The sequence below is a fragment of the Setaria italica genome, chromosome IV, assembly GCF_000263155.2.
Source record: "Setaria italica strain Yugu1 chromosome IV, Setaria_italica_v2.0, whole genome shotgun sequence".
Lineage (NCBI taxonomy): Eukaryota > Viridiplantae > Streptophyta > Magnoliopsida > Poales > Poaceae > Setaria > Setaria italica.
The window spans coordinates 32,020,009-32,087,866 of NC_028453.1; the positions used below are offsets into that span (position 1 = coordinate 32,020,009).

At 45.2% G+C, this 67,858-nt stretch overlaps 10 protein-coding genes, 2 long non-coding RNA genes and 1 pseudogene across 15 annotated transcripts in view; 8 read left to right on the plus strand and 5 right to left on the minus strand.

The window, feature by feature from the left end:
- Window positions 1–1,002: 1,002 nt before the first annotated feature.
- LOC101760292 (heptahelical transmembrane protein ADIPOR1) lies at window positions 1,003–4,433 on the plus strand. Its single transcript, XM_004965702.4, has 4 exons — window positions 1,003–1,652; window positions 1,741–1,836; window positions 2,214–2,268; window positions 3,549–4,433. Exons 1-4 carry the CDS (start codon window positions 1,360–1,362, stop codon window positions 4,221–4,223), a joined length of 1,119 nt encoding a protein of 372 aa, XP_004965759.1. The 5' UTR covers window positions 1,003–1,359; the 3' UTR covers window positions 4,224–4,433.
- A 1,218-nt stretch (window positions 4,434–5,651) lies between these two features.
- LOC101760696 (formamidopyrimidine-DNA glycosylase) lies at window positions 5,652–9,142 on the plus strand. The gene is made up of 10 exons (XM_004965703.3): window positions 5,652–5,972; window positions 6,634–6,685; window positions 6,772–6,829; window positions 7,456–7,524; window positions 7,601–7,726; window positions 7,824–7,874; window positions 7,953–8,030; window positions 8,123–8,222; window positions 8,400–8,434; window positions 8,510–9,142. Exons 1-10 carry the CDS (start codon window positions 5,741–5,743, stop codon window positions 8,906–8,908), a joined length of 1,200 nt encoding a protein of 399 aa, XP_004965760.1. The 5' UTR covers window positions 5,652–5,740; the 3' UTR covers window positions 8,909–9,142.
- A 1,438-nt stretch (window positions 9,143–10,580) lies between these two features.
- LOC101761098 (36.4 kDa proline-rich protein-like) lies at window positions 10,581–11,923 on the minus strand. The gene has a single exon (XM_004965704.4). The coding sequence runs from the start codon at window positions 11,857–11,859 to the stop codon at window positions 10,963–10,965; it is 897 nt and encodes a 298-aa protein (XP_004965761.1). The 5' UTR covers window positions 11,860–11,923; the 3' UTR covers window positions 10,581–10,962.
- A 6,457-nt stretch (window positions 11,924–18,380) lies between these two features.
- On the minus strand, window positions 18,381–21,454 carry LOC101761480 (ESCRT-related protein CHMP1). Its single transcript, XM_004965705.3, has 2 exons — window positions 20,611–21,454; window positions 18,381–18,652 (listed from the first exon to the last, which is right to left on the minus strand). The coding sequence occupies exon 1, from the start codon at window positions 21,243–21,245 to the stop codon at window positions 20,631–20,633; it is 615 nt and encodes a 204-aa protein (XP_004965762.1). The 5' UTR covers window positions 21,246–21,454; the 3' UTR covers window positions 18,381–18,652; window positions 20,611–20,630.
- A 2,529-nt stretch (window positions 21,455–23,983) lies between these two features.
- On the plus strand, window positions 23,984–27,834 carry LOC101761880 (proteasome subunit beta type-3). The gene is made up of 7 exons (XM_004965706.4): window positions 23,984–24,196; window positions 24,289–24,470; window positions 24,559–24,666; window positions 25,823–25,912; window positions 26,929–27,013; window positions 27,213–27,307; window positions 27,521–27,834. The coding sequence occupies exons 1-7, from the start codon at window positions 24,191–24,193 to the stop codon at window positions 27,567–27,569; spliced, it is 615 nt and encodes a 204-aa protein (XP_004965763.1). The 5' UTR covers window positions 23,984–24,190; the 3' UTR covers window positions 27,570–27,834.
- A 1,543-nt stretch (window positions 27,835–29,377) lies between these two features.
- LOC101762302 (PX domain-containing protein EREL1) lies at window positions 29,378–36,691 on the plus strand. 2 transcript variants are annotated; one of them, XM_004965707.3, is made up of 10 exons: window positions 29,378–29,721; window positions 30,753–30,881; window positions 31,368–31,466; window positions 32,216–32,308; window positions 32,430–32,538; window positions 32,648–33,324; window positions 33,553–33,717; window positions 33,801–34,043; window positions 34,993–35,211; window positions 36,081–36,691. In XM_004965707.3, the coding sequence occupies exons 1-10, from the start codon at window positions 29,596–29,598 to the stop codon at window positions 36,357–36,359; spliced, it is 2,139 nt and encodes a 712-aa protein (XP_004965764.1). In that variant the 5' UTR covers window positions 29,378–29,595; the 3' UTR covers window positions 36,360–36,691. The 2 variants fall into 2 exon arrangements, with proteins under 2 accessions (XP_004965764.1, XP_004965765.1); XM_004965708.3 differs by having other exon boundaries at window positions 33,553–33,708.
- A 1,995-nt stretch (window positions 36,692–38,686) lies between these two features.
- LOC101762975 lies at window positions 38,687–41,549 on the plus strand. The gene is made up of 4 exons (XR_215081.3): window positions 38,687–38,888; window positions 39,824–39,942; window positions 40,589–40,699; window positions 41,045–41,549. It is a non-coding gene; the product is annotated as an uncharacterized LOC101762975 (long non-coding RNA).
- Window positions 41,550–42,449: 900 nt separating this feature from the next.
- Window positions 42,450–45,410, plus strand: LOC101763255. Its single transcript, XM_004965709.3, has 5 exons — window positions 42,450–42,914; window positions 43,736–43,871; window positions 44,406–44,629; window positions 44,742–44,915; window positions 45,004–45,410. Exons 1-5 carry the CDS (start codon window positions 42,711–42,713, stop codon window positions 45,088–45,090), a joined length of 825 nt encoding a protein of 274 aa, XP_004965766.1. The 5' UTR covers window positions 42,450–42,710; the 3' UTR covers window positions 45,091–45,410.
- A 1,645-nt stretch (window positions 45,411–47,055) lies between these two features.
- Window positions 47,056–48,618, plus strand: LOC106804282 (annotated as a pseudogene).
- LOC101763661 (cytochrome P450 71D7) lies at window positions 48,569–51,500 on the minus strand. The gene is made up of 2 exons (XM_012845531.3): window positions 50,407–51,500; window positions 48,569–49,395 (listed from the first exon to the last, which is right to left on the minus strand). The coding sequence occupies exons 1-2, from the start codon at window positions 51,319–51,321 to the stop codon at window positions 48,781–48,783; spliced, it is 1,530 nt and encodes a 509-aa protein (XP_012700985.1). The 5' UTR covers window positions 51,322–51,500; the 3' UTR covers window positions 48,569–48,780.
- Window positions 51,501–56,938: 5,438 nt separating this feature from the next.
- LOC101766377 (receptor-like kinase TMK3) lies at window positions 56,939–58,160 on the plus strand. The gene is made up of 2 exons (XM_012845294.1): window positions 56,939–57,552; window positions 57,623–58,160. Exons 1-2 carry the CDS (start codon window positions 56,939–56,941, stop codon window positions 58,158–58,160), a joined length of 1,152 nt encoding a protein of 383 aa, XP_012700748.1.
- Window positions 58,161–60,339: 2,179 nt separating this feature from the next.
- LOC101764061 lies at window positions 60,340–62,050 on the minus strand. 3 transcript variants are annotated; one of them, XR_001163894.2, is made up of 3 exons: window positions 61,648–62,050; window positions 61,008–61,207; window positions 60,340–60,757 (listed from the first exon to the last, which is right to left on the minus strand). It is a non-coding gene; the product is annotated as an uncharacterized LOC101764061 (long non-coding RNA). The 3 variants fall into 3 exon arrangements; XR_001163893.2 differs by having other exon boundaries at window positions 61,008–61,190; window positions 61,634–62,050; XR_001163892.2 differs by having other exon boundaries at window positions 61,008–61,190; window positions 61,648–62,049.
- A 5,682-nt stretch (window positions 62,051–67,732) lies between these two features.
- The window catches only part of LOC101766790 (5-epiaristolochene 1,3-dihydroxylase), a 1,574-nt gene continuing 1,448 nt past the window's right edge, over window positions 67,733–67,858 (minus strand). Inside the window, exon 2 of the mRNA XM_022826127.1 lies at window positions 67,733–67,858. This exon is cut by the window's right edge and continues 510 nt beyond it. Coding sequence (XP_022681862.1) covers window positions 67,733–67,858 — 126 coding nt within the window.

Sequence of the window (67,858 nt, forward strand, 5' to 3'; positions counted from 1 at the left end):
TGAAGAGCTCAGTCTCCAGGTCCGATCCCAGTCGGAACGCGGCCTATCCTATCATCCCTTGCCGGGTCGATGGATGGAGGCGGTTGGTTGCGAGCTCCCAACCAACCAGGAGGGTCGGCCGCCGCGCTGTTTCTCGGCGTTCCAACGGGGTTGCCCGCACGCCACAGCGGGAAGAAGAGGAGAAGGGGCGGGCGCCTCAAGGTTCCTGGCAGCGGGGGCGCGCGTTGGCTGGAGAATTCATTGCGGCGGTTGGGGAGGACGGATGGATGGGTGGCCAGCAAACACCAACGAGCTCCAACGAACGGGTCAACTCGGAGGTTTCAACTTTCAAGTGGCCCAGGGCGAGCAAAAACCACCAAACTGTACGTGCAAGGCCACCGTGATGGATTTGCAAGCATTTCTTTTTCTTTTTTGACTGCTGGGACATGGAACTATTTGTTTGAAAGTAAAAGGTTACTAAGATTGGCAAAGATGCATGCGATTAGCTGGACAACGCAGCAAAATTCTTCAGCTCTCTGAATTTGGGTTTGGGTGCAAGGATCTGTGCATTCACAAACACAAAAGTACGCGCATCTTGTGATGAGTCTACATTAGAAACAGTGAAATTTGGGGGAAATGTAGCAAGAGAGATGCAGTTTCTTGCTACCATATTGATGCTGCTCTGAGATTACAAATGGTCCGCCCTTCGGAATTGAATCGGTCGGGGGCCACATGCCAGTGAAAACTGTTCTGCTGGTACTGTTTGATTATTACCGTTCCCCTGCCTTTTTGTCCTTTTAATAAAATGAAAAAAGATGACTAATGTGGGGGTTCTTGCCATTCACCTTCCCAACAGTGTTGATGTGGTTGTCCTCCTGCCCTACCTGTACTACCTGTATCTGTATTGTCCATGTCGCCTTCAAAGCAATCAAGCCCCTCCCCCCTCGTGTGTACGCACGTTACCACAGCCAAAAAAAAAACAAGGCATTGTCATCTACAATAACTTCAGTTTGTGCGTGGCCGGCGACATGTGAGGTGAGCCCTGGAGCAACACAGCGCTGGACGCTTCCGCTTCAGCTGCGGACCATGGGAGAGGAAACGAGAGCGGCTTAAATAGCACTTCACCCCCTGAACCCCTTGCGTGTGCCTTGTTTGCAACAGCTTCTTGCAGGCTTTGGCTTGGCTTGCAGCTTCCTTTTCAATCCGTGTGTAAGCTCACAGCCTCACACCATATCACTGTGCTGTTGTCTGTGCTGCAGCGCAGTGTGCGCCCATCTCCAGCTCCAGGCCTTTATAGCCTAGCCTTTTCTGGCCCCGTGATAATTCCAGAGAGAGAAAGGAGGACAGAGGGGTGAGAGAGGGAGAGAGAGCTGAGAAGGCATGGCCATGGAGAGTAGTGAGGAGGGAGCCACACTTTGTGGCCACCAAGAAGCGGCGGCGGCGGCGGCGGCCGTGAAGGGAGGAGGAGGGGGCAAGAGGAGGAAGAAGGGGCAGAGGAGAGGGGGAGAAGCAGGCGGGGAGAGGAAGAAGTACAAGCTCGTGAGCTACCACGAGCTGCCGGACTACATGAAGGAGAACGAGTTCATCCTCAACTACTACCGCTCCGAGTGGCCCATCCTCAATGCCGTCCTCAGCCTCTTCTCCTGGCACAACGAGACCATCAACATCTGGACGTGAGTATGCGGTGGATTGGATTCAGTCGCATCGCCGTCTCTTCTCCTCTGAATCTTGTTGCTGGTGTTTCTTGTGGGTTCAATTCAGGCATCTCCTTGGCTTCATGCTGTTCTTCGGCCTCACCCTGGTGCATCTTGGCCAGTACTTCCCCCAGGTTGCTGATCTGATTGGGCACCTTTCCTGGTGAGCTTCTCTTCAGATTCTGCTACTTTGTTTCAGTGCAAATTGGTTAATCTTGTTGAATGCATGGTCGGAATTAGAAGTGCAATATGATGCTACAGTGACACTAAGGAAGCACCATAAATTATCCAGTAGGATTTTACATCATGCCTAGCTTCTGGTTCAAGGGCCAATGATTGTTGAGTTCGTACTGAAACTTTTGTGCAAGTAAATCTAGCTGTATTCGCAGGTCTCACCAACTGAATTTAATTCTGATACTCAACCTCGACAGCGATAGTACATATGTTTGCTTCAGCTATGATGAGGTCGTTGATTAAAGAAAGTAGTTCTACAATTGAGAAGTTACTTATACAAATTCTCTCTCTTTGTTTTTACTGCAGGCCAATCTCAAAGGTTGCTGAAAATGTCTCCAGCAATATCGGGGATGTCTTATCGGTGAGTAACTTCCATTTCATGAAACATTTCATCCATATGGTAATTCTAGGAGAATATACTGGATTGCAGTAAAATTGCCATGGTTAGAATTCTTTTTGCTACTTTGAATGCATCAACCTTTCTGTACTGGTCTGTTGCCTTTTGTTTGTTCTGATGTGCATGATATGGAAGGCAAGGGTGGGTGAGCTTCTGATTGCTTGGCTTGATGGGTAGATTTAACTTTTTTTATGGCGCCTTTTTTCTGGTCCCCATGATAAAAAGGCACAAATGTGTTGTTGCTTCACTTCATCACAACAAGTTTCCGTGATGTGTTCAGAGGATTGCGATCTAGTGATGTGCTCATGTTCATCCAAGTAACATGACCACCACGACACGGCTCTTGTGTTGCCGCGGCTTTCTTTCCGGGCCAAATCCTCGTGCTTGTCTACCTATAGAGTAGCAAGACACTGTTCGAAACAATATATCATCATGAATATTGTTTGGAGGTTAGGTGCGAAAAGGTCACGTATTGTAGCACTCTGGGCTCGATTTGTGTGATCTTGGAGGCTATGCCATGTGTGTACTGATCTTTCTTATGAACCCTTGTTTCCTAAAGGATTTCATATCAACCTTCCATTTTCACTTGATTTTTTTTACTGTTGATCCGGGATTGCAACATACTGATGCTTAACTGACCATGTATAGCAAGTCTTCATCTGAATTATCACTTGCTTGTCATGGCTTCCCAAATGTCCAAATAGAATATGGTATTATGGTTGGATGTAGTATTCACACTGTACTGTCACTTCGCAGACAATTACTACTATTTGGAGCACATCGTTTTCAGATGTTTAATGGCAGTATGTTAGAATTTACTTGTTAGTTTTCGGTAACTGTCATGCCAATGGTTAACTTGGTATTGTAGCACTCGGTTCAATTCGCATGATCTTGGAGGCTATGCCATATTTCCATGTGAATATTAATTTTTTCTTATCAAGCTATGTGGAATAAAATATTTCATATAGCCTTCCATTTTCACATTCCTAAATTGCGACATGTATAGCAAACCTTTCATGGCTTCCCAACTGTTCAAAGGGCAGTAACCTGATTAGCCAGAATATGGTTGGGTACTTGGGTGCAGTATGTACTGTTAATTCCCTGTCAATCATTCGGAGAACATTGCTTTCAGATGTTTAATTCGATGCTAATTTACTTGTTTGTTCCGGCAATAAGTGACATGGCACAGTGATTAACTTGGTACATACACATATATAAGTATATTTGATTGATGCATGTGTCAGGGTGCGGCGATGTTCATCCAGACGAACCCGACGCTGGCGTCGTACGGCACGGCGGTGGCGTCGCAGACGACGCGGTGGCCCTTCTTCGTGTTCCTTGCCGGCGCCATGTTCTGCCTGCTGAGCAGCAGCGCGTGCCACCTGCTGTCGTGCCACTCCCACCGGCTGAACCTGTTCCTGATCCGGCTCGACTACACGGGCATCGCCGTCATGATCGTGGTCTCCTTCTTCCCGCCCATCTACTACATCTTCCAGTGCGAGCCGCGGTGGCAGGCGGTGTACCTGTCGGCGATCACGGCGGCGGGCGTTGGCACGGTGTACGCGCTCATGTCCCCGCGGCTGAGCGCCGCCCGGTACCGCGCCCACCGCGCGCTGCTGTTCGTCGGGATGGGCCTGTCGGGCGTGGTGCCGGCGGCGCACGCGGCCGCCGTGAACTGGCACGAGCCTGCCCGGAACGTGACGCTGGCGTACGAGGGTGCCATGGCGGCGTCGTACCTGGTCGGCACGGCGTTCTACCTGAGCCGGGTGCCCGAGCGGTGGAGGCCCGGGGCGTTCGACCTCGCCGGCCACAGCCACCAGATCTTCCACGCGCTCGTCATCGCCGGCGCCCTCGCACACTACGGCGCCGCCATCGTGTTCCTCAAGGCCCGCGACGAGATGGGATGCCCGGCAAAGTGACCGGGAGCTAGCGCATGGAGTGGAAAAGGATTCGTTTTGTTTACAGCGGCTTTACTTACAGTTACAGCAGCAAGTGTGCAATATTAGTCTTGTTACCGTCCGATGAATGACAGTTGATTGGAATTTTTACAGATTCGTTCTCAATTTGTACATAGAAGAAGCTTATGATTGAGCTAATAGATTCTTTGTCGGCTTGAAGATCCTGCAAAATTGCAAATCCAAATGTTTTTCATCAAGAGGTGATGCAGGTAGAGATACTACTGTTGCTTGCCATTTGCCAATGCCAAGCTTCTCGATCGTTGCGTCACACGTCTCGCGTATAGTGACGACGCGAGCAAGCTACTCTTCTCTTCGAGTACACAGTTGCTTTCAGGGCAGGCGGAGTGGCCTAGACGACGAGGCCCTGTACTGTACAGACGGAGAAGTCAGCCGTAGTCTAGAGATGGCGCTCAGCCGCTCACCGGCCGGCTGGCTGGCCGGACTCATAAATGGCGCGGCGGACGACCCGCCCAACAACCGAATGGACCTCCCGTTGCGTGCAGGCCGCGGCTGTCGTGCCTGGCTGGCTGTCGGTCCAGTAGACCGGCCGGCCGTCCATTCGTGCCATTTATTCGCCTCGTTCGGCCACCGGCGGGGGAGCTTTTCGCCGTCGGCATCATTTCGATCGTCAGCCGGGCCGGCGCGCCCAAGTGCCCGCCGCGCCAACCCAATCATGGCGCGACCGCGAGGCATTCCTGCCACGGCCGCCGAGCTGGCCGCGGTGGAGTTGACTGCGCGCGAGACGGCCCACGGCGCAGGGCCCCGCCGGTCGTCGGCCTGGCCCCACGTGCCCACATGCCGCCGGCCGGAGAGGACAGCGGCTTCACGGCGTTGAGCCGGAGACGGTTGCGATGGCACGGTTAAGGGGTGGAACACCCTACTAAAGTTTAAAAGTTCATAGCACCTGTCACATCAGATGTTTGATGCTAATTAGAAGTATTAAATATAGACTAATCACAAAACTAATTGTACAAATTGAGTCTAATTCACAAGACGAATCTATTAAGCCTAATTAGTCCATGATTTGATAATGTGGTGCTACAGTAACTATTTGCTAATGATGTATTAATTAGGCTTGATAGATTTGTCTCGCGAATTAGCACAGGGTTCTGCATTTAGTTTTATAATTAGCTCATATTTAATTTTTCTAATTAGCATCCGAACCTCTGATGTGATACTACTAAAGTTTAGCCTAGCATCCAACTTCGGTACATCCGTAGGCCGTAGCAGAGCCGTACGATCTCAGGTTTTATAGGATACGGATTTCTGTTCTATTATTTCTTCACAAACATTCAAACAAGATCAGTTGTGTCCTCGAAAAAAAAAAGGGTTCGGTTGTTCGACTTGGATAACGTGGGCCGCTCTAATCAAATGAATGGGCTCACTGTCACTGGCCCGTGTGGAGAAGGAAGAAGCCTCTCACACGAGCACACGCACGACTCACGAGAGGGGAAGAGAGAGAGAGAGAGAGAGCGGCGATGCCGGAGCTGCCGGAGGTGGAGGCGGCGCGGCGGGCGCTGCAGGCGCACTGCGTGGGGAGGCGTATCGCGCGCTGCGTCGTGGCGGATGACTCCAAGGTGGTCGTCGCGGCTGCCGGCCGCGCGGTCTTCGAGCGCGCCATGGTCGGCAAGACCATCGTCGCCGCGCGCCGGAAGGGCAAGAACCTCTGGCTCCAGCTGGATGCGCCGCCCTTCCCGTCCTTCCAGTTCGGTCAGTGTCTCCGCGTACTATATACCCTATGGGTCGGGTGGTCTTTGGCTCTTCGCTACTACTAGCTTCGGTACCCGATGTCTTGTTGGTTTTTTGTTTTTTTTTAAAGCGCAGGAGGGGCAAGCCCCTACTGGATATATATTAAAAAAGGTAAAGAACAGAATTACAGGCTAGGAGTTCAAAACGAAACTACACTAACAAAGAAAGAAAGGAAGAAAAAACTGAAAATTACAGGGATTGAACCCAGGCCGTCATGCTGGATGCCAAAGATGGTTTTGCTCTCAAAATAACTAAGGAAAACTCAGAGATGAACTTCCTTCGACAAGAATCAACTGAGGGGTCAATGTTATTGAACAACCAATCATTCCTCGCTGTCCAGATGCACCATGACATTAAGATGATAATTTCCATGAAGAATGGCACTGCCAGCTTTTGTCTTGCTGTTGTTTCGAACCTGTTTTATTGTCTTGCTATTCAGAAATTGTTAGGTGAAATGCCCCCATTTAGTTCGTGCTCCTATGCAATTGTACAAAAGTTGCTATGGTTAGTTGTGATTTATGTTGAATTATAATTCTCCTTAGCAATCACACTAGTTCTGCTGCTTTGCATCTGTCTAATACTGAGGAAGTGAGAGTTTGTAAGAGTTTTGTGTGGATTGCAGGGATGGCAGGTGCGATATACATAAAGGGCGTTCCTGTTACGAATTATAAGAGGCAAGTGGTCTTCTCTGGTTCATACTTCGCGGTTATGCGAGTTCAGTAATATGTTGTTAGTAATAATTCTTCGCATATGGCTACAGATCAGTTGTCAATTCTGAAGAGGAGTGGCCCTCCAAGTACTCTAAATTCTTTGCTGAGGTAACAAGCCCAGACACAGTATATCATCAGTCCCTTTTAGCATGGTGCCCATGCTCTTATTGGTAATATGCTGCTTTTGCAATTGTGCTTGTATAGACTAGGAAATGTGATGTGAATGTAGCAATCCGTGAGTTAATCAACAAAGAATTCCTTTTCTTGCACACTATTGTTCGTTTGTAGCATGACATTCAATAGAAATGCCTTCCAGCAAAATACATCTTCAGATGAGCCAATGACTAATCGTTTACGAGACCAATGGACAGTGATTGTTAATGCCCCCATCTTGCTAAGCAGGACTTGGGGATCAACTTAGGGCTTGGGTTGTAGGTGATGAATTAGTTTGATAAAAATGAATAGGCTCATGGATAAGTAACAAAGTCCGGGATTTCCCAGTGGCTGATCGGATGTATAGTTTGGAGACATGGCAGGCAAGCTAAAAAACATATTCTATTGTTGTTTAATCTCAACTTCACCTATGGTGACTATTTTTTTGGTTGTTTAGTTGAAAGACTGAAAGAAAAATTATAATTAATGAAATCTCAATTCAATGTCATCCTGTCAAAACTCAAAAGTTGACTGGGTAGTGTCCATTTTGAACTCTGTAACCCTTTTTGCTTGATTTACAGCTTGATGATGGCTTGGAGTTTTCCTTCACTGATAAAAGGCGCTTTGCAAGAGTTCGTTTGTTTGAAGATGTAAGTACTGTCACAGGTTCGTTCTATTACTTTCTATCTTACCATCCAAATTTACTCACCTTGGTAATGCTTGCAGCCAGAAACTGTACCCCCAATTTCTGAGCTAGGTCCAGATGCTCTCTTTGAGCCAATGTCTGTTGACAATTTTTTGGACTCCTTGGGTAGAAAGAAGATTGGAATAAAAGCTCTTTTACTTGATCAGGTGATCAGCATCTACCAATATAAGCCTTGTCTCAGCAAAAAAGTTTACCCTGCAATATACACACTTTGACTTGTTGCACTTATTGTAAAATGAGCAGAGCTTTATATCAGGCATTGGTAATTGGATTGCAGATGAGGTGCTTTATCAGGTATTTGTACATTCTACAACAATTGGTATAGCTTGCATAAAAGGTAGCAATTAAATTTGATCTGTTTCCTTTTTTCAGTCAAGGATCCATCCATTGCAGATTGCTTCAAATCTATCTAGAGATGGTTGTGAAGCATTGCACCGAAGTATCCAAGAGGTGCGTTAAACTCAGATTGCTTTGAGGAACTGCATTACATTCTGCTGAAGTAGCCTTGCCGAATGCATAAGTCCTGACCAAGAATTTACTAGGTTGTGAAATATGCTGTTGAAGTTGATGCTGACCTTGAGCGCTTTCCAAAGGAATGGTTATTTCATCATCGTTGGGGCAAGAAGCCTGGTACAGTCAATGGTGAGATTCTTTTCGTGAAGTTTCATTCATCATGATTTTCCTGAATGAGCAAAGATTGCTGATTCTGTTTTTGGTGTGATGCTATATAACAAATCAAACATGTTAATTCCAATTCTTCATATGCATTATCGGATTTTGATTCCTTCTGAGGATTTATCAAGTTCCTGGCCCTTGCAGGAAAGAAGATTGAATTCATAACAGCTGGTGGCAGGGTAAGCGCTTGTCCTCTCTTCAGTATTAGACCTTTTCATCTAGCTTCTGATCTGATATCTACTCTCTTTACACAGACAACAGCCTATGTGCCACAATTGCAAAAACTGACTGGAACCCAATCTAGCAAAATGATAGCAGCTAACCTGGAGCAACTGGCTGAGAACGGTGATGCCAAGGATTTAGATACTGATGGAGAAGATGCTGATAATTTGAAGCCAAAAAAGCGAGCCGCCACCTCCAGAGCTGCCAGGGGACAGCAAAACAAAGATACCATAGGTGCCAGTTCCAGAAAAGCAAGGGGAAGCGGTGGTGGCAGTAAGAAACCAGGTACCCATGTTGAGGCCGGGGAACTGAAAACGGCTGTCACTGATAGCAATGGCGAGCAAGGTTTGGACCAAGCCAACAGTAATGCAGTCAATAAATCAGATCAGGTTACAAGAAGATCATCAAGGAAAGTGAAACCCCGTAAGTAAATCAGAACAAGAGCTAGGAATCAATCCATTAGTCTTCAATGGAAATTTGGAAACAGCATATTGATGTATATATGTTGCCAGCATATTCTACTCATTTGAGAGAAATCCCTTGAAACCTGTAGGAACCATTCGCGCTTTGTCTTCTGGTTCATTGTATGTATCACTGATTCACTGTATATGCCTGTTGGGTATTCTTGGGGAATTTGCTGTAGGGCCACATTTGCCCTGTCCTCCTGTGAGTGCCGCAGCTCTCCAGTGCTTTTTTTTTTTGGAACTAAAGCTCTCCAGTGCTATGAACAGAAACATATATGTCTAGGTACTATAATGCATTGGTGTTTATGTGCTCCAAGATGCTATGGAAGAGGTAAAGGCTTTTTACTTCCCTGTGTTTGGGCGCGTGCTGTTTCACAATGGATTTTCTACCTGCAGTATACGCGATTGTTTGATTCTTCAATCTTGTTTCATTGCTGAATATCTGCCCAATGAAAATTTCTGAAGATCGGTCATTTTCTCAAATTTGGATCTACCTTAAGGATGGTTCGGAAAGGCCGACCCGAGTGTCCTGGACCGTTGAATTGAGATGGAAAAGTAAGATTCCACAAGCTTTTCTTGATGAAAGCAGTAAGATGGTGCATGAACAGAGTTTATATCTTGTGGACTGAGAATGAGAAGCCAGTCACTCACCCACCATATCGTATATGATGAACTGATGGCTGACAGACTGACAGAGGGGGCCATGCTGAGAATGCATGCCGACTGGCGTTCAAGACTCGACTCCAAGTTTCTTTCTTCACATGCATGTGCATGTCGTCCGGCTTTCGAAAGCTATGTGCATCAAGGACGCGGCGTAGTACAAAGCAGCAACTGTTGTAGGCCACATGGATCGAAACAAACAGCAATCAGCTGAGGCCCTCTCCAACAGTATAAGCCAGCAGCCAGCTTTAAGTCGGAAGAGAGAGAGGTGAAAAACAGGAGCAGCAGGTAGTATTGGAAGACATGCCGTAAGAGAGAAATGTACTGGGAGTTGTGCGAGGCCATCTCTGGTTCTAGCGCTAACCCTTCACTTTTGTCACTGTTCATCGAATAAAAAACTCTACGAGCTGCCTTAGAGCTGTCCGTTGGAGAGGGCCTGATGGATGGCAGGATGGGTGCCCTCGCTCGCTCGCTCACGGCTCACGGGTGGCGTCGCGCCAAATGACACATGCCCTGCGCGTCACTTTTGCGCCTATCATGGCGTGCCGCCGGTCGGCCGCATTATGCAGAGCTTGCAGCTCCGGCCGGGCCGTCGTCGTCAAACTATTCTCTAGGGTTTCGCGGAGACTGGTAGCTAGCTAGATCCCCACGCACGTCGATGCGTTGTCTGCTCTCATGTGAGTGAGAGATCGCTCGGACCGAGGGCCCCGGCAACAACTCGATCTGTGGCTGTGCAGTGCGGTGTCTCACACGCACTACTGGCATCGAGAGGCCAAGCATACAAATCCAAAATTCCAATTAGATATTCAGATCCGTGTACACGACAGCGCGTGCAGCAAATCAGTCACCGACACCTCACGCTTTTATTTATCGTCTGCCGTACGAAAGATGTCGTACTCGTGCATGATCTCAGTCTCACTCGAGAGTGCTAGAATTAAGTTCCACATCAAGCAAGCATAAACCACAGGCAGAAACAAAGTGCACAAATTATTGGAGACATTACGCAACAATGTCTCCTAACTTTCTTCATCTCATGACCTCATGGCAATAGAGATCAACCATCATCAACACCATGCATCTTGCATGCATCAAACTGAAAACCACACCACACAAATAATCAAGCTAGCTGCCGGTCATTGACTGAGCAGCTTAAGAACGAAACCACGACAGAAATTAAACAACCAAGCATAGCTAGAGCGATCCTCTTCCGGAGCCTAGCTAGGAAGCAGATGGCATCCTCTCATGTCCATCTCTCTTCAAACTAGCAAAGAAATTAAACCCACAACAAAACCCCTGCATATTTGCACGTAGAAACACAGAGTCACTCTAGCATGCGTATGTCACTTGCATGAACTTGTCGATCAGACGGTGCAGGTGTAGCCTGGCGGCGGCGTCTTGCCGCAGGTGAGGAGGAGCTGGAGCGCCAGGGGTAGGTAGATGTTGATGTTGAGGAGCTTGAGCTTGATGGTGGTGCAGAGGCACACCGCCGCCTCCAGCTCCACCAGCCCCTCCAGCACCGGGCAGCACTTGTTCACCACGGGGTCGCCGAGCCCGACGTGCACCAGACCGCCCAGCAGGTCCACGCACGCCCCCAGCTTCAGCGAGTCCGCCGGGCAAGTCGGCGACGACGGCGTCGTCGGGGTCGAGGGAGGCGGCGGCGGGCACGGCGTCGATGGGCTGCCCCCGCCTCCGCCGCCGGGCGGGTAGGTGACGGGCGGGCCGGTCACCGGAGGCGTCGTCGACGGCGGGCCGGTGATAGGAGGGACGGTGACTGGGGGGCCGGTGATCGGAGGGACTGTGACCGGTGGGCCCGTGATCGGCGGGTACGTCACCGGCGGGCCGACGACCGGCGGCGTCGTCGGAGGGCCGGTGATCGGCGGGTAGGTCACCGGCGGACGCGTGACCGGTGGGCCGACGACGGGCGGGCGCGTGACCGGCGGGGCGACGACCGGCGGGCGCGTGACGGGGCCCTTGGGCGGGCCGACGACCGGCGGGCGAGTGACCGGCGGGTAGGAGGGGCCCTTCTTGGGCGGGCGCGTCACCGGCGACGGGTAGGAGGGGCCCTTGGGCGGCTTGGGGTTCTTGGGCTTGGTCTTGGGCGGGTGCGACGGCTTGGGCGCCTTGGGCTTGTCGCAGTCGCAGTCCACCTCGTGGTCTGCTGCGGCGGCTGGCAGCGAGAGGATGGGCGTCACGGCGGTGGAGAGCAGCAGCAGCAGCGTGAAGAGGAACGGCGGGAGCTTCTTACCGCTCGCCGCCATGGCTGCTGGTGGGTTGTGGTGGTACTAGAGGGCAGGAGTGTGCACTCTAGGGTTTCGAGGTGGTGTGGTTTTATAGGAGAGAGTGAGCTTGTTAAGTGACGCCCGTGAGTGAACACTAGGGCGTCTGGCACTCTGGCTAGGAGTGTACTAGTGTAGCTAGGGTACTGGATGTGTACAAGTGTGGGAGTCACTGCACTGACGTACTCAAGTTACTGTGGTGTGTGGACTGCAGTAAACTAACTTGATTTACTGGCAGTTCATCTCTTCGTGATGATCACGTGGATGTGTAACAGTTGAGTTAGGGTGCATGTGTTATATTCTTTCTCTCCGTCTTCTTTTGATAAGTTTTTAGTATCAAACTAACAAAATCTGTTTGGGAGGGCTCTAACTCCGGCTCCTTGGATGGCTTCTGCTGGAGCCCTATCGGCTCCTTGGATGGCTTCTGCTGGAGCCCTATCAAAGGGCACGGTGGAAAACGGCTTCAGGAGGGAAGCCCCTGAAATCCCGATGACTGAAGCCGTTCGGTGGGGAGGGATAAAAAATAGGCTCCCCGCGGCTCCTCGCGTTGGTGGACTTAGTTGCCCTTCGGTGGGCCCCACGAGGACGCCGAGGACTTGCTCCTAGGGCGCGGCAGGGCTGGTGGATGTCGTCAGCGCGGGGGGGGGGGGTCTGTGGATGGCGGCGGTGGCACGGGCGCAGAGGAGCCAAAGAAGAGGGAGAGGCGGCGACGACGCTGGACAATGGCGAGGCTGGAGGACGGTGGCAGGGAGCTGGAGGATGGCGGTGGCGGCACGGGAATAGGGGCTGGAGAAAAGTGAGAGGTGGCGGTGTTGTACGGTGGCGAGGCTGGAGGACGGTGACAGGGAGTTGGAGGTGGTGGCTTGGAACAAGACTGGAGAAAAGGGAGAGGTGGCGGCGTGGGTGCAGGAGAGTTGGAGGATGGCGGCTCAGGCGTGGAGGAGCTGGAGGCCGGCAGCGGCGGCACAGGCTGGAGGACAGCGGGGCCTGGAGGGTGACGAATGGATAAAGAAGATAGAGAAGGAGAGGGAAAGAGAGGGAAGAAATAATAGAAAGAAAAGAGAAAGAAAAAAAAGAGAAAAGGGTACTATAGACATTTTACATCTTTTACCATCGAGAGAAGCTGTTTTACCAAACGTTTTTCTACAAACTGCTCCATCGAAGAAGCCGCAGCCACAGCCGTTTTAACCGGAGCCCTGCCAAATAAGCCTTAGTGTAGAAGTTAATCTACTTGTATAAAGCCTAATATGTCGTATAACAAGAAGGGTTACGGTAGTTATAGGTTGACAAATTTTTTAGGCCAAAAGATTTTCGAAACTCGTTATTCATCAATGAAACCAATTCATAATGCACGGGGTCGAGAGAGGGACAAATAAAGGAAAGGTGCCCCTGAGCCCCCTCAAAAAGAAAAGTAGTAGAAACTGGCCTGAGAAGAAAGTTGCACCAATCTCAAATCAAACCCAATGGTATGTTTCCTAGGAATCAATCTGTCCTCGCTAGCTCCAAAGTCTAGCGAAATCCCGTACGCACACACATTGCACATGGTGAGCAAATCATGCACGGGGGACGCAGCTTGGGTGCCGGTGAAGCACTGCAGTACACACCGGTACATCACGCGTCGTGGGAGGTAGTCCGGAGATGGAGCGGGCCGGCCGGCCGGGCGACCGACCGACCAACGCTGCCCTTCGTCGTCGTGCGCGGCGAGGCGCGACGACGACGCGTGCGTACGTACTCGGTTCATGCCCCCGAATCCTTCGCCGTACTCAGCCGCTCCCACGATTGGATTGCTGCTAGCTAGCTGCCGATTGGATACGCCTGCATGCACTCCCCCCACAGTTTGCGTGTCGGCGCCACGCGCCCCGTACGAACGACAAGCTCGTGGTTGGTGGGGGTACACGCCATGGCCATGCCAGCATGCCGCCACCGTACCACCACCACTCCACTGACCGGTCGCCGCAGCTTCGTCGTCGGCGGGCGCGCGCGATCACCCGCACGACGAGATTCCGGCCGGCGCTCGTATCCAGCCAGACACCCTCGTCGGCGGCGGCGACCGGCCCAGTACGCGTGTGATACGCCTCAGCTGGTCCCTCCTCTGTGCGCGCGTGAGACGGTGGGAGGCGACGGACGACGCACACGCAGCAGCTTCCCGCTCGGCGGCCATGTATCATGCACATGCACTGCACTTGCGGCCTGCGCCACCGTACCCCAGCCGCAGACGACGGATCGATCCGGCGTCCGTGAGGCGGGTGTGGGCCGGGCGCGCGGACTGGACGTGGCCTTGTGCGACTCGTGAACCCGGCGGCCGGCCGGGGCCAGCGCGCCACACCCTATCCGGCCAGCTATCCTCTTCCGGTCATGGCCATCGCTAGCTGGCCGGCGCTATCTTTTTCCCTCATCGGCTCGTCCCCTTGCGTGGCCTGGCCATGGCCGCCCTTGTCGCCTTGTCCATTCCGGCTCTGGTCTCTCGCGCTAGTCTATGGGCGGCGCGTCCGATTGGACGAGTGGTTTTCCTTGGCTAGCTAGGATCGACGCCGGGCGGCCCTACTGCAGTGCAGGGCTTTACGATGATGATTGTGTTTGAGGTGGTAGATTGCGCGTGAGGGATCAAGATGCATCTATTTACACGCATGCTGAATTGCTGATGCTGATGAGCAATAATATCATTTTTGTGATTGTATAATGCATATTTGCAACAATATCATTCTCATTCGAACATACTTTCAAACATGTGTTGTGGTATCTAAACATCGACAGGCAAATAGTTGGTCAGATGTTCAGATGTTATAAAGCTTGAATATTCGAACACGTACCTATGTCTTTTATATATATAGAATGAAAGAAATAAATGGACTTCCGAACCAAACAGCAGATATAACACATTTAATTTGTACAATAAATCTAACGATGTTATACACGATCAAATACATTAGTACCGATCGAATTGTCTACGGTAGACAATTCGATCGGTACTAATGTATTGTAGATTAGGGATCCTTTAAAATAATCACTGTTCCTATCCATATGTCTTAATTTGTCCACGTGAGAGGATGCATGCACGGGGTACATGTATATTTGGATGTTTGCGTGGAAGTCCAAGGTTGGATCATATCGAGATGTGTCCTGCCTAAAAATCCTCTTGTTCCCGTCCTGCTAATTGCAACGGTGGCGCGGCCCATGCATGTGCATTCGCCCCCGATACGCACATGTCTTTCTCGGAGATGTGGGGGGCTGTGTTTTCATGTCACGAGATGGCCGTACTAAGATAAACCGTGCGATTCACAAGTGACGGGGACAAACTTTATTCATTGCCTGGATAAACGTGTCATGTCGCGTTGCGCAACTTGCTCGCCAATTGGATGCTCGCAACAGAATTTAAACTAGTGTATCATTTTTTAAAAAAAAAAAAAGATAATACGAATCTACTCGTCTATTCGGTTTCAGAACGGCTGCAATTGCAGTGCCCGGATGCGTGGCCGCACGGAGCTGAACAAGTGAACAGAGCGACACGCGTGGTGGAGTTGTCAGCAGGGATGGGTGGGCTGGGCTGGGCTGTACCCACTGCTGAAATTCTAATATCACTCCGTGGGCTGCTCGTTTTATTTCCTTGATGAACCCCAAGCAACAACTGTTGGAGCCCAAAAGTGGCTGGGAAAATCTGGTCACACCTGTTTAGACCAGTCGGACCGGTTTAGGAAAAGTTCTTAAAGTGCAAATTGGACTTCACCATTGCGTAGATCTCGTCGAGTAGATCAAGATTCATATATAGAACGTCCGAGTTGGAGTTGGGATGAGGGAGATACGACCTTTGCAAGATTTACACCCGGCCAGACCGGTCAGACCGATTGCCCAGGCCGGTCTGACCAGTCTGGTTCTGTGTAATCCGAGTAGGAGTTGTAATTTAGCACGATTTGTATTAGGGTTTCGATTCCTGCGTGGGGAAGACCTTCCCTCCCGAAGGGATTCGGCCGATTGAGAACAAAACCCAATCGACAAAAATCAATCTACTATTTTGTATCTTTTCCTTTATTCTTTTGCTCTAGCTTTTTCAATCTACTACTTGCTGTTCTTCCTTTATCTCGACGACGTTTGAAGGCGCTCTGGGTGGTCTGCCGATCATAGAGCAACCTTGCATGCGCCTGCCCGACAGGATCCTTCCCGCGCGAGCGTTCGAAGGTCTACCGTCGGCCTGTCCGACAACCGATCAGACCGATCCTTGTAACCGGTCAGACCGACCTATGCCGAGGTGCTGCACCGAGCTCCAGCACGCGCCGCACGGTCGTATGCGTTCGTGTGTGTTGGCCAAAAAATACGTCAACAACAACACAGCAAGCAAGCAAGCAGCGAGCAGGAACTCCATAACCCTCGCTAGCCCTAAGCAGCAGCAACGAGGTTGCTTGCGTGGACACGGCAGATACGATGGCGACGGAGGCGAACAAGGGGGCAACAATCCTGCAGGATTGGGAATGCGACATCGCCGACCGCAGCGAGACTCGGTTGGAGCCGATGATGTCCTCTGCAAGGTCACAAGAACGTATGCTCTATTTTCCACAAGACATGCTCCAGTTCTGTCCACGGAGTCCCGTCGTCAGCAACGGCTCGGTACAGCTGTACGGGTACATAGCGGCTCGTGATGAGAAGGACGGCATGCTCAACTACGTCGTGAATTACAGCAGGGACGATCCCATCGTCGTGCAGGAGGGTTCCGCCAACGGGATGATCGGCCCCAAGAGAGGCATCGAATGGTGTTCCGTTGTTCTGGTAGAGTTTGACACGAGGATCAAGAATGGAACGCGAGAGGGTGATGATCAGCAGCTGATCGCCAGTCGGCAGATTAAGTTTGAAGCTAAGCTTTATGGATGTGCCAGTCGACGGATAAAGCTTAAGCTGGCTTCTATCTCATGGTCCAAAGCAATGTCCTCCCTGTCACCCGGGATCAGGACTATGATAATCATGTTCGGTTGAGGCGCCAGGCATCCATCCAGAATATTGACATAACTTGTGGTGTTTTGCTAGGTGCTCTTTCCTGAGCCATTTTGCATAGAAGCTTTTTCCATATTCCTCAAGTGAAAAGGTACCAAGAAAATATCCGAGCAAGAGAAAACCTCAGCTACCACATATCATGGATAACAGATTTTCGTTCAACTGTGATTTGATTTGACAAACACGGTCGCAGATTGGATCAAAGGTTAATTATGAAATTGGAGACAGTTATCATTATCCTACAGAAATTCAGGGAAAGGAGTAATGAGGCACCACGTTTGCAAGACACGCAGATAGGCTTGGTCGCAGGACTCGCAGCTGGGCTCGTTTCCGATTTGGGCTGGGAGCTAATGTGACTTGACAGCTCAGCCCGCACTCCCCCCCGTCCCCACCAGGACACCAGCAGCAGGACTACACAGTTCCCATTCCGCCTCGTTTAGTCCCACCTCGGGAAACGAGAGGCGCGCAGCACAGCTTAAAAACTCGGCTCCCACCCTGCCCCTCGCCGAGCTCAGCAGCGCGAGCTTGTAACCCGAGCGGGGGCTTTGAGGTGGTGTGGACGTTGGCGTATGGCTGCGGGCTCGGGCCGATTGCGCTCTTGCTGGCCCGCCCGTTCCAAGTTGGTAGTGGGTCGGCGGGGTTTGTGCGAAAGCTTGACCTCACGATCCATAATGCGGCAGGCACAGCGTGAGGCTGGCTTCACAGAGCAGCGATAACTGCCCGCTTCCAACGGTGGAAGGATAACGGGCCGCTGCGCTCTCGGCCCAACAGGGTCTCGCAGCCTACTCCGACGAACCACCATCTTTTTTTTTTTTTTGTCAACTTTTAATCCTACGGGTGCACAAAATTACTTTTACCCACACTCCCATTGCTCGCCTAATTGGTGATGAGACACTGTTTTTCTTCATTGAATAGTGCCACTCTTCTTTTTTGTCCCTACTGCTTTCTTCATTGGGCCTTGTTAAGAGATTGCATGATGAAAATTTTCGGATGTCATACGACATTTGCAGATTTACTTTAGCTGTGCTCATAAGCTGAAACCTACTCGAAGAAAAAGAACTGGAGTTACCTTCTGATTTAATGAGGGGTATATGATGAAAATTTTCGGATGTCATAACGACATTTGAGCTGTGCTCATATGCTGAAGCCTACTCGAAAGAAAAGAACTGGAGTTATCTTCTGATTTAATGAGGGGCATTTTGATATTAAATATTGTAATTCCAATCTTAAACCCAGCGTTACAAACATTAGCAAAAGACTGGATACACATATCCTTCTCCCAAACCTATCGCTTCGTATCACTACCCCAAACCCATGGTGCATCCAAATGCCACTAAAAGGATAATCAACATTGTGACTGTGATCAATTCACAATCGAAACAATTTAGAAACATTCTGGATCACATTTTAATTGGAGTAACCGTACCATATCACGAGTAATCTGCCAATGTTCTGATACACACCACACTGAACTTGTTGACAATGTTTGATCTCAGGGCAAGGGCCAAGGAAATAAAAGAATAAACTGTAGGGCAAACTGATGACAAGCATCGACAACTTAACTTTTTCGGACAGATGTGGAGTGTCCAGATAGCAACACAATCACAGATGTTTGCAAGCCCGCAATTTATAGATTTTATAGTACAATATGACACAGCAAAGTTTTCATTAAGTCCACAGACCCCACATGGTGATGCCAACTCACGCTTAAGCATAACAGTATTTACGAATCTACCAAATAAGAGTAGCAGTCCGCGTGACATTGCGGCTCAACAGCATATAGCATGAATCGCATCTGCAAAAGAGGTACACCAACATTAGTATACAGAAGGTAAGTTCAATAAATCAAAAGTATGAACCAGAAGCATTCGCATTATGGAAATGTGCAATCAGAGAAGAATAATGAGGAATACTCAGATTTGCACACAGATAACCTCACATTTGCAGAGCATTTATGGCTTATCGTAAACAAACCAGAGTTAACAAATATTAGCTGAGAAAATTGAAAGTCTTGATCACAAGTAAATGAGTAACAGCTACTCAGGTATAAAATTCGAGCCAAAACTGCTTCATACAAGACAAAATCTACTGGCAGTGTGCAAAATGCAAAACATGCTTCAGAAATATATTTGTACACCTAGGTATGCAATATAAATGGTAATGCATAATCACTGTTGAGCGCATCATAATAACACTGAAGGGGTACACCATGAACCACACTACTTCATCGCATACTGCAAAGGGCTCAGCTAATAATGTGAACATGCTAATATATTGAATAATTATATCACTGGTACTGTTAGAACTAATTTCATCCCAACCTTAATTTTGTGACTTCAACTACCTTTAACTTGGTAAGACAAACCAATCTCTTTCACACATGCTCTTACATTCACACAGTGAGACAGTCATATGGCAGTTCTCTACTATCAGAACAACCAGCTTTTTACTTAGTCTTTTTCTACAAAATGGAGCAGGTAGCGGGAATCGAACCTGCATAGTTAGCTTGGACAGATATATATTCATTGACAAGCATCCTGACATGATAAGGTAAAGCAAAAAGATGTGGCAATATGGATCATCTGATAAACTCTAAATGTGCATATTCTAGCATGCCCACTGGAAAACCTCATGCATAAAACACCAACCAATCAATCAAACAACTTTACTATAACTTTATCTCTCAGGCATATTTATGCACATCCTTCAGCGAAGGAAAAAACTGCAACAGTATGTAGGGGTGGTAAAGGGCCCTCTAATTTAGCCTAGAAAATTTAAGGATCGGGCTCAATAAGGGCCGGGTTGAAATAATATGTGATTTTGAGCTAAATAAATATAGGGTTGAGTTGGATTGTGAAGGAGACATGAGGGCCATGATCCATTACCACCCCGTCAGTATGCACAGCCACACAGGTAACAGCACCATCAACAAATGGATATAGACATTACACTGGAGCACAAGATCAGCGTGTTTCAAACACTGGAAGTTCAAGAAGCATTACACTATTGTTCCCATTAATATTTGCCAAGCACACATGTAGGTTTTATCTGGTATTAGCATCGTATGGAACAGCTAACTAGCCAGCACACAGTAGGTATTCATGTGGTCAGTTCCTAAGACAAACGGAACCTGAATATTACAAGGAACGACAAATGTGCAGGGTCTTCGAAGTCAAAAATATTACTGTGACACATGCGTTAAACAACATAGCCCACACGCTCGGAATTAACCATAGTTTTTTCAGGTGTCACGCGAAACTTCCAAGATGCTACCCAGAGAAACTTCTATCTATGACAGTATGAGATTAGTTATAATAATGCAAGTCCTTGCCAACCACTTAACCCCATGATGGTGGTTTTAGGGAGTGCTATGCTGCTTTAGGCATCTTACATACTAATAATGATCTCTAACATTAGCTGTAACAAACAAACAACTATACAGTTATTTTAAATGCCAAACACAAAGGTACCCCACCACTGATAAGATATCGTCATCCTTTTTAGTAGTGAAAGATTGAAGAGAAGCTACATCATTATTTGCCGAGTCTATCTGCTCTATTGTGTAACTCAAAAACTCTTATTGTGACACTCAAAAACTCTGAAAAGCTTGGTTCTCAACTGATACCACCACTTGCAATCAGGCACAATGTTATCCAGCAACGCGATCAACATAGCAGTTTGCAACAATATTCATAGGCTGCCGCAGAAAAACATACATTTAGTACGGGGGGGCTAGGATCAATCTATCATCACCTGAAAACGCTGAAAAGCGCTCAGCCGCGGGCCTTGAGCTCGGCAAGGCGGCGAGAGAGGTCGTCCTCGTCGACCTTCTCCTTATCCTTGGCAGCAGGGATGGCGTGCGCAGCGGCCTGAGGCAGGCCGACGGAGACCTCGAGCCCATAGTCGTCTGCGACCTGCTGCATGAGGCTGTTGACCTCAGTCTCGGGCGTGGAGAGGGAGGTGGAGCCGGCCATGGCGCCCTCCATGAACTCGGCCTGGACCTCCATGTTGACGAACTGGCGCTCGAAATTGTCCATGGTCTCGGACATCTTCTGGAGGTTCCCGGTGGCGAGCGCGGAGTCGAGCGACTTGACGATGGACTGCATGGACTTGCCGATGACCTGCATCTTGGCCTGCGTGTCGAGGCGGGCCACGACGGCGTCGAGGCGGGAGGCGAGGCGGAGGTAGTTCATGTGCTCGGTGCGCTTGCGGATGGCGTTCTCGGCGTAGATGCGGGCGCCGTCCATGTTGCCCTTCTCGATCGCCTTCTTCACCTTGAGCTTCTGCTCCTTCTCCTCCTTCTCGCACTTGCGCGCCTGCCGCTGCAGCGACTTGGAGGTGAACTTGAGGTCGAAGATCTGGTTCATCAGCTTCTCGGGGTTCCCCATGGCCGCCGGCGAGTGGGGGTCGATAGGGCTGGGCTGGATCTGGGGCTAGGATAGGGTTTGGGGGAGATCGAGGTGGGGGATCGGGGGAGGGTTCGCGGCGGCGAGGAGGGGAACGAATGGGGATTTTGTCGAGGCGATCGGATTGGGGGATTGGATACGATTTTGATCGGGGAAGAAGACCACGCGGTTTGGGGGCAACACGGCTAAGCAACGGCAACGCGCAGCCGTTTGGGGGGAGGGACTCCGTGCGGTGGCTGCGTGTGGGGTCGTCGTGTGGCGGCCGTGTCCTGGACGTGGATGGTAAGTCACGGGGTTCCCTTCGGCTGCGTATCCACCGTTCATGTGCATCCAACGTTCCTTCTTGGTTGACTTTGCTTCTATTTTGTGGAAAGAATTCTTCAAACGGTGTGCCATTGTGAATTTTCACAGTTTAATATGCATGTTAGTGATATTTTCACCGTTCATGCGCATCCAACAAGCCACCAAGGACTGTCAGAAGTCTAGATACCATCAGAATTTATACTGCTACATAAAATACTCTTGCATAGAGGCTTCGTACCAGAAATCCATTTCATTCACCTTTTTATCGTAGAGGCTTTAGAGAGGTTGGCATTTCATTCCACGCTAAAATTTAATATGCATATAACTGTGCTGCGATAAGAGATTCCGGTCTAATATGACATACTGATAAGTGAGCACTAGTTTATCGTGTTAATACTGATGTGACTTATAATCCAAAATTGCATCACAGATAGGAACATCCATTCATACATATAGTAATTATTTTGCTAGGTCCAAGAAGTAAGATGGAAGCCTGATCGTGTTATGAGAGGTCAAGTAGTGGTCTTGTCTTCTCTTCTGACGTACAGCAGTAGCAGCCAAGCACTGTATACTTGCTATGGACAAAGCCATGTTGCTTGCAGCACTCGTTACGCTCGCTCGACAGCATGCACATTGCCACACATGTTATGATGGCCTGTCGCCACAACCAGCGCCTACTCCCATGTTGGCCACCTCTATCTGATCGTATACATTCATAATAGAATTTGCTAGTCAGTTCTAACTGATGGAAGGACTACATTATTATAATTGTAATTATATAAGAGAATATAGTAGCTAGCTAGCTGACCAATAATTGTGGCATACTAGATCAACTATATGTGTAACTTACGGGATGCAATTGTTGTGATAATGTTCAACAGGAGGATCAATATCGTCTTCCTCCCCATCCTAGTAATCTTCATCACCATCCTCAAACAAATATAATGGATGGAGCACAATTGATCGCATTAAGTGTTGAAGCTACTTATATAATGCTGGTTGATAGCGGAAACATCGAAATATGCCTACGTATAATGCATGTAAGCAAGCTGTTATTGATATACATCCATGGATTACTAAGTCATTAATTAATTTCTACTAGGATTTATTAGGATTTGCATATGGAATGAATTGCTTTCCATCATTTCTTTCCTCACAGTGTGATTCTACTAACTATACCCTTGGCTCGTGCTCTTGTTCTTTACCTCACACTTTTTATGATCAATAGGTGAGAAAGACATGAAGTAATAAAACTCATGGTGTTATCTTTGATAACAAGGTGCCAACAGAGTTCTATCGGTAATGCGATTTTGCGGAAAGTAAGATAGTACAATCTTTGAATGACAAAGAGTGTCGCATGCTCGTGATGGCTAGGAAATGGTGCCTAAGATAACCGCAACAACTTAGTGACTTTTTTGGATGGTTAAATAAAGATGGTCCAATGATGGCTTGGATGGCAAAAAAATAAGGGGAAAAATAATTTGAAGCAAAGACAGAAAAAGTATTGTAGGTTATACGAATAATATATAAAGATTTCTCTTAAGGGTTTTTTGTAAATTCATTGATAGAAATAATAGAGCTCTCTCATTTCATTGTTTCCTAAATGTTATAAATTAATATGTAAACCGGTAGAACCGGTTCTACATCAACTAAAGTGACCTCTTGAGGGAAGTTGAAGGATGTACTCGGTTATTTTGCCATTCGAAAACTAGTAGGCAAAAGAGTTGCCTCGTGACTAGTGGTGATAAGAGAACGTCCACTAGGGTGGAAGAGAAAAAAAGTTATGATAGTTGCAAATCGAATCAAGAGCTCTAGTAAATCCATGCTTGTGCGATATTTTGATTGGTAGGGTGTTGCATGGACCGGGTAATCTTTTAGGCTAGATGAGATGAAGATCAAGGTTTTTCTAGAGGCTTTTTTTCCATATAGATTTAACATTTCCTCTTGTGGTCAATTATAAGGCTAGATCACATGAAATGAAAAACATAACCTCTAAACTATGAATTGGACATATCTATGACCCTCTTTCTTTTTTAAAAAAAGAAATCTGTCATCTTCACACTTTCTTCTTCGCATATCATAACTTCAAATATAATCAACGAAGGGAGTAGGCTTGATTTGACTCGAAAAACTTATGTGAAGGTAAAAAGATTTTGAACCAAATCATGCCAAACTAGAAAAAAGAAAAATAATTGGAGCTAGTTTGGGAAAAAAAGATTTTTAGGTACTACTCCCCCCATCCAAACTACTAATCGTTTTGATTTTTCTAGGTACATAATTTTCTTAAACATATAGGATGTAGGGAGAATACAATCGGAAAATTTATAGTATACTTGCTTGAATCATTTTGCAGTAATCCGTTTTTGGATAACTTTAGTGTTTATAAGTCAACGTTCACTCGAATACAGACCCAGGAGAGCACAATCCGCGCACGAACTGAGGTCGGGACTCGGACGGCTCCGGCTCGGCGATTCGGCATCGCTGGACCTTCTTGCTCACCAAGAAGCCCAACTCGGCCTCCATCATAAGCCCATCTCCATCGCTACTACCCCTGCTCCGCTCCTCTCCTCGACGGCGACGCATCCCTCCGGACCCTCCTCCGCGACCTCGCCGCAGCTCCGGCCATGTCGGTGAGTGCCCCGCCCTCCCACGCCCACCGCGCCTTCCTCCCTCCCCCCCCGGATCTCGAATTCCTGACGGGTTCGGCCCCCGCCCCTCGCAGATCTTCGAGTACAACGGGTCCGCCGTGATGGCGATGGTGGGGAAGAACTGCTTCGCGATCGCCAGCGACCGGCGGCTGGGCGTGCAGCTGCAGACCATCGCGACCGACTTCCAGCGGGTGTTCAAGATCCACGACAAGCTCTACATCGGCCTCTCGGGGCTCGGCACAGACGCCCAGACGCTGTGAGTCGCGGTTGCCGAATTTCCCCCCGCCCGCCCCACGGGATATTGTTTTTGGTTCGGCGGCTTAGGGTTTTGGGTTCCTGTGCAGGTATCAGCGGCTGGTGTTTAGGCACAAGCTGTATCAGCTGCGGGAGGAGAGGGACATGAAGCCCGAGACCTTCGCCAGCCTCGTCTCTGCGCTCCTTTACGAGAAGAGGTGAGAATTTTACCAGCGCAATTTTAGTGGAATTGCGTAGGATAGTGGATAGGTCTTGCTTGGTAGTTTTTGTTTTAGTTCCCTGCCAGATCATGAGACAATCCATGAAAAAATTTACTGGATATGTTGGCTGTTAGTATATAGGTTGATGCTGCTTGAGTGTTTGGTCATAGGAAGGTCTATCGGAGACAAGAAAATTGATTTTAATGTTGATATGTACTTTTGGGAACAGATGGAAGTGAAGCTTTGTGATCACACAAATTTATGCTAGAGTTTTAAAAAATTCAGCCGGTGGGGAAAGACCGCCCCACGGTGTTGCACTAAGAAGAAGCAATTCGTCCGACTGAGGAAAGGTCCCAAACCTTGGCTTCACCCCTATTAGGGCTGCACTACAGGCCGGTGCCCTGCCACTATTTCTTAGGGCTTGCCAGCGAGGGGCCTTTTTTTTTGTGCCACCATGGTTTGTACCCTGGCCAGCAGCTCCCGCACCTGGGTAACTAACTGTTATGCACTTATGCTATGAAAGTGTTGGGTTATGTCTAAAGTTTTATACCACTGTATGTTGCACGGTTAGTGGCTCTGTGCTGAATGTGCTTTCGATGAACTACATCCGTGTTGTCACCATCAGTTGTTTCATTTAGATCCATAAATAAGTACATATTTTTCTGTGCAGAAGATATTAGTTTTTTGTAATTGGTGAGAATATTCAACACCATACTATATTGGTGTTTTGGGATAAAGAACTTTGACGCTAGATGCATATATAAAATTTTGTCTAGACTTGTCACTCCACTAAGAGAGTACTTCAGATATACTTTGTATGCTTGTTATGGTCAAGCTATGAGTTGTCTATTTTCTATTAGTGAATTAGCTGAACATAAACCAACCTTGTAGATAATTTTAAAGAAGCCTTATTACAACTAGGATGATATGTTGCAAAGTTTTTTCTTCTTCAAGGAGGAAGGTGAATATCATTATCTGAGGAACTAGGGTAGGTATGCTCGTATTTACGAAGATTCTGATTGATAAGCACCGGTTTTCAAGCCTTTTAATTCGTAGTTGGTCATAAATTAGTTTTTGAGTTCCAGTATTGATACTGACTTACAGCACTTGGCAATATTCATCTAATTTTTATCATGCCACATGAAACTTTCAGATTTGGGCCATATTTGTGCCAGCCAGTCATTGCTGGACTTGGAGAAGACAACGAGCCGTTTATTTGTACCATGGACTGCCTTGGTGCAAAGTAGGTATCTGTTTACGTTGTTTTAACTTTTTGAATAAGTGCTTGGTTTATTTTCTGCTTGGAAAATTGCATTTTATGGTACTAATGAAGTCATTTTTTGGCTAATGAGTCTCATCATCTCATGCCACTAGTCATGAAAGTTATCCTGGAAATGCCACTGATCTGTAGAAGTTGTTCTTAAAACTAATTGTTGTCCTGAAAATGGCACTAACAACCATGCTAGAAGTTCGAACCAGTGGCATAAGACCAATATCCAAACAAGTAGTGGCACCAAAGGAATGTGAAAATTTCTCAATGCTATGGAATGAAAAATCCCCTCTGCTTATCATCTGCATCCATTTTACTGTGTTGATAAGCCTATTTAATTTCTTGTTCACCTGGGTACAGATTTCACAATAATTAGGGCAAGAAAATATAACATGCTATTTAGCAAAAAGAAAAGGCTTTGCTAAGATATAATTCTGATTGTTCAATATTGTTCATTTGATTCTCCCTCTTGACGCACATGAATGCAACCCACACAACGTGTATCTTGTCAATGAATGCATTGTTTTGGTCACAAAATTTTCAGACAAAAAATCTATTGATAATCTGAGTATTGGAACTTTCTCCTCAAATCATATCTGGTTTCAAATGTCATTTAGGACATCGAGACTGTATCTAATATGACACTTTGACTATCGAACTATTTCCATGATCATAGACACTCCCTGGTATAAAAGTAGTACTATTTAAATTACAGCAAGTTACTATGAAAGTAATTTCTACAACGAATCAGTAACATCTACCATCTTTTTGTCAATCTATGTAACTTTGTATTTAGTAATGGACAAGTTAAAGAAGTCCAACCAACTAAAAGTCTAAAAATCCTAAAACAATGTTTGGAATCGGAGGAAGTTCGCTTGATGATAATTTGTTTGTCCACCAAATTTGATATCTCTTGTTCATCTCCGCCTTTATGCCTCTGTCACTGCTGTGTTCTAGTGAACTGATTGAAGATGTATCTTCCTACGCAGGGAACTAGCCAAGGATTTTGTTGTTTCTGGGACAGCATCAGAATCTTTGTATGGTGCTTGTGAATCCATGTACAAGCCAAACATGGTATGCTCTTTGATATGCTTTATCAACCTGTCTTCTTGAGAAGAAGCCATGGCATACACCATACAACATACTTTCACTTTTGTTTTGGGTCTGCCATGTTTTGTGAAGTTTCTTTTCTTGGGCTGTACTGTTGCTTCAGTTTGTTCTGTTATTATTTTGAGCAAAGTTGAACGACATCTTGTTATTTTTCATGACATAGGAACCTGACGAACTCTTCGAGACTGTATCTCAAGCACTGATGTCATCTGTAGACCGTGACTGCCTTAGCGGGTGGGGAGGCTACGTTGTGATCGTGTAAGTTCAGTTTAATGAACTTTCTGTTACCAGCTTATGCATCAAGAAACTAGCACGACTCTAGTGATATCCACCATGTCTCTAAAGAAATTGATAGTAAGGAGCAAGGCATTTGGAATTAATTGTATCAGGGAAATAATGTCTGAATCGATCTACTTCATGTGCTTGATTATCGATCATCTACTAACTTACATGTTGCGCATCTGGGTGCAGAACACCGACTGAAGTGAGAGAACATGTTGTGAAGGGCAGGATGGACTAAATCAGCACCATAGAATTCTTAGCTGCTTTCCGATGCTTTGATGCCGGAATGTTACCTCCGGAGTGTTGTGTTTGGATTCTGAAGTAACACTGTATCATGACAGTTGATGTTGCATTCTCTGAGAGGGAACGTTTGTTTTCTTTACCCCACTATCTTTGTTTGGCGAGACTTGTGCCGTTCATGCATGGTGCATTTGAGCTTAATGGTGGAATACTGAATCGATACTTATATTCTGGCTGGAGGAATATATTCTTGGCAGAAATCACCAGAGTACCAGACTGTTGACTGAACGGCTGTGTCCCCAAGATTAACATAGGATTGTGCAAATTGACTTATAAAGTAAACATACGCTACTGGCTGCTTCACTAACATGCATGCCTCGAGCAATTTCATCTCCACTGAAGATGCATACGTGATGCGTTTCTCTTCTTTCAATGGAAAAGGGTGATGCGTTTGTTTAACATAAAAGCACATTTTAGGCACGTTTGGAGGAGCTCCTCCTGGCTCCGGCTCCTTTAGACGGGTCACATTGTACACATGCTGGGGGTTCTTTTCTCTCTTTCCTCCTCCCCCTCGTAGCTGCCGGAGGAGCTGGTAGAGCCACAAATTGTGACTCCACCGGCTTCGGCTCCCTCCCCTAACACCTCTGCCACCTACAGTGGTCGGAGCCGGAGCTGACGAAACTTGGTCAAACTGACCCTTTATGAAAGTTGCATACGTAATGCATTTCTTTTGGGTAATAATTAGCCATCTGTTATCTTATTATTACTCAAATACTTCTTGAATACTAATGGTCTGTTTGTTTAAGCTTCCTAGCAGATTTTCAATGTGAAAAGTTAGAAGCTCAAACAAACAGTGAATTTCTCATGTAGCTTCTGGAAAGCTGGAAGCTCGGAAAAGTTAAATTTATACGAAAACTTGGAAAGCTCAAGAAGCTAAATATATTTTCTAAAAGCTAGTATTAACTTTTCAAAATAAAAAGGCAGCAACAGCTTTTTAGAAAAGTTCAAAAGCTGCGGCTTAAACAAACATTTCTTAACTTATATTGCCTAGAGAAACAACTTAATTCGACATTTCTTAACTTATATTGCCTAGAGAAACAATTTAATTAGTGCCTCAGATGGATGTGTGAACGGTGCTTCGAGAGACAAGGACAATAAGATCACACGAAAATAATGATAACTATTTTTTGAATCCATGTGACAATAATCAGAGGATTATATTAGTAACAAATTACAAACGGGCGATAACAAGCATAGCAATCTAATTATCTAACTCAAATCGTTGGCGATAACAAGCATAGCAATCTAATTATCTGACTCAAATCATGGGTCGAGAGATCAAATCCAAACTGCCGCACCACTCCACGACCAACATCATTGTCCCTGTTTGTTTGAGCTTATTTAAGAATCGATTCATAGGCTGAGAGCCTGAGAGATCCAAATCCAATCAAACCAAACCGCTGCACCGACCGCTCCACCATCAAGCCATTGACCATGTTTGTTTGAGCTTATCTGAGAATTGATTAATTGATTGTTTGAAAATTTGGATTAGAGAATCTGTTGTCGAGAGAATCTGCTTGCTGATAAGCTGGGAGTTTGACAAACCTAATTAGTAGTTGATTATCTATTTGATTCATGAGTATGAGCGGGAGATGATTTTAACATTATTTTTAAAATTTGTAAAATATAAATTTTGATAAAAAAATAGTAATACATTTGAAGTTATTTTGAACTGGCCAAGGCAATCAGCAGTTCAGCACACACACGGCGGTGGGAACAACCGTGGAAGGGACGGGACGGGGCGGACGCTTCCTTTGCCTGGCGTTGACAGTTAGATGCGACCGCGGGAGCGTCCGTCCGCCACCGCGTCCGCCTCAGCTCCCCCTCGCCTCCTCGGGCTGCCTCTAATCTCCCTCCAGCACTAGTGGGAAAGTTAGGAATCGTCGGCGCAACGCCTCGGCAGATTCGCCCGCTCCGATCCCACCATCTCCACCGCCGCCGCCGTTCCATCCGGTGCGGCGGCGATGGCGACGCCGTCGTCGTCGGCGGCGAGGGCGCGGAGGAAGGTCCCCAGCCCCCCGAAGCACCGCCACGACGGCACCTCGCCGCTGCCGCTCGGCATGGACTGGAGCCCTCCCCCGAAGAGATGGGTAAGCGCCCCCACCGCGATCCCCCTCTCGCATCTCCTGCTCTCAACCCCGTCACGCTGCCCCGCCCCGGCGCGATCCGGCTCCCGCTCTGATCTCGGAGGCAGATGCGGTTCCCGCCGGCTGCGCTGCTGGGGGGCCGGTGATCCCGCTTCCGGGCTGGATTTGGTGCTGCTTTGCTCGATTTCCGCGGGATGTAGGTGTGTTTTGTCTGCTTGGGGGTTGTCGATCATTCGATGCGGCAGGCGGTTTCGAGTTAGGATTTCGCTGCAGCTGCGTTGCGCGTACTTGTATGTTGCTGCCTGTGTCCAGGTATTAAATGTGCGGGTCGGGATCTGCAGTAGAATTCGCCGAGTAGAGCCCCACGCTGCTTGGTTGCTGATTCAGTAGCTTAGAGCTTTCCTTTCATTAGGGTTTTGGATTTCTCGTTCTCCACTTGCATGGAGTAGACCGCTCGCCGCATCATTTTACTGTGTGGGATTGGATGAGTCAATTTCACGTCTGCTCAATTGACTAGGGTTTTGGATTATGTTTCTCTTGTAAGGAGGAGTAGATTATGTGTTTCATGGTGTGCTTTTGCTGAGACTGGGATTGGAAAAATCAGAATGTACTCCATCTTCAAAAGATTGATTTCCTTGCTAGTCAGTAGTAGTCTTCTGCAGAGTCTGAGTGAAGGGTCTGTAGCTTAGCTTACCAGGAACATAGGTGGCATTTGTAATTTAGCTGGTTCCAGCGTTAATGCATGATTTAAATTTCGGCCTAAGTTGTGTCAGTTATTAAGGTTTCTAGTTAGTATGATCAGTGGCACCTTTAACACACTTTTGCCTGATACAATTCTGTATGCTTGGTGAGGAAAATTCACTAATGCGTAAAGCTGTAAACTGCGGCAGAGTTTCCATGTAAAAGTGTCCATGTTCTAAAGGGTTCCATCAAGAAACATTTCTTCTACTATATTATTGGTTTCAGCACAATGCTCTGAAACTATCTGTTGGTTGACGCTTCTCACAGGCTTGTTGCCTATTGACTTCATACAGGAGGGAAGGAACACGGTATGGCCACATAACCCTCAAACAGGCTGGAGTTACTGTGTTATGATACCTTCTTGGATCACTCAAACACCTGAAGCTGGTGTGACCGCTGACAGCTTTTTGAAATCTGTCGTTGTAAGTACTGTTTACCTTGTAGGTTCTTATTTCTCTATTTGTATCAATGCATGCCGTAAATGACTTGAATACACTCAATTTAGTTGCATTCCATCTGCCAATTGGAAAATGGCATGTTTCAGGGATTGTCCTTGTTATACAATAAAATAAGCTAGAAGTGTGTCACAAAAAACTTTTATGAACCAATGGAAAATTGAGAAAAGAAAATATTCACTATTTATAAGCCAAAAACTGTTTTTTCTTTTAAGGTTGTCTCCATTTACAACTTTTAGACATCTTAATATGTTATCAACTACATTTTGGAACTTAGGTGTTTCTAAGGTATTGCATTGCCTATTCCTTTTCATTTTCTGTGATGTGATTAGTTGCAATCAACAGGAAAATGGCACTTATCATTTGTATGTTGTGGAAATCTTGACTCTTGATTTATCTAAACCTTGCCATTCTTGTTTTTATGTATCTCTCTTTAATGCCCATAAAGGACAGTTTTACAGGATACATGTCGGTATACAATCTCCAGAAGGCTTTAGCTCTAGCCACGGAATTCTCAGAAGGTTTAGTGACTTTCTGAAGTTATCTTCTGATGTAAGTTGAGGCACTTGTTCTCATGTTGTTTCAAATATTCCAATTATTGCCATTTGTTGTTCACATTATCTGAGGGTACCATTATTACTTACCGATAATAACTATTGCTATGCAGTTGATCTATGGGTTAAAAGATGTTGACCAAGGAATAATTTACTGAAACAAGTCTTGAATAGTGTCTCTTTTGACAAAAAGACATCCTCCTTTTGAAAAAGAACAATGTTTTTTTATCACAACTAACCTGGCAAGCTACTCAGGCTGATATTAAGTTTTAGAATGTGATCAGCATGAAGAATCAATGTGTAGCTCTAAGTAACCAATTGTGTCGATGCACTTTACTTAAGCAAGTTTTAGAAAGTCCTGTAAGAATCAGTGTAGTTAAATGTAACTAGTTTTGTTGATAATGAATTGAATATGCACCTCACAAACTTACTGATGTTTCTACTTGTTGCGGTGCATCACATAGATATGTGCTGTTCATTTTCAAACACTTTCTGCTACAATGCTCTTACAAGTTGCAAGTCTGTACTAGTGCTAGTTCGAACAATCGTCCTTGCTGACCTTAGAAAAATGATGGATACATTGTTCTGATGTTGATATGTTAGGTCATTTTCTGTCATTTTGTTTTGATGGAGAACTTGATGGTTTCTTGAATATGATATTCATTAGCTCTTGATATATTTGTAATCATGTGATTTCTTTTAAGTTCAGTATTTTCTTTCTCATACTAAAATTCTCCCGTTCTGCAGCTTAAGAGTGCGTTTCCCAGAAAAGATGTCCCATTGGCTCCTCCGAAGCATGCTTTCTTGAGAATAAATTCAAGCAGGTTGCTTCTAGAAGAGGTAAGATGTATCTTGACTCGATATACTACCTAATTTTCCCTATGTCACCTGGATGCTATATGTTAAGTAGTTCACTATTTCACTTCTTAGACTTTGTGTTCTCAAACTGTTCTGATTGCAGAGAAGGCATGCATTGGAGGAGTGGATGCAAAAGTTACTTTCTGACATCGACTTGTCCAGAAGTGCTCCTGTTGCTGCTTTTCTTGAACTTGAAGCTGCTGCACGTTCATGTATGTGCTATTTGGTTTATATTTTCCCTAACTGTAAATTATTTATTGTCTTAATTGCACATTGAACATATTAGCAGCGAATTTAATTATAATGTTGTACTACATTTAGATTTCCAAGACCGGAATGGACGTCCTTCTGAAGCAGGTTCTTCTGCAAAAAGTAGTACTGACTCTTCTCCACATCCTGATGGACCTGCTTCTGGTTCTCTTGCTGAGTCCAATCAAATAAACGAAGTGCTTACTCGTGGTAGCAGTCTGACAGGAGCAACTGGCAATGGTGTGCTGGGAGAAGCTATCTTAGATCAGTCCGATGATCATGTTAGTAGTGTCTCGAATCACAGGAAAGGGAGCCTTAATTTTTTGGAACATGATGGTAGAAATGGTTTGGCATCATCTTACAGGGGAGTTGTTTCTGAAGAGGCTCATGATTCTAATCCTGGCCATGCTCGCAAGGACTCTGCTGAAAGTATTGGGAGTGATTTGAGCTCTTTAAGAGGAAGTGAATTATCTGTTCCAGGGGCCAATAGCTCCCTATGGGATGGTCCTGTGGATCTACCAAGTGCCATGGACGCACATATTAGTCAAACAGAGCATCTTACTGGTTTAGATATGCAGCTTTTGTATGATGTGGATGCGCAAGTCATCCTTCCAAATGATCAAAAACAGAAGTTGTCTAGACTTTTGATCACCATGCAACGAAGAATAGGGACAGCAAAAACTGATATGGAGGATCTCATAGCACGACTAAATCAAGAAGCAGCTGTCAAAGAGTATCTTACGACAAAGGTATGGCTTTTCATATTATTCGTTGCTTTATGATTTGCGTGCATCTAGCTCTACTTAGTATTACAGGTTCATGCTTAAAAACAAAATGCGCTTTCAGTTTTCATGTTGAATAAGATTGTATGGCTTCATTACTTTTGTGCATTCTTAGTATTCAATTCATTATTTCTGTGCATCAACCATTCTGTGGATTCTAGGCACTCTGTTTGGTATTTATGATTTCGGATGTAGGTTAAAGATTTGGAGGTTGAATTGGAAGCCACAAAGCAAAAAGGTAGAGAGACACTGCAGCAAGCTATCCTGGCCGAAAGAGAGAGGATTACACAGATGCAATGGGATATGGATGAGCTTCGCAGGAAGTACTCTGAGATGGAGTCAAACCTGAAGGTTGAACAAGTCAGTTTTCTTCGCTGTTCTTGTGGCCTGGTTATTTTATTAGCCATATGAAAGTACTGATTGTCTCACGCTATAATGTGCAGAATGAGAAAACTCGTGTAGAGTCAGAGAAAACATCTTCTAGCGGTGAAAATGAAACACTACTTGAAGAATTAGAAATGAAACAAAAAGAAGTTGAGAGTTTGAAACAGCATCTTGGAGAAGTTGAGGCAAAGTCTAAAGCAGATATAAAGGTTCTTGTCAAAGAGGTCAAGTCTCTTAGAAACTCCCAAAAAGAGATGAAGAAAGTGCTGCATCAGTATATTGAGGAGAAGACTGATTTAGAGGTATAGTGACACCTAGTTCCTAAATGATAACCCTCTAACATAGTTGTAGCAATGTCATTGCTTGTTTTCTAGCAATACCTGTTTGCTCTTCTGACAGCATATTCAACATTATTAATGGTTTGCTGGACCAATGTGGCTAACTGCCCTTCCTTTCACTTGTGTATCCTGCATGCCACCTACCCTTGAAACCCTGGAACTTAACTTAATCCTATAGAACTGTTGCTGTTTAAGCTTGGTGACCTTTTCAAGCTGTTACACCCACAAAGCTAGTAGATGCAAAACATCCTGGCCTTTTGCCTTTCCACTACACATGGATTCATCCTACAGTTCATCTGATTTGGGAAGACTATCATAAAACATTATGCATGCTAGCTGATAAGATGATCTAGCATTAAAGAATATGATTATCTTGATCAACGTACACATGAGCCTTTTTTTTTATCTCTATGTGTTTCGTTTTTGTCAAACTTGGATGGATAAAATTGTTCTATCAAGGTAGGAAGAGTAGTAAAGGCTGTATTAGATATGGCTTGATGTACAAGTGTACAACGTGTATATACATGTGTACAGATACATGCATACATGTCTAATAGGATGTGATTGTTCTTAAGATCAACACATGCACGGACACTTTGTTTTATTTTGTTATCTCCATGCGATTCCTCTTCTCAAGCTTTGATGGATAAAGCTATGATCTAAAAGGATTTCTCCTTGTATGTGCCTGATTTCTGGGAATTCGACTTCAATGCTGCTTCTTTATTTACTTAAGTTCATGAGCTGGAGAAAGGGGACGAGTCTTTTTATGCATGCTAACATCTCAAATCAATTAATTGTTATGATTTTATTTTGGTTTTCCTTAAATCCAAGCTTCTGTGCGTTTGCATCTCTGTAATTTCATTTTTTGCATTCAGTTTTTAATGTCTTTAATTGTACCTTTTTTGGGTTCCAGAGGGTTGTTAATAGAGAGAAGCAGCGGTCAACACGCTTGAGGTTATCCCGAGAAAAAATTCTTCACGAGTGCAGACTGCTGCGTGAGCGTCTACAAGAATGTAGTGCTAAATTTCTAGCAGAAGAACAAGACAACTTTACTGTTGATCCATCGTCCTTGCCTGATGCACTAGATCTTCTGGCAACATCAGACAATAGAATACGGCTACTCGTTGCAGAGGTAAATTTTATAAATGTTATGGTAGACTAATGTCATTTATTTCCTGTTTTAAATGGTATGTTAGACTAATGTCATTTATTACCTGGGCCTGCTTGGCCAAATCCTAGTTTTATATTCTTAGATAGCAACCAAAGTTATGTTTTCTTTTTCTTCAAAATAAGAAAAAAAGATTTCCCCCCTATCGAAAGTAGAATGCGATTCAAAAATATGAGAATTGTGATATATTATCCTAAAATAGTAACAGGGAGACACGATTATGTAGCTCAGTTTTTGTTGTCATTTGGAATATTACTGCAATGTTCCCTTACTTCAGCATTTAGAAGATCCTGAACTCTCTCCCTCCATTTGTCCCTCTTTCTTGTGAAATACTCGTAGCTTAGTTTCTGCATTATTTTTGAAGCTAAGATTGTTTACAGTGTTTTAAAACTGGGTGTAGTATTTTTGAAGCTAAGATTGTTTACAGTGTTTTAAAACTGGGTGTAGCTAGGTGAAGTTGGATAATGTAATGTTCCTACCAATATCCTAGTCCTAGCTTTAGAATTATTAAGATGAAGTTCACCAAATCTAGTTCTTCAACAAAGGTTTACACTCTGAGTAACTCAGGTTTGGAATTATGTAACAATGGTCTCTTTATAGAAGCAGCAGTAGAAGCTAGTTTCTCTTGGGTTCTGAGTTCGGAGTTTGAGCCACATATAATAATATTTACCTGGATCCTCGAGTCGTTTTATTTAAGGTGTAGAATTTTGTTCACTCCTGAAAATAAATTTCATGGGGTCTGCACTCAACATCAGTTTTTAAATTTACTTTCTATTCACTCCAATGGGGTTATTACATGTGCGCTAATCTATGCTCTGCATTGATTCCTCCAGGCTCAACTTCTAGCACGAGAAGATGAACAAGGCTCTTCTGATGATGGTGACAATTCTGATAGTATATCCTCATTAACTATGGGCAGCGAAGATGCAAGTGTTACTGATGAAGATACAACTAAAATGCTGTCTGATCTGCTTATCGATAATGCACAGTTAAGGATGCGTCTCAATGCTGTCATCCGCAACGCTGTAAATACTGCCGTGAAGCCAGAGAGAGAAGGTAGTGGTGAAGTTCTCCCTAAGAGGACCGTCCTCAACTGGTTGTTAGACAGATGAGATCATGAGAACTTCACCGATGTATATTCTTGTGAATTAGATCCTGAAACCTTATGCGGCTTGACCAAAGTTATAGTGATGAGCATTCCTATAGTGCTGGAGCAGCCTCAGGATAAAACTTTCCCTCCATGCGGGGAGCCTGGAAGCCTGTCTTGCTGTTGTACGATTGTTTATTTACATGGAAATCACGGAGGATTAGCATATTTGGCTGGATTGTCACCTCGCATTCGTGTTGCGAGGGGCCGAGGTCAGCAAGCTTGCTGAGCTATCGAGAAAGCTCGCAACTGGGGCGAGGCTGATGGAGAACATAAAGATTCCCCATTTTTGCACCATATATGTAATTAAAAGCTGGTGATGTCTGTATCAGCTTGGGTATCAGCTTGATCTGTATCAGCTTGATTAAAAGCCCCTCCCCTTCGCTCTCACGCCCGCACTCCACGGGAAAAATGGGACGCGTGTCGTGCAGACGCGGCTCCATATTTGGCTGTTTCTAAGAATCGCAACTCAGCCTAGGCTTTAGTTGCTAAAGTTGGGAGGTGCCAAATTACTGTTATAGCACTGTAGCACACTGTAGCGTTTCGTTTGTATTTGTGAATTATTGTCCAAACATTGACTAATTAGGCTTAAAAGATTCGTACAACAAAACTGTGCAATTAGTTTTTAATTTCATCTACATTTAATGCATGTACTGCAAGTTTGATGTGATGGGGAATCTTCTTTTTTGCATAATGTCAAAGTTGGAAGTTGAGCTCGTCCAGGTCGTACCGAAATCGCGTTCGGATTATTTTCAAATAAACCCTACTAAAATTTTATTCTACACGAAGAAGGGAAAATTCGATGACGCTGTCATTTTTGCAAAAATCCCCCCGCGAGGCACTTTTTCGAAAACCCCCTCCCGACTCCCTCTCTCCTCCTCCCCGCCGCCGCCCTCTCTCTCCCTGCTCTCTAGCTCTACGCCGCCACCTCCCCTCCCCTTCTCCCTCTCCACCTACCTCCGCTGCCCCTCCCCGCCGCTGCCACTCCCCGCTCTCCGCCGCCGCCGCCACCCCGCCCACTCCCGCGGGATCCAGATCAAGATCCAGCGCGGGGGCGTGGCTCGGTACGGGAGGAGGAGGGAGTGAGGGAGGGCGCGGTAGGAGACCCCGAAGGCGGCCGCCGTGGGGTCAGGTGGGCCCCGGCGGTGAGCGATTGGATGTGGTGGCACTGCTGCGAGGCCACGCTGCCGACCTGGCCTTCTTCGCCGTCGATGGCGTCGCCTCCAAGGACCTCCGCATTGACCCCAACTCCTCGCTCTCCGTCAGCGTATTCCTCCCCACGCCGCCGCCGCCGTCCCCCCACGCGCACCTCCTCGCCCACCTGCGCCGCGCCAGCAACCCCACCCCGGCCCCTGCCTCCAACGGCGCGCCGTAACGCGGGTATCTCCCGCACGTAGTCCTGCTAGTTGGGTTGTAACCTAGGTTATAACCCCACCAATCTATTCTCACAAGAAAATAAATATAACCCACCCCAAACCAAACCTCCACCATCACACACCACACCACCCTAAACTTTCCATTGCATAAGTTATACAAACTGCTTGCTGAATATGGTTACAACCAATAAGAACCCATTAGGTACCCAATAAAAACTCATTAGGTAGTTTTTTTTGTTTGAGTTTGTATGCAACTCTTGACAGAGGGTCCACATGTAAATCTAGCCACACTATTTTGCACAAAGTATTGGACTGTCAAACTAATTCATCTGCAACAAGTTTCGGTCAATTTCTCTAAAATTTGAAGGTGTGAATGCGAGGTTTTAGTTTTAGGGTCCGACTCTTTGACGCGGGGCTCACATATAAGTCCAGCCGCACTACTTTGCACAAAGTAGCGGACTATCAAGCTAATTCATCTGCAACAAGTTTCGGTCAATTTCTCTGCAACAAGTTTCGGTCAATTTCTCCAAAATTTTAAGGTGTGAACGCGAGGTTTTAGTTTTAGGGTCCGACTCTTGACGCGGGACCCACGTATAAGTCCAACCGCACTACTTTGCACAAAGTAGCGGACTGTCAAGCTAATTCAACTACAACAAATTTCGGTCAATTTCTCTAAAATTTAAAGGTGTAAATACGAGATTTTAGTTTTAGGATCCGACTCTTAACAGGCGAGGTTCCAGGCTTTTGAATTCTTAACGGGTCTCAACCCACGGGTTGAGAGCCTTTTGGACCCCAAAACAATACCAGAACCCCAAACACCCTCCAAACTATCTATTTGTGAAACCTAACCCAAACCAAACCATTTATTAGGCGAACCCATTACAAATCAATCCAAATGAGCTCATTATAGAACCAAACCAATAAAACCAATAAACCCAACCCAATTAACAGGGCTACCCGCACGCCGTCTCCTCGCCGCGCGCCCCGGCCTCGGCTCGCGCTCATGAGGGGACCCATCTCCTCAACCAGCCCCACTCACATTCGACCAACGCCGCGGTATGCTAGGTCGCGTCCGCCGCATCAAATTGCTGCTCCAGCCGACCGTTCGACCCCCACAGGTACGTCGTCTTCATTAGGCAGTGTACTTATACTGAGCTACCTCTTGGTTGGTTGAGCAGTTGTGTGATAACTTAGCATTGATGTTGGCAGATTTGCCCACTAAAACTGCACGTAGAGCTTGAGTAATTAAGTACTGGGACAAGCCAAGATAGATTGCTGATAAGAACAACTTTCGTAAATGATTTGAGATATCGTTGACTTTATTTTGTCTTTGCATAATTGCCCTTTCCACATGCATGACAGGTGTTTGATGTATTTCCCCTTTAGTAAATTGTTGCTTTTAACTGAATAATAGGCTTGGCAATATGCTGTGCTCCACTTTTACAGTTGTTTCCTGCCTCAATATTTTTACTCCTGTGTTCAGAACATGCATACAGAGAAAAAGTTTGTCCTGTGCAGTTTGGGTTTGAAAGAGTGCCATTACTGCAAGAATACTGGTTTGAGTGACTTTTATGGTTTCTAGAGTTGGAAATACAAGAACACTGGATTACTAAATCTTTTGGAAGAAGTAGAAATGCAGTGCATTCTAAAAATATATAGGATAACCATTAGTTTTTTTGGGTAGATATGTCTACGGCAGCATCAATTGCCTGTTGCAACCTGGTAGGTTGTTTTGATGCTGAAAAAATATCCAAGTAGACCAGTGTAGGAAATATTATGGGCACCCTAGGCGTGGGAAAAGCAAAGTGTCGGTGAGCTCGACCAATGCACACCTCTCCTGTTCTATGGCGGCTCTGCCCCACCTCTGCATCACCTCTCATTTAGCCATGGCTTGGAAGTTCAGAACTTTTGACCATACTTGGAAGTTGGAACATGTTCTTGGACCATTCCTACAAAAGGGCTTGAATTTAGGCCCATGTTAACTAAAACTGAAGCAGTTATAAAAAGATGTCGTATTACCAAACTGATTATCTGATTAATATTTACATTGCAGGTTGTAGGAAAGAAACCGGTGGAAACCAACATTTTTATTGATCAAGGTGGTGAGTACCGGTGGCACTGGAGGACAAATATCAGCCATGGCTTCCTACCAACCTGCTCCTAGGAGCCAAGGTATTGCTGCTATTGGCTCATACAATATATAATAATTGAACTGTTGGATCTTATGATAGGACATGTGTTCTCTTGATTCGAATTTGACAGTTTCTGAGATCAAATAGCTCATTCTTTCAATTGTGCCTATTTGTAATTTAGCCGTTCAGTGGAAGAATGGTGAAAGCCTACAAACCGCAGCATCATGTCTTGCCTGCATCTTGGCTCTATGCTTATAAAAGTATCTGTCACTACTATTGCTATTCCTTTTCTTCAATTGTTTTACAGACTACAGCAACTCTGTGTGCTCCTCAGGTAATTGCAAAGCAATTTGAGAATCTTGCATGCTCATGCTATCCTAATGGAATATTTAAATTAAAGATGTGGAATTGCATGGTAATTCTGCAACCAAGATACAGGAGAGCACTGCAAGAAAGAGGTTCGCGTCGCTAACAAATAGATTCTTTGCTTGTTTTGTGTTGGCTGATGGTGAAAACTGAAAAGCTATGCATGATGATCTGAAACTGTTGTTCAGTTTTTCTGTGACAATCACCTCTTCATATATAGTTGTGCCGCTCATTGAGCATTGGATACTTTTTATTTCTTATTGTCATAGGCTATTAGGCTTGGATGTTATTGAGCATAGAACTTATATCTGTACTTCTAGGTCCCATCCATCCCCTAACAAGAAAATTGCTAAGAAGCTATTTACTGGTGAAGAAACTGGAGATGGCAGTGGTGGCAGTGGCAGTGGTGCAGCCACCTCTGATCAGAACAGGTACTTAGCTGTAGGCATATTTTCTCTTACACAAGTCATCCTGCTTTTAGAAAACATTCAGGTAGCAGATCATTTGAAAGTTTCTATTACATCTCCATGACACATGCTATAGAATCGCCTGTATTAGCAATGCAATTTCTGAATTGTTTATTTACCACTTTTGTTATCTTGCAGTATAGATCACAAGATTGGTTATGCTAGAGTGGTGTGGCAATTATAAAGTGCTTTAACTATTACACATGTCATCCTGTTTTTAGAAAACATTCAAGTAGCAGATCATTTGGAAGCTGTTGCTGTTACATCTCCATGACACATGCTAGACATTAAATAATTATCCTTTTGCAGTCCAAGCAAAGGATGCATGAGCAGTGAAGCTCATGTTGATTTTGTCTCTTACCAGTTGCGGCCGACTTTTGTGTGCCCCTTGTCTCCGGTGAGAAGAGTCTGATGCATGGGATCCAGACATGGGATCCAGAGTCTGCATCGACCTCTGCCTGCAAACTGTGTAGCATGGTGATTAGCTTTTGCTTTCAGTTAGTATTCAAAGCTACCAGCTAGGTTGTTTGGTAGCCATGCCTACTTGCTGCATGTAGATTTATGGTGGTCGGATGTGCTATAATATTGATGCTCCAAATGCCAGACACCTAATGGATATGATATATTGGTGCTCGGATGTAGCCATGGTGCTCGGATGTAGCCATGGTGTTCGGATGTGCTGTAATATTGATGATTGAGATGCTGGACAGACACCTTAGGGATAGGATAGTCTGGTGCTCAAATGTGCGGTAATATTCATGATTCAAATGTTGGACAGACACCTATGTTAGCATGTTGATGATGTGCTTGGTACCGTATTCGGTGGTTTCGTGTTGATTATTTATCTTATACCATGTTTCTGGCTGTCAGCCGGTGAATCTCCAGCAGGACTATACACAGTGAAATCACCTTAGACCAATCTCTCACTTGGACTGTTCAAGTGTCAATTCTATATCTTTGTTTCAAGGAGTGTTCTAAAAGTGTGTTATTGTCAATGGAGCACTCCACTGTCATCCCCTGCAAAATCTGATCTGTTCCTTGTGAAGTATCTGCATATTTATTCTTATGAAATTATTACGTCCAAATGGGACCGAAAATCCTTTAAGCAGTATGCCCCTGCGTATCCACATCGGTGACCGAACAGATCGTGGTCGCTGCCAGGAAAGGTACAAAGTCGATTTTCCGCATCTTATCCATGGCCCCTCGATCAAATCATGCACGAATTGTCATAGATCACAGCGGCAGCTGCGTGTCCTGATGAGCCATATGGCCGGATCTGATGGAAAGGGAGGAGGCACTTTGTACAAGATCACACTGTCTCCCAGATCATTTTTACAGATCACAGTTTTTTCCCCTAAACTTTGAACAGGCAGATCACAGTTTGTTCGCTAGAACAGTTCCCTCGCGAGTTGCGACATCAGAGAAAGAAAAAAAAGCACGCGAGTGGGACCGCCGGTAACAGGGCAAAGGTCCCCAATCCGGCCACCGGGCCCACCTGTCGGCCAAACAACAGCGACAACGGTGCCGTGTGGACGCGGTGCGCACTCGCGTTCCCACCGCCGAAAAGAACGCGCGGATGATCACACGCAAACGCAGCGAGGTAAAGCCAACGGAAATAAACAGATTAAAGTTAATTTAAAAAAAAAAGAGGAAAGAAAATGGACGCAAGGGAGCAGGGGGGGACAGCCCGATACATACCCTCGCGAGCACGAAGGCGTCACGAACCCAACCAACCCAACCCATCAGCCCATCAGGACCCAGACCAATCAAGGCGTCTCCGACATCCGACGCGGCGGCGACCAAGGGGAGGGGTTGACGCCCGCCCAGCCGTGTGGATCGCCGGGGGGAGGAGGGAGGGAGGGGCGAAAGCGCGTGCCGGATGTCCCGCGGCGGCGGGGAGTAGGGCGACGGCGGCGGCGGGGACGGGCGGCTGCGGCGGCGCGACGAGGCGGCGGCGCGGGAGGGCGGCGGCACCATGTCTGCGGTAGTCTGTGGCAAGAGGTCCTCCTCCATCTTCGCCGACGAGCTCCTCCCGCCGTCACCTCCATCCCCACACTCCTCCCACCACCACCTCCACCACCCGGCGGCCAAGAGGTCCCGCCGCTCCCCGCCGCACCGCGGCCGACGGGAGGCGCTTCTGCTCCAGCTGATCCCGCTCTTCCCCGACATGGATCCCCAGGTCCGCCTCCTCGCGCCTTCCAAGCTTCATCCTTTCCTTTCCCCATGCGTTTTTTTAGGTCGTAGATGACGAGATGCGGTTTAGGCCCCATGATCTAGTGTTGACCATTTCGGTTCCGTTGCTGGAAAGTTGTGATCCCCAGCGATTTTATCTTGTGCTGATGCGTATTTGGGTGCGGAATCGGGAAGGTCATGGCGGCTGGAAGCTGAAATGAAGCTCCTTTTCTGGGATTAATATCTTTTACTACTTGCAAACTTTGATATGATATATGAAACTACGAGATGGTAGACGGATAAGTCTCTTTCCCGTTTCATCGTTGATTTAATAGTTTACATGCTTGCTCAGATGCTTGTGATACTTCGAAGATAGAAATAGAATTCTAGAATGGATTACCGCCGCTGCATTTGATGGCTTTGGGACATGATGGCACTGAAAATTGTTTGTTAATGTGTTTTCATGAACTGATATCCTGCGTATGCTTTCTTCACAGTGCTAATAGCTAAGAGAAGGTTTGTGAACATATGGATTAGCTGCATTTAATTCGTCTCCTCACTTTTGAGAACTTTTGAGCATTATACGCATCATGTATTGTAGCCGCTCCAAGCATGTCATGTCCCCAGCACACAAATTTCTTTAATAATCTATAAGGTTTTCTTACAAAGGTGCTAATTTAACCTCCAGCTGGCTCTTGATGGTTGGAATTGCTTTTGTGTAGTATGAGCTAGGTCGAAATACAGATATTAACTTTCCCTGCTAATATTTATATAGATGTTATACATATGTGCAACAAAGCTGACAATGGTTGTTTGAAACAATTGTAGTTGCTGGAAAAAGCTCTGGAAGCATCTGGAGATGACTTAGATTCTGCAATAAAGAGTTTGAATGAGCTGCGCTTGGAGTCCGCTGGTTTCAAATCTGAAAATGGCCAGCCTACTGTAATTCAGCCATCTGTTGAAGGTTCATTTTCTACCAAAGGCTCTTGTTTTCCTTTGATGCAATCATTTTTCAACAATCATACCTCTAGTTCTTGTTATACTTGTGATAGTTTCCAGGCAATGACTTGATGGAAGTTTGGGTTTTGATACCCCCATTTGAATTTGTCCATCAGTATTATTCGGAATCCTATTATTTCACTATTTCATGTTTCCTTGATTTGTTGATTCATAAATTGTTTACCATCATATTCTATGCCATCATGCATGTCTCAGACTCATGCTTGGATCATAATTTATAATACATAGAATTGGATCATACTGCTTTGTCTCTTATCTTACTCATAACTTCACCTTGACATGACATTAAGCTGTGAGCTCTTTCATTGCGTTTAGTGGTTAACATGATGTTGTATCACCTAGAATGGTATTATTGCCACAGTAAATGATGATTGTATCACAACTTATTTCCTAATTCATTTTTATTGATTTCTGAAAAGCTACCTTGGTTTTCCAGATTGTATTACTGACAGTAGGAACAATTTTGGATCCTTGACAGGTATTCCTAATGGTGCCGTGGATACTGCTACAGAACATCCACCTGCCGTTGATAATTATCAGACAAGTAATAATGGTTCTGAATGGGTTGAGCTATTTGTCAGAGAGATGACTAATGCTTCTGACATAGATGATGCACGGGCTCGTGCATCGAGAGCTTTGGAAGCTTTGGAGAAGTCCATTGTAGAGCGTGCAGGAGCTGAAGCTTCACAAAACCTGCATAAGGTACCCATGCGTTACAACTTGTAATTACCTGAAGCATTTGACAGATTTGTAGAAATCTTGATGAGTGAGGAAGGCATGTTCAATAATTCTTGCACATTTCCTTGGCATATAGGAAAACATGATGCTCAAGGAGCAGTTGACAGTCGTTCTGCGAGAGAATGCTGTCCTGAAACGGGCGGTCGCCATTCAACATGAGCGCCAAAAGGAGTTTGATGAGAGGTCTCATGAAGTCCAAAGCTTGAAGCAACTTGTTTTGCAGTACCAGGAACAAGTGAGGACATTAGAGGTAATAATCCTAGTCCTTTCTTCAGCTACTATGTTTCTTTTCTCTGTGACATCAACTGAAACTTTTGGGTTTTGTTCATGTATTACAGATAAACAACTATGCCCTCACAATGCACCTCAAGCAGGCTCAGCAGAACAACACCATGCCTGGGCGTTTCAATCCTGATGTCTTCTAAGCATAGAGGCAGCCTTCAGATTAATAATCTATGAAGATGTCTTGTTTTACCAGCTGCCCCTTGATATGGTAGTGTGCTACTGGTGGATTCACCGCCCATGGGTCCAAAATTTTCATGTTACAATATTAATTTAAAATTTGTTGCCTTCGTGCAATTTGGCTATCCAATATATAGTGTTTCCCCATGATGCGGTGTATGATTTATTTTATCCATGGCTAGCATATTCAGCAACATGATCAGAAAGAATATCGTCTCATGGTTGTACAGATGAAATGCTGCTGTCAAGTTTAAATGAAATGCTACGCTCAACTTCATTCGTCTCCCGATCTCTCAATGTCCGGATATCAACCCAGGCCAGTTCAGAAGAGGATGAATGCTCCGGGAATTTTTAGGATTTGACTTCGTATTTGTATTGAATTATACCGAATTGAACTGGTATTAAATTGGGTCAAACGGGCCACTGCCCCTACTTCAGGTACTAATTGCCAATTTGTCCTCCCCAAAAACCGCTGTCACTGCCCTTGCTTTGCCGACTTGAAACCTTCACGCGCCTGTTCGTGAAACAAGGGGTAAACATGCAAATCAAAGTAAGGATAAATGCATTAACAGCAAACATACAAAGAAATAGTCCAATAGGTACATGGAGCAATTGACACGCAATTTGTTATCACGAGAGGCAAATTAACAATTAGACATATCAAATGAGGACGACAATGGTAAAATTGTCCTTAATTCTAAGGATTTGCTTCCGATAACCCCGCACAAAAAAAAAGCTCTAAAGCATTTCCAGCGGACACGCACCCCATATCTTCATTTGGCTATCCACTTCAAAAGATTACCTCTCCATGTTACCCTGCGATCCAGGCCTCCAGTAGACTAGCCAAATCCCACCCTCCAAATCCTATTGACATATGTCTTATCGGTATTCAAATTATTTGTAAAGGGTATTATTTATAACGGACTTTAATTTTGCAATGGCTCTAATTTGAACAGTTTAATTTACAATGGTTACAATCATCCGGATAAAATTTACACACTTGACTACGATCTACGAGTAAATAGTCACCGTCAACGGATAAAATGAAGAAAAAGGAAAAAAGAAAAAGGGAAGAAAGGATTTTACATGGGCTGCCGTGTTTCGCCTCTCTAGCCCAGCCCACGTTTGCTTACCCTAACGTCTCGCCGTCTCCTAGCATTCTCAGCACGCAGCCACGGCTTACCTCCCTGCTTCGTCTCTCCATAGACTCCATGCCACAACCAGCGACGCTGCCACCTCAAATTGCTAGCTGCTCTTTCGACACCCGATCCTTTGCATGCTGATATCATTCTCCCGAGCGTATTTGATTAATCTAATAAAAATAGGAGATGCTCTATATGCATCTTCTTGTGCTATTTAAATACTACCTCTAAGCAAAACTTGTACATTGACTATATGTTCAAGATAAGCCAAGGTAGTTGAGAATAATCAATACAAGTTGATGCCGTTGAAGTACGTAGTTCCTACACGCAACATTACATAGCTCAGATAAAAGTAGGACCCAAAAAAAGCCGGTTAGTTATCCTTCTCTCGTTATCTTCGTGAAGTTGAATGTTTTCTAGTGCATACATTGGTCGCCGCGCATAACAAACCTGGATTTTATGCCAAGAAAACGGGTAGCATTCATCATGTAGCATTGATTCGACATGACCATCCTTCATGGAAATTAAATATCCTTCCATTAGCTCTCGTGGTTTTTCATCCGAATATTTTTTTCTCTTGAATTTCGAGCTACTCCACGCATATTCCTTATCTTGGATGTACTCACATTTTGGGTTGGAAATTTCAGTTATCTAGTACCACATCAAGAACTCATGTTTATGGGTCGAGTTGGACCCGATCGAAAGGTAAAAGGACATGTTTCATTTGGTATTGCAATGAGTTCTGTATTTGTCAGGATTCTCTTAGATCATAGTTGCTCTAGTTAAATGAGCAAAATTGAGGTGAGTTGAGAATATTCATGTACTACCATTTTGTTCTAAACTATGATATCAAATTGCTGTCATTGTTCACCGTCAAGCTCCCTACTGAGAAAAGATAATAAAAAAAAATGCTTTTATATGTATGTAGTTTGAGGATGTGGGATACGTGGCTAGCTAATAATTCTCTATCCTTGCACATTCCTTGTAAGCATCTTGCAGGGATCGCATAATAAACAATGTGATTCGACGTTGTTCTGTCATCTACTCACCTCCATGGACTTGACGACACATTACTTGTAATTAAATCTGAACAAATCTCCATATTATAATTATTAAATAAGGAAGCATGAGCTCCTCCACCAAGCTACAATAATATTAAGCACTGACTTGCCTCAAAAGGTGTCGTTTGCCTGTATCGTACGCGACAGAGTGAACAAAAGGGGCCGGGGTTAGAGTGGATTTTCCAGATCCTACAATTTTCCTGTGAAATCACACCCAAATAAAAGTTTCCTGTACTTTTCCTATGCATCAATTCTATATATGTTCTGAAGGCTGCTACGGTACCAAATCATATACTCCCTCCGTTCCAAATTATAAGCCATTCCAACTTTCTTGGAGAGTCAAAGCATCTCAAGTTTGACCAAATTTATACAATAAAGTGCTAACATTCATGATATCAAATAGGTACCATTAGTTTCTTCATTAAATATATTTTCATAGTATATCTATTCGGTGCCATAAATTTTTGTAATTTTCTCTATAATTTTAGTCAAACATGAAAATATTTGCCTCTCCAAGAAAGTTGGAATGACTTATAATTTGGAACGGAGGGAGTATATAGGATTGAGAATAATCCTTTGATTTGCCGAACAAAATCCTTCGTTCCAAAGGAGCCCTGACCTTAAGGAACAAGCAGAGATGCAACCGTAATTGTACGTACTGTTTCTATACTCTTCGTGATCATAGTAAGCCCAGCGCTCTGCCTCTCTCCACCCAACATGTTCGACGAGATTTTTTTCACGACACTGACATGGCTAATGCCTTGGCCTGCTGTATGCATAGGATCTCATCAGCGCCGGGAGCGAGACGACGGTAACGACGCTGACGTGGGCCATGTTGGAGCTCATGCCGCACCCTGCGGCGCTGCGGAAGGCGAGGACGCGCCGCCGGGTCTGCACTTCCTGCAGCTGGTTCTGAAGGAGGCACTTCGGCTGCATCCGCCGGGGGCGCCGCTGCTCGTCCCGCGGGAGTGCCAGGAGCACACGCGTGGCGTCCTCAGCAGCTTCGACGTGCCCAAGGGCGCCATGGTGCTCGCCAACGCGTGGGTGATCGGCCGCGACGCCGTGAGGTGGCCTGGGGCATCGACGCCGCCGAGGATCTGCACCGGCCTTGCGCTCGCCCTCGCAGCCATGGAGCTCGGTCTCGCCAGCCTCCTGTTCCATTTCAACTGGGAACTCCCTGGATGCGCTGCTCCGGATGAGCTGGACATGGCCGAGGCGCTCGGGATCAACACGAGGAGGAAGAGTGACTTGTGGCTGCACACTAAGTGACGGCTATATATCCAAGTGTGGATACAGTGACCGCCACAATAGAATGGCAATTATTAGAATTATGTGTTAAGTTACATGATCCACGTTAGTGAATAAATATTCTTACATAAACATCCAAATTGTACGCCGTGAACAACAACACAAATAGCCCTGAATTTCAGTTTTTGGAGTACGATGTAGCTTAGAGTGGCACACGGAGGGTTGGATGTAGGAAAAGGTCCCTCTTCCGGCGAACGGAGATCCCCACCTCCTCTTCCATGTCCAACTCACTCGGTATGACTCCAGACGGTAGCTGCCAATCGAAGTGGAAGAGAAGCACCGCGAGAACAAGCTCCAAGTTTGCCAGTGCAAACGCTAAGCCTGGGCATATCCTCCGGCCAGCTCCAAAGGGAGTGTAGCAGAAGTCAGTGCCCATGAAATCAGTTGTACATTCTTCGAATCGATGGGGCTTGAAAACCTCGGGTTCGTCCCAGTATTTCGGGTCCCTACAGATGGCCCACGCATTCACAAGGACAATCGTACCCTTTAGCACATCATACCCAAGGATCTCACATGACTCCTGGCACTCTCTAGGGAGGAGGAGAGGTCCTGGCGTATGCAACCTTAAAGTTTCCTTGATGATGAGCTTTATATATGGTAAATTTACCAAGTCATCCTCTGTGACCGTTGACTTATCTTGCAATGCACAACCCAATTCAGTTTGTGCTCTCTTCATCACACTTGGGTTCCTCATGAGCTCTGCCATAGCCCATATAATAGTTGTAGATGTTGATTCACTTCCAGCAAGAAACAATTCCTGCATGATATAAGGATTACCCTTTTAAAGTAATTATCCAAATAGCCCACACTACAGAGCATCTGGACCCTTTACATATTGTAATCTCATTATACTCTCTCCGTTCCAAATTGTAGGTCGTTTTAGCTTTTAGCTAGGTTCATAGATATTATTATACATCTAGACATATACTATATCTAGATGTATAGTAAAAACTATGCACTGCACCTAAAAAAGTCAAAACGACCTACAATTTGGAATGGAGGGAGTACAACTTTAGCTTATAAGATTAGAGTTAATACGTATGCACAATTCTACTCCAAGACGTATTAACTCTAATCTTATATATAACTCTAATATATAATTAAGGATGTAGTTGTATGTAGTGCCGCTTGTAACAACTCCTGTTAATATGCACTACTGCACCACCAAAGTAAGTACTACAAGCCGTTCTCCTTTTCTAAAGTTTTATTTTTGTCTTTATTCCTGCAAACCACGGAGATTCGGCAGTTAATTTTTGAAACAAAGGATCACTAAGACCCCCTGTTTTACTTGTTTTTATTTACAGAATTTTCTATGTATCTAGAACCCCGTAAAATTCCAAGTGTAGTGTTTAATATGTTTTTCTATGTTTGAGTCCCACAGTTCTTTTTTGTTCCCTAATTTTTTTAAGGACGGTTGATTCGATCTACCTTTTTTGGATTTTATAACTATTTCTTGGTTGACTTGCCCAAATAGTTGCTCTGTTAAACTTCCATATGATTTTCTGTACTGTAATATTTTTTAATGAAATTTCTACTTTTTAGCTAGCTAAAACTTTTGCTGTTCTTTGGCCTTGTACACACGCCTATTAAGAAAACACAACTCATTAGAGTAGCTGTTTTTCTGCAATAAAAATAAATAGTCCCCTCTTGCTCGTACCATGGAAATGGAGTTGCTTCAATGAAAACGATGATTAATTAAAGAAAGATAGATACAGTACACGCTAATATAAATATAAATTAAAGAGTCCCTAAAAAAGAGAGTACTTACAGCGAGGATGGCTTTGATATCTCCCACGTCGAGCGGGCAACCGAAGCCACCTTCCTCCTGGGTCCTCAAAAGGACACCAAGCAGGTCCTCGTCTTCCGCGACGTCAGTGGCGCTCGCCCCCGACCTGCGCTCCCTGTGTTGCTCAATGGCGTAGTCCACCAGCTCAAACGTCTTCCGCGTGAACGCCCGAGCCTTGCGCACCGTGCCATCAATGGCGCACACGAGCCTCGACGACGGGAACAGGTCACATGCATTGAACCCGGAACCGATCTTTACCGCCTGGGCGACACACTTCAGGAGTTCCTCCCGGCGCCCGAACCGCTCGCCTATCATGGCGCGCAGCGCCGAGTCGGCGACGAGGTTGGCTACCCGCGCGGTGACGTTCACCGGCTCGCCGGCCGGGCACGCCGCGGCGATGCCGCCGACGAAGCGGGCGGCCTCGTCCTCGCGGATGGGGCGGAAGGACCGCACGCGCTTGGCGCTGAGGAGCTCCAGCGTGATGAACTTGCGGAGCTGCCGCCACCGCTCGCCGTAGGGCGAGAACGCGACGCCCAGCCCGCCGGCGACCGTGGCCCTCAGCGTCGTGCTCAGAGGGCGCGTCGCGAAGGTGACGTCGTGCGTCTTCATGACCTCACGGGCGGCGTCGGGGGACGAGACGACCACCGCGGGCAGCTCGCCGAGACGGAGGTACATGACGGGCGCGTCGTGCCGCCGCGCGAGGTCGGCCAGTGCGCGGTGGATTAGCGGGGTCTTGACGACGTGGTGGAGGCTGCCGATGACCGGCAGCCGCCATGGCCCCGGTGGCAGCCTTGGCTGATCCTTGCGCCGAAATTGGAGGGACAGAAGTAAGAAGGGGATAAGAAGCAGCAGCAGAACATGCGCCAGGAAGTACAAGCTGCTTGAGAGATTCTCCATGATGTGTTCACAATTAACAGGAGCTTGCGGTTTGTGACAAGCTAGTAGATGTCGGCAGTTTGTGTGAATGTGCAGCAAGGAAAGCAGGCTGACAATTTATAGATGCACGAACTGAAGCAGCCGGCTTCTCCTCGATGGTAGGTTTTGTTGAAATTTGGTCTAGATTTGAGCAAGAAGTAAGGGAAGGAAACTACTGGAGCAGGGTCTGATAGGTTTCCACTTTTATAGCGAAGGGAGGTATTTGCGGGATTGTTTTGGCTACGAGCCATAATGAAAATTTAACTTGGTCCGAATCCTATAACCTTTGCTGCTTCCTTCGATTTTCGAAATTATATCAATATAACTATCTTTCTTGAGTCAAATTCTTTTAACTTTAACCAAGCAACTTTCGTTTTTAGGAAGTGCTCTCATGCGTAGCAATTCCATGGAAAATGTAAAACCACGTGTATACGTGACTACAAGACTTATCTCATCCGTTGATTTCTATCCATCCAACTATTGATTTACTACCTACCACATGTATTTTTCACCTACCCATGATCCATCTCACCACCGATTCAAAAATGGATGGCTCAGATAACTCGTGTGGTCACATGCACATGTGAAAAATCCATGTTTGCAATTCCATCGGGTGTGGCATGAAATTTCAAAGCTTAAAAGTACATTTTTTTTATAAATTTGTACTACTTATTTTATTGCTTCTCTCATTTTCGTCAACACGAATGGTCCTAGACTAGAGTTGCATCAAGTGCATCATGTAAGAAGTTTAAGTGGTACCATTGAGGTTAGGTACTGTAGCTAATCAAGTGCATAAAAAGAATCCAAAAAAGTATAAATAGATAGAGCACACAAGTATATATCGTCTACATGTATAATTTAAACTTAAATAAAACTTAGGCAAGGTGAAATCAATACGTGAATGGGTTTCTAGTTGTAATCTCAGCTACAATTTATTGTATTATTTCTACTTAAATAATTTTTTAATTCAACCTCAAATCTTGTTTGCATGTAGACTTGTATGCTATATCCATTCATTATTTCTTTTAGAACATTTAGGAATGCTATCTAAGCAATTGAACTTCTCCAATTGTACCATATTGTACTGTACAATGAGCGGTGCTACTATGTCCATACATTTTAGACATTCTCAACAAACAATACCTAAGCAATGATTAGCCTGCGTTGGAGCATATTTCTGGCTTTTAGAGATGTTAGTAAATAGTATATTTGAAAATTTAAAAATGTTTCCACATTTCTAGGTGTTATAGTACTTGAGCTAAATGACCTTGGGTTAACCGAATTGTTTAAGGCTTCCACAATGCTACTCCTAAAATAATTGTCGATCATCCATTTGGTTATATCTCAATGGCTAGGATTGAAAAAGTGTTATTATCTCCTAGAAGATAATAATGAATATAATTGTTATGTATTCTGTTATTTTAAAAAATAGAATAAATAGGGAAAACATCATTTGATAAATCTAAGTTACCTAAGGTGACATGTGCTTCAACAAATTATGAAAGCATGCGACATGTACATGCACGTGGCGAACTTTCAAAAAAAAAGATGTACATGACATGCCAGATTTTGCAGCAACTGATTAGATCTAAGTCTCTAAACGTGATAAGTGTAATCGGTTTTAGTACGTGACAATATTTAATTAAAAAAGGATATATGTGACCATTTCTGACATGACATTTTTTTTTCTTTTAGAAATAATGTACCTGATAGTTACCCGTGACATAAAGGTGTGCACGGCGATCTTTCTTTGTGAAGTAATGTTTGTGAGTTTTGTTCGTTGAAAAATTTATTTTGTTTCTCGAAAATAAATGTTTGTGAGTTTTGCATTACATGTAGCATATTTTCTATAACACATGACATGTCTAATATGTTTTTAAGACGTAATATATAAAATAATACATTGTATGTCCAATTTTATTAGAGGGAACAATAGTTGCATTGTTTACCATATCTTGATGGCACGTGAGAAGTCTAATTTATTTAGGCACTGATAGTTGCATTATACGCAACATTTTTTTTATGGTACAAGGTCCAATTTTTTGGCACGAATTCATATCTAGTTGCATCATATGTAACTAGATAACCAAAAAAATGTAGATAACCAAAAAAAAAATCATGTACCACAGATGAGCAGCCCTCATCTTGTTCGACTGCTGATCACAAACGATAATAAATAACAATCAAATAGCCAACATCCATGAACAAATAATTTCTCCAAACATGTAGGAAAAAATAAGGAAAACATCTCCTCAGCACACTGTACGTGAAACAGATGATTAGTGATGGGCGTCGTTCATCACCTGGAATGCGTCGTTGATGACTTGTAAAAATTAACGGGCATATTTCCATCACTATTGACAAATAACAGTGATGGTCAAACATGCATAACCCGTTAGTGTGGCGTACGTGTCACTAATAGCTTGGGTATATGTTCTTAATAAATATATAATGGTGTGTAATATTTTAATAATGTTGTTGGGCTATCAGTTTTAACTTGTCAATAGTGACGATGTTATTCTTTGCTTGTCACATGTAACTGTTAATGGTGACGAGCGAAGTTCTTTGCCTTTCACTAATGGCCAATACCCATTTGGATAGCTTTGGCTTCGCTTCTTCGCCATACTAGTGACCTGCTACATAACCTAAATCCAACCTCCGTTGCACATGATATATAGGTTATCGACTAACTTGCTTGTGCACAAATGCTAAAATGTGCAGGATATGCCAGAATAGAAGAACGTGCCAATCACTTATCCACGAGATCAAAGATCGAGTTAGGTATAGCCTTGAGGCCATAAGTCACAATCTACTGAGAAGGCGTCCGAATGACCTTGGTTGTCTCTTCTTTGTCCCCCTTCTTTGTATAAATGCTAATGAGCGCTTGAACCATGCATGAAGTAGCAACTATGATGATCACGAATCGGACAACCTAATTTCTACAACTGAAACTCCAAATGTCACTTTAGTTACTAACAACTTTTCATTAATATACATGAGTACTCCTCTACTATACAGAGCCACTAATCAACAAGAACCACTCGAGGACATTATGTGCGTATCTTTTGAGAACCCATATGATCCTCTACAAAGAGCAATGTCTCTACACATGATAGGTGCAGCAACCCTTCTGTGTTATCATGTAGACATATGCATATCTACATACAATGGGTGCTACAATCCTTTGTATCAACCAGGCATGTTTACTGTGCAGAAAAGAGAGAGGACGGTATTTAAACCTGACAATTCCAAATTTATATGCCAGCCACAACTGTCACATTAGAATGCCAATTATTAAATTTGTGTGTTAATATACATTACATGATCCACTTCAGCGAATAAATATTCTTACATAGACACCCAAATTTTACAATGGTGAAATAACAACATCAATAGACTGATATTTCAGTTTTCGAAGTAGGATGTCGCTTAGAGTGGTACACGGACCATTGGATTTAAGTACAGGTCCCTCTTTCGGCGAATAGCGACTCCCATCTCCTCTGCCATGTCCAGCTCACTCGGTATGACTCCAGGTGGCAGATGCCAATCGAAGTGGAATAGAAGCATAGCGAGAATAAGCTCCACGTTTGCCAGCGCGAATGCCAAGCCCGGGCATATCCTCCGCCCAGCTCCAAAGGGAGTGTAGCGGAAGTCGGTGCCCATGAAATCCGTTGTGCCCTCTTCGATTGGGCCTGTTTGGTTTGAGTTGCTTATGTATAAGCAACTTAAAATAAGCAAATAAGTTGCTTATGGAACCAATCACTTTTGCTTATGGAGTTGCTTATTATAAGCAAATAAGCAACTCTTAGGTTGCTTATGGGGACTAAAAGGTGCACTTTACACCTCCTGCTCTCATTCAATGCACCGTACTCCTCTCCCTCTCTCCTCCTGTCACCGGATCCCCGCTCCCGCCCCGGCCCGCCCGCCGTCGCCGCCCCAGCCCGCCGCCGCCGCCGCTGCCGCCCCGCCTCCGCCCGCCCCTCCCGCCCCGCCGCCGCCGCCGCCCCGCCTCCGCCCGCCGCACCCGCCCCGCCTCCGCCGCCGGCCTCCGCTCCCGACGCAGCCCGCTACGCGGGCCCGGAGGCTCCCGAGCCGAGCTCGCCCCCCATGCCGGCGTTCTTCCTCCGCATCGGTGATGGGCGTGTTGTGGATCGGGCGTGTGCAGGGAGAAGCGTGGGGAGGCAAAGAGGAGAGGTAGTAACAAAGGGGTAAATATGACAATTTCTACCTCATTCAATGCTCATAAGTGAGGGTATCCAAACAGCTTAGACTAAAAATAAGCAACTCCAAATAAGTAATTATAAGCAACTTTAAGTTGCTTATAATAAGCAACTCAAACCAAACATGCCCAGGGCTTGAAAACCTCGGGTTCGTCCTAGTATTTCGGGTCCCTACAGATGGCCCACGCATTCACAAGGACAATCGTACCCTTTAGCACATGACATCGTATCCAAGGATCTCACACGCCTCCTGACACTCTCTAGGGAGTAGGAGAGCTCCTGGTGTGTGCAACCTTAAAGTTTCCTTGATGATGAGCTTTTCTCCTAACGTGATAGGTGTCCAGTCAATTTTGTACGTGACATCCCAGATTTTGCAGCAACTGATTCTAGGTCTCCTGACGTGATAGGTGTCCAGTCAATTTTGTACATGACATCCCAGATTTTGCAGCAACTGAAAATCTAGGTCTCCTGACATGATAGGTAGTGTTCCAGTCAATTTTGTACGTGACAATATTTAATAAAAACAGGACGCATGTGACAAATTCTTACATGACAATTTTCGTTTTAGAAGTAATGTACCCTGATAGTTGCACGGAACATGAATGATGCACGTGCCAATTTCTTTTTTTTGAAACGACGTGCCAATTTCTTTGTTTGAGAAGTATGTGATAGTTGAATTACATGTAGCATATTTTATAACACATGATATATCACTACAAGAGAAACCATTTTCATCCACCCCAAATATACCGACCAAAGTCGGGTGGATGGCAGGTATCGAAAGTCTTCAGTACCAGGTGGTAATACTAAAGGCCTTCGATGATTTAGTGCGAGATGCTAACACCAACGGTACTAAAGGTAGACATTAGTAGTACACCAATCGAAACTAAAAAATTATCCACATGTGAATTCAAAAGGAAAACATCCCTTCTCAAATATATCGGCCAAAGTCTGATCCGATACTAATGCTAGATTTGGGGTGGACTGAAAATGCTTTCTCCAGTAGCGTTGGCTGTGAATATTTAAAAAGAATATCCGATGCAAAACGAAGGGAATAACTCAAGATGATGCTCTCCTGTCACCAGTGATGGTTTTTATGCACCTCCAACAGCATTAATGGAGTTGTTTGATATGCTATCTTTTCTCACATGAGTAGTGAATGTTTGCGTTGGAAGTGAACTGTGCTGTGACAGATTGTCCGCAAGCTGTGTGGCAAAATTTACTCCGCAGCACAAACAAAGCCGTCAGCAGCACACCGGAGGAACAGGCGGGGACGCGGAGCCAAATCACCGCACGCGGATTGGGACGAGACCACGCATCGCGCCGCCTCGAGCCACCGCGCTCTATGCCGAGGCAAGGCAACCAAGAATCCTACCATCATGGGGAGGAAGATCAAGCATTTCCTGGTCTCCCTCCTCTCGTGCTGCATTGCTGCTGCTGCTGCGGCGGGAATCGGATCCTCATCCGACGCCGACGTCATCGCCGACCTCGTTCGATCCCTCGCGAAGCTGCCCTCCACCTGGACCGCCGGCGGCGACGCTTGCTCCTTCAAGGGCGTCACCTGCTCCGCTGCCGGCCGCGTCACCGCCATCGACCTTGCGGGGCAAGGCCTGGCGGGGACGCTGCCGTCCTCCATCTCCAACCTCACCGCGCCCGAGTCGCTCCAGCTCCAGGGCAACGCCCTCTCCGGCGCTGTCCCGCCGCTCCGATCCCCCGCCCTCACCCGCCTCTCCCTCGACGGCAACGCCTTCACCTCCCTCCCCGGGGACTTCCTCCGCGCGACTCCCGCGCTGCTGAGCCTTAGCATCGACGGTCTCCCCCTGCCGTCGTGGCCGTTCCCTGCCGCCATCTTCGGTTGCCCTTCCCTCCACACCTTCTCCGCCTCCAACACCAACCTCACCTGCGCCTTCCCGGCGGCGGCCCTGGTCTCGAACCTCACGTCGATCAGGACGCTGCGCCTGTCCCACAACAATCTCACCGGCGTCATACCGGCGTCTCTGGGCAAGATGGCGAGCCTGACGAACATGTCCCTATCCTACAAGTATAACTACAACCACTTCCAGGGACCAGGGCCCGGTGCCGGTGTTCGCGTCCGCCGTGGTCGCCGGCAACGGGTTCTGCTTGGAAAAACCCGGGCCATGCGACGCGCAGGTGAGCACTCTGCTCCAGGTGGCCGAGGGGTTTGGTTACCCGCTTCATCTCGCAAGGTCATGGACGGGGAACGAACCCTGCAGTGGCTGGGTGGGCGTGATATGCGACATGTCAGATGTAGAGATTCTCGGCCTGACGAGCTACAACTTGTCAGGGACAATATCACCGGTCATTGCCAACTTGAAAGGGCTTAGGAAGCTTGACCTGGCCAACTACAATCTCACCGGGGAGATTCCGGATGCGCTCGCGGCATTGCCGAACCTTAGCCTTGTTGATGTCAGAAACAATAGGCTCACCGGCCAACTGCCCAAGTTTAGGGAGTCAGTTGATGTGTCGGCAGATGGGAACAGCCCGAGTTTGAGGAATCATCATGGTTCAGGACAAGGTAGTCAGTCTCAATGGAGGCTCTTCATCATCTTCAGACTCAGCAGATGCCTCATCAAAGTCTAGAGCAGGAACTATTGTTAGCATTATCGCAGTTGTGCTTATTTTTTGGAAGGGAAATTAGCGTGTAAGATCTCTTGTTTGTCATCATAAGCTCCAATTTTAATAACGCACATATATGCTTCTCTGTCGATTTTAAGCTGAGTGTTTGTGTTTCTAATGGAGGCAGCACTCAAAATATTTTTTATGCATGCAAACACCTTTTATTAATTAAAAAAACAGGTTTCAAATCAGTTTGACGTTCGAATTTCTGTCCTACTGTCCACTATTAACATGGCTGATATATAATATTTGACTTGATTTGGAGACTCTATATATAGCTGCATCCCAGATACAGATACCTACAGAACCCTCTAAACATTCATCATCAGAATACCATCATCACTGTCCGCGGGCACCAACTCATCAACATTCAGAAGTATGGATTAACTTCTTACTTGTAGCTAGATGCATCTAAGCATCAACATCAATGTCTTCAGCCAGCTAGGTTGCACCCAAAGCATGTTTACTATAGTAGGGCATACAATAGACACCCAGGATACTCCAGAGCTAGGGCTACAACAATGAACAACCCAAGGGTTTGGATGAATCTGACGCCCGATATTGCCTTGAACATGTGCCAAATTTTTCACGTGTAGACCAAGTCGTCGAGCTGCCTGATGGTCGCGTCGCACGAGCAGCACGGGTGGGAGCAGGAGACCACCAGGCACCAGCCGGGGCGCGTCATTGCCGTGAAGCAAGCAAGCAAGGCAAGTAGAGAAAAGAGGGAAGGTTTGTACTGTTGGCTGTTGCAGAGCCTAATCAGTTCAGTGAGTCGGTATAGTAGTAAGCAAATTAGCAACCACAAGAGAACAAAGCGAGGTAGCAGTCAGGTAGGCTCCACCACCACCTGATTTCATGCTTGATTTTGTGAATCTTTTTCTCATTAAGTTTTGGCACAATATTTGCTGCATGCTTGCATAAAAAAGGTTATGACAACTTTATTAAAATGACGTCCAAACAATACCGTTAAGTACAAATACACCTTTCTGAAATTATGGACTACAAAACTACATGACACCATTAGAGGCAAAATGGGTTTTTAAATGACACTTAACACCGTTAGTCCTTAAAATAGACAGAAGTGTCAAATTGGGAATGGAATTCAGACTAGTGTCAAATAAGAAAGTTCAAACTTTAAAATAGACAGAAGTGTCAAATTGGGAATGAAATTCAGACTAGTGTCAAATAAGAAAGTTCAAACTTTCAAGGATCAAGAAAGGAATGAGTAAGTCAAATAAGAAATTTTATCTTCTTTACAGTAGTGTTGCAGCACAGGTACATTATTTACTATACCATCAGATTTTTACATTTTCTTGTGCTTTTTTATTTACTAGGGTCGTGCCCGCATGTTGCTACGGGCATAAAAGATTTCTGGTGCAAATACATAGAGCATGGGAAACATGACTTTTTTTAGATACCTAAGAATCAATTTTATCAAGTTTATAGCCAACATGGTGTGAGATTGTTTTAGTAATGAAATGGTTGTGAACAACAGTCTATAACCAACAGCCATGACGAAAGGAAAGTGATTGCTTGCTTGTGTCAACACACTTGTAATAGAAAATAATATAAATAACATATCTGCTCTTAGTTCATACAAATAAGTGCAAGGTCACAGAATAGATACAGGGTCTCGGTGTCTTGGTGATACATAGTTGAATAAAACAAACGTTCACAAGCATGTTTACGGAGATACAGATACAAACAACCATTTACTATACACATCTGCAAAAGAAACAGACCTGTACCCAAGCATCTACTCCATCCGTTTCAAATTGTAGGTCGTTTTGACTTTCTAGGTTCATAATAATATTATTATGCATGTCTAGCACTATATCTAAGTGCATAATAATATCTATGAACCTAGAAAAGCGAAAACGACCTACAATTTGGAACGGAGGGAGTAGCATATAGTGTACTTGAAAAAACAAATGGCACTTGTCCTTATAAGTAATACACATCACCTGACTATGAGGGATACAGTACAGTAATAGGAGTATTCAACAGAGCATTCAACATTGAACTCAAAAATTTAGAAATGTTGTCAGTGTGAATCCTTCAATCAATCTAATAAAGATGAGTTGTGCACCCAAGTACGGCTTATCTTCAGATTATATAAAGTACACTGAAAGCAAGTTCCAGATGCCCTTGTAAATGCATACACTTTTCACTTTGGAATATAGAATAAATGAAGGCAGAATAATTTAACAGAGAAATCAGCATTGCTAAACAATGCAGTAAGCGATTAGCTCATTGCTGCGAGAACCGGCTCCTATTTTGGATACAGACATTGGAATAGTACTACAAATGCTTTACATCTCATTAAAACAAATAGAATTTTTCTCTAGTATTTGTAAAAACATGGAAATTGCATACTTCAAGAAATGCAAGAAACATTTACAAAGGTACATACATTCTTCTCTGGAAGTGCACATCTAGTCTTCTGTCTATCTCTTTCTTGATTCCGCATATTTCTGAAGTCGAGCGAATGCAGAAACTGTTCTCTGAATTTCATTTTGATGGCCCACCTCCAATGCAGCCAGCTTACTTCTGACCTCTTCCTGAAGAACAAACATCATAGATGATGAAGAGGTTTTTAAAAAGAGAAACAATGGGGTTCCAAAAATAGTAAATGCTGTTCTATCAACCAAGAAAAATAATGTCATCAGTGAGCCTAGTGCCCTAACATGGTGAAAGGAAACACAACACATGTATAAGTGCTATTGCTACTAAAGTATGATGATAAGTAAATTACAATATGAAATGTCTTCTGTTTCAAAACAATTTTCAGATCAATTCACCAAGTCTTACATCCACTTGATGCCTGCTCATCTTTGCACATCTGGAACATGCTCCTGTCCTCGTCACACATCTAAACACGCATATACAGTTTAGCATGGCGTCCTGCTCCACTGTCCCAGTTGCCCGTGGCCATCCAGCACGCTGACGGATGCCCATTTGTGAGTCTCTTCAGCTTGAGGAGAATTCCAATGACTGTTGCATAGGTCAGGCTCATTGATTCAAGCCAACGGTACAAAAATGAGAAAAAGGGAAGGAAAATTCAAGGTTAAAACGCATAGCTACTAAACAATTATATACACTAAACTGAAGTTTATTTTTCTCAGAGACATTGTGGTTCACCTGGTAAAAGACTTGGGAACTGCAATAATGTATTATAGATGTCTTTTGTATTATAGGTATATTTTCATTGTTAGTCGATCACACAAGTAACAGATACATTTTTTCTTCAAGAAGGAAATTAAGTTCTATTTTCCAAAGTCATACCAGCAAAACAAAGCAGAAAAAATAACGGTTACGTACGGGTTAACCGGAGCCGCTTATTTATTTCTGTCATTAGTTCGGTAAATTGGCAAGCTAGCCATTCCCTTGGTGTATGTTTTTTTTAAACACAATATAATGTTAGTGGAAAGACCAACCTCATATGGAATACCTTTTGCTATATGGTTGTGGCCTCTCGCAGCACCGCCAAGATCCAATCCCCTCTGTCGGAAACCCAATCCAATCTTCACGGAGCCATCACCCCGGAACTAGTCACAGCCATCACCATCCAGCAAGCAGTCCGAATCACCAAGAGACGCGGAGAACGCAAAACCAGGAAGGCAGGGCCTCCCGCGAGATCCAAGAAGCGAGACCCACCCACCGAACGGCGCCCCGCCGCGCCGGCGCGGCGAGGTGAGCGAGCTGCTGCGCGCGAAGGGAGGAGGGCGGGAAACAGCGGGCGGATTTGAAGGCCGTGCAGGGGCAGGGTGGTGGCAGCGCGGAGGGCAAAGAGAGGAAGAAATTGGGGGAGGCCGGGACGGGGAGGCCGAGGGGCAATGGTGGAAGACGGGGGTGGAAGGGATGAGAGGGGAGGGGCATTTAGGTCAAAGCCGGGGCCTCCGGGCTGCGAGGGTTGGGTGATTTCCCGATTTGCCATCGGTCCGAGCTGGGTTTCTTAACCAATTTGTGTTGGGTAACTGCATACCAAAAGGCAGAAAATTGACGACTTAAAAAAATGTTTGGCTTCCTAAAAAATAAGTCATTTTTTCCCTACAGAAAGCAATTACATTTTTACATCTATAGAAAGCAATTGCATTTTTTACGGGTAGAGAAAACAATTCCATTGTACCGGTAAAATGTAGATATCATCAGCTTTCTTTCTTTTTTCTTTTTGACAACGTGGTGCACTGACAATCATTTTGAGATTTTCGATTCGAACATGAATGGAAAATCTAGTTTGAGAATGAGAACTGAGAACGTTTTCGTTTTCGTTTTAGTTTATTCATGGATAATTTGAAGTGCCTCAACTAAAATGATATGTAATCTGCTTGTTTTTGTCAGTAATACACAGTGTTGACAAGAAATAGCATCACCTCATGCGTATCTAAAGGTGACAAAGAAGACGTTTTTCTACCTCACGTCATGAGAAATATATTTTCAGTGACTGAAGAATTTGTGAAATAACTTGTGATTATATCCTGTATTAGCACTCCACCGAAGGTCCAAAGCCACTGTAATCCCGAGTGCTCGACGCCCATCAATCCCGATCGCTCGAGCTTCTCCTCCCGGCCTTCTGCACTGATGAGGACATCACATGCTCGGATACAACCATATTGGCATCTTTTGACTCCGAGGTGAAACAATTCTTTATCATAATTATATGTGACACATTTGATGAATTGATGCTGCACCATGATGTGTATTCGTTGTCAATTTCAGAAATACATACATGGATCAAAAATAGTGTTAAACACACATGGAAGGCATGGAGGACCAAAGAAGTAGATTGGGGGCCAAGTCCAAGTATTCCTAACGTCCTCCACCAGGCCACCACGTCACTTTTGCCCCAAGAAAAGAAAGAGTTCCAATCCAACACGTTTTGGGGCTGGATTCGGACTGCAGCTCTGTGTCAACTTGCAACGGCCGCCACGACCTCATCCGGACTCCGTTTTAGGCGTTCAAGTACTCCTTGGAATCCTTATGAAATCTATTTTGATATGGATCTGGACTCATATCCATATCTATTCGGAGTCGGCCGTAATCATCGAAATACTACCGAGAGGTTTTCTGTCCACAGGTGCTGCGTCGCCTTATTTTGGCCCGATGGGCCGTGTATCAAGTTGGGTCCATTAGGGACGTGTCCTAGGGTTGGAGCACGACCCCAACACCCCCCTGGTCGTCCTCCTAGGTATTAATAAGGATTAGAGCTGCCACGAATAGATGGGGTTTTGTTTTGTTGAAAGTTTAGCCATTGCTACTTCCTTGTAGACGCGTGTGTCGACTAGACCATCCGTTCTACTTGATTCGGAACCCCAACTTTGTGAGTTCAGATTGGTTTACATCTCCATATTTGCAATTGAGTTGCTTGTTCTACTTGTTCTTGCTTGTTCTTCGATTGCTTGCAGGACGAGTGCCCTAGTGGCCGGGTGACGCGCTCCACAAGATCGCGGCAGCCATTGGAGGTGGTGTATCGGTTGCTAAGGCGCAGCTTGGAAGGCTGTAGTCGGGCCGTGATTAAGAGCAAGGTTTATCGGTTAGAGACTTCTAGTTCTTTGCTGTTTTTAATTTCCTATAGTCCAGAAAAAGCCAAAAAATTAGTAGATTAGTTTACTCGCAATCCTATAAACCCTTTGAGCCTTTGCTAGCACTGCATAGTTAGGGCTTGTTGAGTTTTTGGTTGCATCGGTTGTGTCGAGTTGCTGGTCTTAGTTTTAGTCCTTTAGAGTTTCGAGTTCTTGTCACGTTCTAGTCACAGCCGTGTGCTACCATATAAAACCTTTTGTTGGCTGAATCTGAATACATATTTGTGCTCAAGTCCGAGTAGGACTCCGAGTTTGTTTAAGACCGAATCGCGCGTGGTGCTGAGTTCGAGTTGGAATCGGTTTGGAGTCTGAATTGACAGCTGCCTTGTTGCTATCTTGAGTCCAAATCTGATTTCTATCGTTTTGGCAAAAGTTTGTATGGTGTGTGACTCTTGTGAAGTCCTTTTGTTCATATAATCAGATTTGAGGATCCCCTGAAAAAAAAAAGAAGAAAAAAAAACAGAAGAAAAAAAAGAAGAAAAGAAAGACAAAAAAAATAGGAAGAAAAGGGGCTGTTCGTTGTGCTTCCCTATTGTTTTCCGGTGGTGTGTTGTGACTTCCTTTGTGTCCAGGCTCGCGTCTCTAGCACGGTCTAGGCTAGGACCAGCACAGTACCACCGTTGAACTATTATTCAGCTTGCTTTTGTGACTAACGTGGTGCTAGTATATTTCCTTGCTTAAGCCCACCTACAGCTCCACATATTCGACTACAACTTGACAGGTTTTTTGTTGCTGCGGCACCGATACACTTCACTCCACGGTTGTAGACTTGTTGGTTGCCGTCACCTCCTGTTTGGCTTGGTAAGAACTTGTAAGGGCTGGTTTTTACAAGTTGAGTTTGAGAGAATTACAACCAACATATCATAGTAGTTGACAGGAGGATACATATTATTTTTGTGTTTCTTGTTTCCTACTAACCATGGCAGGTGATACGGAGATTTTGGAGCTGATGAAACTAGACTCTCATATTCAGGGTGTTATTCAACACTTGCCGTTATATGATGGTAAGTTTGATCCTAAAGCTTACATTGATTGGGAGATAAAAGTAGATAATGAATTTGATGAGCATGACCTGTCCGAGAAACAAAAGATTTATATTGCCTCTAATATTTTGACTGAATTTGCCTTGCTACAATGGAAACACATTTGCAGGCGTAAGAAAGTTCTAGAATCTTGGGAAGACTTTAAATTTCTTTTTAGAGATGCATTCATTCCTGAATATTATGCTGATTATTTGCTTGCTAAATTAGACAACTTGAGGCAAGGTAGTAGGACTGTGAAACAATACTTCCATGATTTTAAAATTTGTATCATGTATGGTGGATTAGATGAATGCATGGAAGATGTGATGAGTAGGTTTATGAGAGGGCTCAATTCTGAAATTCGAACTTTGTTAATTAGCAAATCATGCATGCATCTTGCTCAATTGTATTGTCTTGCTCTCAATGCTGAAAAGGAGATTCTTTTATCTGTAAATACTTGCAAGAATGATGTGACCCATTATATCCAAAATTTGTCCACTCTCCATGCTAATGAAGAGCAACAAATAGTGGAACCCATTGCTGTTTTTCCTTTGTCACAAAATGAATTACTTGCTGTTCCTTATGATAAAGAGGACTTGTGTGCTGATGATTCTTTTACTCCTATACCACAAGTAGTGAATAAGTGTGATACTTTTGGTTTGGAATCATACAAATGTGCTGAAGATAAGCTTTTTCATCCTATTACTTGTGCACAAGATGAACTGAATTTGCTATCCTCTTTAAATACTTTGGGTTACATTGAATTTGATGTTTTGTGTAATCTAAATTGTCTAAAAGAGAAACTTCAATTTAGTTCTGGTTTGCCAAGTTTTAATCATTGTTTGCTTCATGCAATTGGCAAATATGATAGCAAAGGAGAATATTTGGTGCATAAAGTTTATGTTTGCTCCACTCTGAAATATCCTTTTGGACTACAATACCATGATCAAATAGAGGGCTGCACTAACACTAATAATGTCTTGCAAAGTTTTTCTAGTTTTTCCCATATGCAACAGGGTAAGACCAAAGAAGGGGAGCATTACTGGTTGTGGCCATGCAGCATGGCCGTCTCTCCGTGCTCCAACATCAACACAATCACCTCAGAATGCCATTGGAGCAAGTCGAGGACGACTTGCAGCCAAGAAGGGGAGAATGATGAGGACATCACATGCTCGGATACAACCATATTGGCATCTTTTGACTCCGAGGTGAAACAATTCTTTATCATAATTATATGTGACACATTTGATGAATTGATGCTGCACCATGATGTGTATTCGTTGTCAATTTCAGAAATACATACATGGATCAAAAATAGTGTTAAACACACATGGAAGGCATGGAGGACCAAAGAAGTAGATTGGGGGCCAAGTCCAAGTATTCCTAACGTCCTCCACCAGACCACCACGTCACTTTTGCCCCAAGAAAAGAAAGAGTTCCAATCCAACACGTTTTGGGGCTGGATTCGGACTGCAGCTCTGTGTCAACTTGCAACGGCCGCCACGACCTCATCCGGACTCCGTTTTAGGCGTTCAAGTACTCCTTGGAATCCTTATGAAATCTATTTTGATATGGATCTGGACTCATATCCATATCTATTCGGAGTCGGCCGTAATCATCGAAATACTACCGAGAGGTTTTCTGTCCACAGGTGCTGCGTCGCCTTATTTTGGCCCGATGGGCCGTGTATCAAGTTGGGTCCATTAGGGACGTGTCCTAGGGTTGGAGCACGACCCCAACCCCCCCCTGGTCGTCCTCCTAGGTATTAATAAGGATTAGAGCCGCCACGAATAGATGGGGTTTTGTTTTGTTGAAAGTTTAGCCATTGCTACTTCCTTGTAGACGCGTGTGTCGACTAGACCATCCGTTCTACTTGATTCGGAACCCCAACTTTGTGAGTTCAGATTGGTTTACATCTCCATATTTGCAATTGAGTTGCTTGTTCTACTTGTTCTTGCTTGTTCTTCGATTGCTTGCAGGACGAGTGCCCTAGTGGCCGGGTGACGCGCTCCACAAGATCGCGGCAGCCATTGGAGGTGGTGTATCGGTTGCTAAGGCGCAGCTTGGAAGGCTGTAGTCGGGCCGTGAACGTCGTCTCCATCCACCAATCGAGTTATCCACGCCTCTCTCATCGAAAGATCGGGAATCAACCCTAGCGGGTTCATATCATGCACCTCAAGCACACCGCATGCAAGAGAACAGCTCACCTGGTGTGAGTGTCGTTCCACCAACCCGCTCACCGAACCCGAGCACCGCCAACCGCTCGACGAACCCGAGCACTGGTCTGTGCGGATGGCGGGTGGATGGGGAGGGAAGGATGGTGCCAAGGCGGGTCGTCGCTGCCGCATCACGCAGACGTGTCTGCCCCCTTCCGGACATTAGGCCACCGCCTCCGCTGCCGGGGGGCGGCAGCTCGCAGGACTGGGCAGGAGTGGGCCCGCGGGTGGGTAACTCACGGACCGGGTGAGAAAAGTTCGGTTGTTTTGGCAGAAATGACACTCTCTAAAAACGTGGATTTTATATGGTTCTGCACCCAATCCTCCTCCCCTCCACTCCGAAATGTAGGTCCAACGTGAGAGTTACGATGTGTCTAAATTAGGTGAGGAAAGATTTTCAATTGTTTTCGTTATTTTTATTATAGATTTTGTGTACGTACATGACACAGTTGGACCAATGATCTGTCCAACACAACATGTTCACAACATATTTCCAGATCATCCTAACTATACGTTTCGTGGCACACAACAATACGCTCACAGCCCTGTCACACACACGGCATCATGTCCAACGTATATAGACATGACAGGATCAAATCATCTCTGTGGTTACATAACACACATTAACACACCACAGATTACAAGCTAGAGTGCTGCTTCAGGGCTTTGGGTGCAGTAGTCCGACGCATGCAGGATCACCACACGCAGGCGAGTTCTCAAATCAAGGGCTCCCTCGCAGGCAGTGGCACACGCACGCTCGCGTGCATGTACAGGTCCCTCTTGGGACGCACGGTGACGCCCATCTCCTCCGTTAGGTCCACATCGCCTGGCATGACTCCAGC

Excerpts from the sequence above, each read along its gene's own strand:
- LOC101760292 (XM_004965702.4), top strand. The coding sequence starts at position 1,360 with ATGGCCATGGAGAGTAGTGAGGAGGGAGCCACACTTTGTGGCCACCAA. Across the intron at positions 1,653-1,740 it reads GAGACCATCAACATCTGGAC|GCATCTCCTTGGCTTCATGC; the intron begins GTGAGTATGCGG and ends GGTTCAATTCAG. Across the intron at positions 1,837-2,213 it reads CTGATTGGGCACCTTTCCTG|GCCAATCTCAAAGGTTGCTG; the intron begins GTGAGCTTCTCT and ends TTTTTACTGCAG.
- LOC101760696 (XM_004965703.3), top strand. The coding sequence starts at position 5,741 with ATGCCGGAGCTGCCGGAGGTGGAGGCGGCGCGGCGGGCGCTGCAGGCG. Across the intron at positions 7,525-7,600 it reads GAGTTCGTTTGTTTGAAGAT|CCAGAAACTGTACCCCCAAT; the intron begins GTAAGTACTGTC and ends TAATGCTTGCAG. Across the intron at positions 8,031-8,122 it reads TGCACCGAAGTATCCAAGAG|GTTGTGAAATATGCTGTTGA; the intron begins GTGCGTTAAACT and ends AGAATTTACTAG.
- LOC101761098 (XM_004965704.4), bottom strand. The coding sequence starts at position 11,859 with ATGGCGGCGAGCGGTAAGAAGCTCCCGCCGTTCCTCTTCACGCTGCTG.
- LOC101761480 (XM_004965705.3), bottom strand. The coding sequence starts at position 21,245 with ATGGGGAACCCCGAGAAGCTGATGAACCAGATCTTCGACCTCAAGTTC.
- LOC101761880 (XM_004965706.4), top strand. Across the intron at positions 25,913-26,928 it reads ATGGACTGCCTTGGTGCAAA|GGAACTAGCCAAGGATTTTG; the intron begins GTAGGTATCTGT and ends CTTCCTACGCAG. Across the intron at positions 27,014-27,212 it reads CCATGTACAAGCCAAACATG|GAACCTGACGAACTCTTCGA; the intron begins GTATGCTCTTTG and ends TTCATGACATAG.
- LOC101762302 (XM_004965707.3), top strand. The coding sequence starts at position 29,596 with ATGGCGACGCCGTCGTCGTCGGCGGCGAGGGCGCGGAGGAAGGTCCCC. Across the intron at positions 30,882-31,367 it reads GCTTTTTGAAATCTGTCGTT|TTTTACAGGATACATGTCGG; the intron begins GTAAGTACTGTT and ends CATAAAGGACAG. Across the intron at positions 32,539-32,647 it reads TGAAGCTGCTGCACGTTCAT|ATTTCCAAGACCGGAATGGA; the intron begins GTATGTGCTATT and ends TACTACATTTAG.
- LOC101763255 (XM_004965709.3), top strand. The coding sequence starts at position 42,711 with ATGTCTGCGGTAGTCTGTGGCAAGAGGTCCTCCTCCATCTTCGCCGAC. Across the intron at positions 42,915-43,735 it reads TCCCCGACATGGATCCCCAG|TTGCTGGAAAAAGCTCTGGA; the intron begins GTCCGCCTCCTC and ends AAACAATTGTAG. Across the intron at positions 43,872-44,405 it reads AATTCAGCCATCTGTTGAAG|GTATTCCTAATGGTGCCGTG; the intron begins GTTCATTTTCTA and ends GATCCTTGACAG.
- LOC101763661 (XM_012845531.3), bottom strand. The coding sequence starts at position 51,321 with ATGGAGAATCTCTCAAGCAGCTTGTACTTCCTGGCGCATGTTCTGCTG. Across the intron at positions 49,396-50,406 it reads ATATCAAAGCCATCCTCGCT|GAATTGTTTCTTGCTGGAAG; the intron begins GTAAGTACTCTC and ends TATATCATGCAG.
- LOC101766377 (XM_012845294.1), top strand. The coding sequence starts at position 56,939 with ATGGGGAGGAAGATCAAGCATTTCCTGGTCTCCCTCCTCTCGTGCTGC. Across the intron at positions 57,553-57,622 it reads CTCACCGGCGTCATACCGGC|GGACCAGGGCCCGGTGCCGG; the intron begins GTCTCTGGGCAA and ends AACCACTTCCAG.